This window comes from Ylistrum balloti, unplaced genomic scaffold (genome assembly GCF_031769215.1).
Source record: "Ylistrum balloti isolate Yb309-2 unplaced genomic scaffold, AGI_CSIRO_Ybal_v1 Utg371830, whole genome shotgun sequence".
Lineage (NCBI taxonomy): Eukaryota > Metazoa > Mollusca > Bivalvia > Pectinida > Pectinidae > Ylistrum > Ylistrum balloti.
The window spans coordinates 541,390-613,478 of NW_026782909.1; the positions used below are offsets into that span (position 1 = coordinate 541,390).

At 33.7% G+C, this 72,089-nt stretch overlaps 4 protein-coding genes across 4 annotated transcripts in view; 2 read left to right on the forward strand and 2 right to left on the reverse strand.

Annotated features, from left to right (window-relative positions):
- The first annotated feature begins 21,437 nt into the window (after positions 1–21,437).
- On the forward strand, positions 21,438–29,369 carry LOC132563708 (meiotic recombination protein REC8 homolog). The gene is made up of 8 exons (XM_060228460.1): positions 21,438–21,508; positions 21,687–21,755; positions 22,262–22,404; positions 22,616–22,700; positions 23,239–23,362; positions 23,605–23,719; positions 25,700–25,779; positions 29,124–29,369. The coding sequence occupies exons 1-8, from the start codon at positions 21,438–21,440 to the stop codon at positions 29,367–29,369; spliced, it is 933 nt and encodes a 310-aa protein (XP_060084443.1).
- A 242-nt stretch (positions 29,370–29,611) lies between these two features.
- LOC132563719 (uncharacterized) lies at positions 29,612–36,413 on the forward strand. The gene is made up of 9 exons (XM_060228473.1): positions 29,612–29,671; positions 30,219–30,371; positions 31,344–31,404; positions 32,915–33,037; positions 33,853–33,947; positions 34,200–34,393; positions 35,617–35,844; positions 35,975–36,084; positions 36,331–36,413. Exons 1-9 carry the CDS (start codon positions 29,627–29,629, stop codon positions 36,411–36,413), a joined length of 1,092 nt encoding a protein of 363 aa, XP_060084456.1. The 5' UTR covers positions 29,612–29,626.
- A 12,508-nt stretch (positions 36,414–48,921) lies between these two features.
- Positions 48,922–55,034, reverse strand: LOC132563718 (pantothenate kinase 3-like). Its single transcript, XM_060228472.1, has 7 exons — positions 54,947–55,034; positions 53,871–54,223; positions 53,343–53,587; positions 52,821–52,997; positions 50,296–50,419; positions 49,746–49,871; positions 48,922–49,128 (listed from the first exon to the last, which is right to left on the reverse strand). Exons 1-7 carry the CDS (start codon positions 55,032–55,034, stop codon positions 48,940–48,942), a joined length of 1,302 nt encoding a protein of 433 aa, XP_060084455.1. The 3' UTR covers positions 48,922–48,939.
- Positions 55,035–65,038: 10,004 nt separating this feature from the next.
- LOC132563709 (lysosome membrane protein 2-like) overlaps positions 65,039–72,089 on the reverse strand; it is a 23,209-nt gene continuing 16,158 nt past the window's right edge. Inside the window, exons 4-13 of the mRNA XM_060228461.1 lie at positions 71,884–72,089; positions 71,546–71,637; positions 71,318–71,367; positions 69,944–70,013; positions 69,336–69,514; positions 68,776–68,894; positions 68,186–68,259; positions 67,672–67,723; positions 65,890–66,054; positions 65,039–65,140 (exon numbers count right to left, since the gene is read on the reverse strand). The exon at positions 71,884–72,089 is cut by the window's right edge and continues 4 nt beyond it. Of these exons, the coding sequence (XP_060084444.1) occupies positions 65,039–65,140; positions 65,890–66,054; positions 67,672–67,723; positions 68,186–68,259; positions 68,776–68,894; positions 69,336–69,514; positions 69,944–70,013; positions 71,318–71,367; positions 71,546–71,637; positions 71,884–72,089 (1,109 nt within the window). The remainder of the gene's footprint in view (positions 65,141–65,889; positions 66,055–67,671; positions 67,724–68,185; positions 68,260–68,775; positions 68,895–69,335; positions 69,515–69,943; positions 70,014–71,317; positions 71,368–71,545; positions 71,638–71,883) is intronic.

A 72,089-nucleotide genomic window follows, 5' to 3' on the forward strand; every position in this document is an offset into this window, starting at 1 on the left:
AAGTATGATACATACAACAAAGTATGATACATACAACAAAGTAACCACACAACAAAGTATGATACATACAACAAAGTAACCACACAACAAAGTATGATACATACAACAAAGTAACTACACAACAAAGTATGATATAAACAACAAAGTATGATACATACAACAAAGTATGATACATACAACAAAGTATGATACATACAACAAAGTAACCACACAACAAAGTATGATACATACAACAAAGTAACCACACAACAAAGTATGATACATACAACAAAGTAACCACACAACAAAGTATGATATAAACAACAAAGTATGATACAAACAACAAAGTAACAACCACACAACAAAGTATGATACATACAACAAAGTAACCACACAACAAAGTATGATACATACAACAAAGTAACCACACAACAAAGTATGATATAAACAACAAAGTATGATACATACAACAAAGTATGATACATACAACAAAGTAACCACACAACAAAGTAAGATACAAACAACAAAGTATGATACATACAACAAAGTAACCACACAACAAAGTATGATACATACAACAAAGTATGATACATACAACAAAGTATGATACATACAACAAAGTATGATACATACAACAAAGTATGATACATACAACAAAGTAAGATACAAACAACAAAGTATGATACATACAACAAAGTATGATACATACAACAAAGTATGATACATACAACAAAGTAACCACACAACAAAGTATGATACATACAACAAAGTATGATACATACAACAAAGTATGATACATACAACAAAGTATGATACATACAACAAAGTATGATACATACAACAAAGTAACCACACAACAAAGTAAGATACAAACAACAAAGTATGATACATACAACAAAGTAACCACACAACAAAGTATGATACATACAACAAAGTAACCACACAACAAAGTAAGATACAAACAACAAAGTATGATACATACAACAAAGTAACCACACAACAAAGTATGATACATACAACAAAGTAACCACACAACAAAGTAAGATACAAACAACAAAGTATGATACATACAACAAAGTAACCACACAACAAAGTAAGATACAAACAACAAAGTATGATACATACAACAAAGTAACCACACAACAAAGTATGATACATACAACAAAGTAACCACACAACAAAGTATGATATAAACAACAAAGTATGATACATACAACAAAGTAACCACACAACAAAGTATGATATAAACAACAAAGTATGATACATACAACAAAGTAACCACACAACAAAGTATGATATAAACAACAAAGTATGATACATACAACAAAGTAACCACACAACAAAGTATGATACATACAACAAAGTAACCACACAACAAAGTATGATATAAACAACAAAGTATGATACATACAACAAAGTAACCACACAACAAAGTAAGATACAAACAACAAAGTATGATACATACAACAAAGTAACCACACAACAAAGTATGATACATACAACAAAGTAACCACACAACAAAGTATGATACATACAACAAAGTAACCACACAACAAAGTATGATATAAACAACAAAGTATGATACATACAACAAAGTAACCACACAACAAAGTAAGATACAAACAACAAAGTATGATACATACAACAAAGTAACCACACAACAAAGTATGATATAAACAACAAAGTATGATACATACAACAAAGTAACCACACAACAAAGTATGATACATACAACAAAGTAACCACACAACAAAGTATGATACATACAACAAAGTAACCACACAACAAAGTATGATATAAACAACAAAGTATGATACATACAACAAAGTAACCACACAACAAAGTAAGATACAAACAACAAAGTATGATACATACAACAAAGTAACCACACAACAAAGTATGATACATACAACAAAGTAACCACACAACAAAGTATGATATAAACAACAAAGTATGATACATACAACAAAGTAACCACACAACAAAGTAAGATACAAACAACAAAGTATGATACATACAACAAAGTAACCACACAACAAAGTATGATATAAACAACAAAGTATGATACATACAACAAAGTAACCACACAACAAAGTATGATACATACAACAAAGTAACCACACAACAAAGTATGATACATACAACAAAGTAACCACACAACAAAGTATGATATAAACAACAAAGTATGATACATACAACAAAGTAACCACACAACAAAGTAAGATACAAACAACAAAGTATGATACATACAACAAAGTAACCACACAACAAAGTATGATACATACAACAAAGTAACCACACAACAAAGTATGATATAAACAACAAAGTATGATACATACAACAAAGTAACCACACAACAAAGTATGATACATACAACAAAGTAACCACACAACAAAGTATGATACATACAACAAAGTAACCACACAACAAAGTATGATATAAACAACAAAGTATGATACATACAACAAAGTAACCACACAACAAAGTAAGATACAAACAACAAAGTATGATACATACAACAAAGTAACCACACAACAAAGTATGATATAAACAACAAAGTATGATACATACAACAAAGTAACCACACAACAAAGTATGATACATACAACAAAGTATGATACATACAACAAAGTAACCACACAACAAAGTATGATACATACAACAAAGTAACCACACAACAAAGTATGATACATACAACAAAGTATGATACATACAACAAAGTATGATACATACAACAAAGTATGATACAAACAACAAAGTATGATATAAACAACAAAGTAACCACACAACAAAGTAAGATACAAACAACAAAGTATGATACATACAACAAAGTAACCACACAACAAAGTATGATACATACAACAAAGTAACCACACAACAAAGTATGATACATACAACAAAGTAACCACACAACAAAGTATGATATAAACAACAAAGTATGATACAAACAACAAAGTAACCACACAACAAAGTATGATACATACAACAAAGTATGATACATACAACAAAGTATGATACATACAACAAAGTAACCACACAACAAAGTATGATACATACAACAAAGTATGATACATACAACAAAGTATGATACATACAACAAAGTAACCACACAACAAAGTATGATACATACAACAAAGTATGATACAAACAACAAAGTATGATACATACAACAAAGTAACCACACAACAAAGTATGAAATAAACAACAAAGTATGATACATACAACAAAGTAACCACACAACAAAGTATGATACATACAACAAAGTATGATACATACAACAAAGTATGATACATACAACAAAGTAACCACACAACAAAGTATGATACATACAACAAAGTATGATACATACAACAAAGTAACCACACAACAAAGTACGATACAAACAACAAAATATGATACAAACAACAAAGTAACCTTACAACAAGGTAACTTAAATAAAAAAACCCAGCAACATCAAAGACAAAACAACAAACAGCAGCACCATATCAACAACAAATCAACATGAATAACTGATAGAACAACACATTAACAACTGATACAACAAAACATTAAAAACTGATAGAACAACACATTAACAACACATTAACAACTGATAGAACAACACATTAACAACTGATAGAACAACACATTAACAACTGATAGAACAACACATTAACAACTGATAGAACAACACATTAACAACTGATGGAACAACACATTAACAACTGATAGAACAACACATTAACAACTGATAGAACAACACATTAACAACACATTAACAACTGATAGAACAACACATTAACAACTGATAGAACAACACATTAACAACTGATAGAACAACACTTTAACAACTGATGGAACAACACATTAACAACTGATAGAACAACACATTAACAACTGATAGAACAACACTTTAACAACTGATGGAACAACACATTAACAACTGATAGAACAACACATTAACAACTGATGGAACAACACTTTAACAGCTGATGGAACAACACATTAACAACTGATGGAACAACACATTAACAACTGATGGAACAATACATTAACAACAAAGTAACTACATTAACAACTGTTATCAGAAATAACACAAACAACATAGTAACTACATCAGCAACAAAATCAGGAATGGTGTTGTTCTTTGAACAGATGAAACTTTCTTTATACTTTTATGTGTAGTGATGTTGTATAGACTCTGTTCTTGGGAAGGTTATCTTTCTTTGTTTGTTGCAAGCAACTGTAAATAGGCATAATGCAGGTTCTGGTTAGGTGTGTTTATTCATCATGGCTTATTTAATAGAAACAAATTCATTTTTTTTAATAAAACCATGACATTTTCCTCCAAATAATTGGATCCTCCCACTCAGTGGAAACTATACAAAATTTAAATCATGACACCAGTCTGATGGAATGGTCTGAGTAGAATCCAATTTTAATCAGGACACCAGCCTCCCACCAGTATCCTATAGTTTGGAGACTCTTTGTTACAGAAGTCCTGACATCGATCAGCCTCTGACAGAGTAGAAACTATTTGTATTATCAACATCATGACACCAGCATCCTATAGTCTGGAGACTCTTTAATGCACAAGTCCTGACACCAGTCTCCAACAGAGTGGAAACTATCTGTTTTCTTTATTGATTTTCTTTCCCTCAGCTGGACAGATGAAATAGTTCAAAATGATGTCTTCTTCTAACTTGCCCTAAAAGTCTATATTCCTCTGACATGTATTGGTTTGTGTTACTGAAGGAGGAAGGTCTTACTATAGGTATACACTGCCAAATTCCTGAAAGTCCTTAATATTTCACCCATTCATAGCTAGATCTACCAGTTCCAATCTTTACAATTAACTTCCTATGAACTCAAAAAGCACAAAGTAATTGTGTCATGTGTATTTGTTTCCTCTGATGTCACATATGTTATTACATAGATACATTTTAATCAAATGTGAATCACTTTTTATGTTCATACTATAATTTAAATGACTACAGGAAACAAGATGCCTAAAAACCTTGATGGTCACCTGAGATAAGCAATATTGAAAATAAAATTTAAAGGATATTTATCCAGTGTCATGAAACAGAAATTATCACACTGGATATAGTACACAATTGTCAATACATGCATACCATCAAAACTGTCATCCTATACTAACAATTCTTATAAATTTATTTCCAATGGGAAGTAACCAATGTTATGCTCAAAAATGCAATTTTTCTATGAAAATTACAGTAAAATCAAAAAAAATGTTCCTCCCCAGGAAGAAATGTGAGACTCATTTCGGGAATTAAAGCACCTTAAGATGCTTTCATTCATTCAGAACGTTTGATTCTACCATATATAGGTGATGAGAAGAAGATTTTTTAAATTTCAGTAAATTTTACCCCTTTGGCCCCACATATCAGCCCCTGAAGGTCAGCCAGAATCAATATGGGCATACCATTAAGCTGTAATCCTTCCTCATAATTCTGTTCTAGTTCTATATAAACTATAGTAAACTTTATCCCCCTTCCCACGGGGAAATGTGAGACCCTTGCGCCATGAAATTCACAATTTTGGTAAAACTGGTAAAACACCTTAAGATGCTTCCATTCATGAAGAGTGTCTGGTTTTTTTACCAAATCCAAGTCAATTTCACACCTTTTGGCCTCGTCCCACTGGCCCCTGTGGGGTGGGGACTGTATAATTCAGTTTTGGTTCATCTTAAGCCAGGGAAGGTTTCTGTAAAATGTCAATGAATTCAGATCAGGAGTTCTCAAGAAGAAGTCGAAAATGTTAAATTGTTTACGGACTCACGACACCAGATGAAGGTGACTGCGATAGGTCACCTTGAGACTTTGTGTCAAGTGAATGAAAAATGTCAGATGAGGTTGTACAGCTATTCACTATTAGAGTTTGCTCTGCAGAACTTGTTGCTTGAACTGTGTTCCTGGCAGAAATTAATTTTCCAGTATAAACCCCAAGTCTTTCCATGTGCCTGCTTTAATATCTCTACATCTGATGAGCTCTTATCAACACAGTATACCTCAGTAAAACAGTTTATCTTATCAATACAAGATATAATATCAATATAATATAGCTTATCAATTATCAATACAATAAAGTTCATCAATTATCAATATAATATATCTTATAAATTATGTATATCTTTATAAAGTATACTTATCAATACAGTATATCTCAGTAAATATCTTATGAACACAATATATTTTATTAATATAGTATATATCAATGATACAGTATAACTCATTACTACTGTATATCACATTTATATTGTATGTGTTATTAATACAGTATTTCTCATTACTACTGATACCTTATTAATACAGTATAAAAAGCAACTCACACAGGTGTTTCTAAGCAACATTCCCAGAAAGTTTGTGTTAAACAGATATGAATGTGGCCTCTGTACACATTTGAAAGTAACATGACACCCTCTCGCCCCCAGGGACAAGACCCAATAAATTCTACCAAACCCATTCCTGTTTACATAAGCATAGTTAAGACAAAATTGATACAAAATCCAGCTATTCCTACTGAAGAAGAATTTAAAGGAATTTCCCCTCATTTCTCCTACTGGGCCCTGCCCATTTTGCTCCAAGGGGTCAACACCAACCATTAAAACAAAATTGCTTCCCCTCCACCTACGGATGCTTTAGAGCAAATTGGGACAGAATCCAGGCATTCCTGCAGAAGCAGAAAGGTTTTAACGGATTTGCTATAATTCCCCACAACCATCCTGTCCTAGGGGGTTGGGTGGTAGTCGAGACCCAATATTGGTACTTAATAGATTCCTCTTGACCTCACCACCTCAGAATGCTTTAGACCAAATTGGTACCAAATTCAGGAAGAGGGATTTACCAACCAGATGAGCTAGAAAATTTAAACCTTTAAATTCAACTCCAAACAAAGGGGCCTACCCTTCAATACACATGAGTCCTATTTTCATAAAAAACAGTTCCATTCTAAATTTTCCACCAAGCCTTTCTTGATAAGGACGAATTTAAATGGAAGCTAGATGAGGATTAAAGACAGCTGAATGACATGTGACAGATTCCGTGCTACAATAAAAGCCTACTTTTCCCTTCAGGCAAGGTGAGCTACAAATTAAAGCATCATTTTACCAGCATTATAATACAAGAACACTTCGGTTATTAAGTACAGATCATCTTTTTTTCCCATTTAATTTCACTAAAAGTTTGATGACTCATAGCCTAGTCACAACCTGAAGCATGACTGGAATATTATATACATACACAAATGATTACTCAAAATAACAGGCCTACCACACATCTTTCCAGTCTTCATAGATTTTCATTTTTATTTTCTCAAAAATAAAAGCATTAAAATAATTTTGAAATGTTAAAAAAAAACCAGTTCTATATTAATTAATTTCCTTAGAATATGAATTGTGTATCGAGTATGTTTCATCTTAGTGTACCAGTTGCTGTAATCTTTCCATTGGCCTACGTACCTTAGAGGTAAAGCAGCTATGAGTGACATTATTGATTGGCAGGAAAACAACACAAAAGAAGGTCTGTTCATCTATTATTCAGGATATGTTATTATGAATTTGATTTCAGTACTGAGGATTTCTGGTCTTTCAGACTAAGTTTTCTTATTTGTTTTCTATCAATGCTTGTTTTGTATCAAGCTTAAATTTTATGATTAACTCTATACAAATCGAAAATAAAAAAAAGCAACCAGTTGCTTACATATTAATATACCCAAAATACCAGGAAGTATAATAATGATAAAACAAAGTACTAAAAAGGCAGACTCCATAAGATGGATTTATTAGATTATCTATAAATGATAAATTCAGATAAATGATGGAAAAAAGTTGTAGGATGTAAAAACACTATGTGAACAGCATTTCCTTTCAATTGTCTTCACATTTAATATTGACACATATTGTGGAATAACAACATTGTTTTCTTCTACCTTGTCACCTGGAGATATATGTATCATGTTCACACGTCACTATCTAGTACCTAAAACAAAAAATATTAACTTCGATATTTACTGCTTCAGATAAGCTGATTATTTTTAAACATTTCCAAGTGTTCTGGGATTTCGATTTTCATGAATTCTTTAGAAAATAATTACAAATCTTTTCAGGATCTAAAAACTTGTCTTGGAAAATGTAAAATGAAATCAGAAACACAACTAGTATATTTCACACGTCAAAACATGACATAAAGAATTAATGAGGCTACAAACTTTTCTAAAAATCAATACAGTATTATTTGTCTATGTACATATATCTGAATACAATAGCCAACACAACACGTAACAATTTAAAAAGCGAAGCCAAAATGTTGTTCATATCCAGCCTATGCAACTGACTTTATCCAGCGGTCACTAGAGATATATCCCTCACTTTTATATCAAGTAGTCACAGATATATGTCCCTGTCTTTATATAGACATGTAGTAGTCACAGATATATGTCCCTGTCTTTATATAGACATGCAGTAGTCACAGATATATGTCCCTGACTTTATATTGATATCCAGTAGTCACCAGATATATGTCCCTCATTTTGATATCCAGTAGTCACCAGATATATGTCCCTGACTTTATATTGATATCCAGTAGTCACCAGATATATGTCCCTGACTTTGTATAGATATGCAGTAGTCACCAGATATATGTCCCTCATTTTGATATCCAGTAGTCACCAGATATATGTCCCTGACTTTATATTGATATCCAGTAGTCACCAGATATATGTCCCTGACTTTGTATAGATATCCAGTAGTCACCAGATATATGTCCCTCATTTTGATATCCAGTAGTCACCAGATATATGTCCCTGACTTTGTATAGATATCCAGTAGTCACCAGATATATGTCCCTCATTTTGATATCCAGTAGTCACCAGATATATGTCCCTGACTTTGTATAGATATGCAGTAGTCACCAGATATATGTCCCTCATTTTGATATCCAGTAGTCACCAGATATATGTCCCTGACTTTATATTGATATCCAGTAGTCACCAGATATATGTCCCTGACTTTGTATAGATATGCTGCACTCATGAGATATATTTTCCCAGATTGATTCTAGCTTAATATCATTATTCATGTTCCCTTGGCTTTTGAGGTCCAGTACAGTTTAAAAAAAAACTGACACCAATCAAATAGAACCACATCAAATGCTAACCTGCATTTCTAGCAGGCTCAGACAGATACATCTGAATTAACCTGATGTGATTCAGAAGAAACTGTTTAATCATTTGTTCTCACAATGCCATTAACAAGAAAAAATGTTGGAGAAAAATATTATTTACAGTTTCCACAAGACAGACAATTAAGTATCAGGTCATGCATAAGCATAGGACCATCATTTTCTGCTTTTTGTTAAAAGACATACTGTCTGTCTTACAAACCATTGGTCATGGTTAATAGTGTACAAACACAGGACCATTATCTCCGCTTGACAGATAAGCTTACACAAACTGAAACAAGACAGTAACAACACCATTACACCTGGTTTTCCATCAACACATACAATCATTAAAAGTATTGTGCTCTATTACAGGAACAGAGTCATTCCAATAATTATTTTGTGTATGTCTAATAAAAAAACGGAATGGGAGAGACCAACATCCTGGTTGTCTTTGGTTAAAATTTCGGCACAGCCGAGACATAATCACAATTGTCTATATCACGTGGTATTGACAAAACAATGACGACATTATTGTTATGTTGCATCGACAGAGTTTACATATAAATTCTGCATGCTCCAAAATGAGTCCAATTCTCGTCCGACATTTGGGTGATAGTGTTGGTAGAAGTTGAATCTATAATGGTTGGATATCATGTTGTGGCTGAGGCGTAATTTGAACCTTAGCTATGCAAATATTTCTACCGTTGTTCTGACGACGGTAGTCTAGCTAGCCAAAACATGTAAACTGAACAAAAAAAAAAAAAAAAAACAGAATCCAGATGTTAATGCTCCATCTTCTGTGTGTCATTTGTATTTATCTTCCTTGATGGTGCTCTATTGAATACTGTTGAATATCCATCTTTGATTCCTTCATAACCTGATCGGCGATCGAAGACAACTAGGAAGTTGGTTCACTCCCACTCCATTAGGAGTTTTTCATTTACTGTTGTATCCTTGGGAGAACCCCTACATCCTTTACTGGAACAGTCCAAAATTGTACAGCGCCATACTTTATGGCCGATCACAGTCTGTCCTTACTCAATGTATTCTCTGTACCAAACCAACTGCCAGAAGGTACTAATCCCCAAAAAGGCCATAATGAACCTATCACCAACTGAATCTAACTCAAGAAATCCAACAACTTCAGATACTACTACCACCATCTACATTTTCACCAAAATATCAGACAAGCATGCAGAACTTACATAAAATCTGTGTCAATGTAACTAAACTAATAATATTGCTAATGTATTGCCTTTAGCACCAGACAATGGTTATTACATGTACATCACAATAGAGCCATAATTTAAATCTAAGCTATGTAAATGCCGATACCATTTTTCTGATGATGGCTAGCCTAGCTAGTCTAGCTAGCTGAAACATGTACATATCATACATATTTTCCATACTGTACTAATTGCCGGCAAAACCAACCAGTGAAAAAAGCAAAAATGAAACATCACCAACTTTATCCAACTGCTAAGATCCAACCATTAAAGATATTACTACTGCCAACAATGTCACCCAAAGGTCGGACAAGAATGTGGCTCATTTTCCAGCATGTAGAATTTAACTCTGTCTTTGTGTATATTTGTTGAAGCAGTCATTCAATCTCTTCAATAATCAATGCCTGGATAAATGAAGAAAGTAGAGGTTGATCCAGTCAACATCAATTTCTAACCTCTGTAAAAGTGTAACAAACAGTACACCGTATTATACAGGTATCATTCTATAACAATATTATACCCAAAATACTGTTACAATAAAGCTGTAGTTATGGTTTCAAAACTTAGTTTACTTACCTTTAAATGTAACAGGAGATGGATTTGTTTACACCAGCAGGTAGATACTGCTAACTCCTGAAGTCTCGGTATTGTTACTAGATTAAATAAAAAATTGAGAAGATGATATCAAGACATAACAGAAAAAATTCTAGATTTATATAAATGAGCTTCCTGTGCTGCATACAAATCTACAACAATTTAATCAGATGAATGGGAAACAGAGAAATCAGCCTACTGTGCAAACTGAATAACAATCTGGACAACTCGTTTTCTATGATAGTTTCACAATTTCTAGCTGATTTTTATAAAATAAATTAAACATTTAAAACTTGAAATCATTAACCATGAAATAGAAAATCTGACAGTATAGAAATCCAAACCATAACTAAATCCTGTTTTACAAGGCAGCAAGTGTGCTCAATATAAACCATCTACATTTTGTCAAAAGATATTAACCCATACAATACAGGGAATACATGCAGACATGACAGAAACTAGTGACCTTTAAAATAACATTTCTTATACTTGTCTATACAACTCTGAAAAGGTTATTCAACATACCTCAAATAGTACAAACTTACAGTATGTGTCACCTTTCATTGGTTATAACTTCAGGTCTCACTTCTTACATTTTATTTAACAAAGTTAGTTTTCTATACAAGGAAAGATCTTGGGATGCAATTCAATCAAGTCTGTTTAAGTTGCTACATGTGAATTTTCTTTTTTTAATTCATTTTTCACATCACTACATATCTATAACAACAATAACTATTTATATCAACAGAACACCAGAAATTTTCTTCTATCATTTTCAGAAAATATAGACATTGAAGCCAGTTATCAACAGGCCAAACTTACATCTGAGAAAGGTTCACTTGTACCTGAGTAAGCTGTGACAAGAAAAGTTTTAAAAAAAAGGTCAAAACATGAAATTTGTGACAAAACTTCCACAGCAGCATAGGTCAGTGATAAATGGCCTATACAGATTCTATATGGTACACTTAATTTTTTATATTATTTCACGGCTCTTCTTCTTCATCTGATGATGATGATGATGATGAGAAAAAGTTTCAAATCATTGGGATTACATGTATAAAGCATGTGATGTAACATTGAGTACAAAAGATTTTCTAGTACCTGTATAGGAATAACAAAAGAAAAAGTTGTCGAAAAATTTTAACATTTGACCCCTCTCACCTAAAATACTGTAAAACCATATATTTTTCTGAGGCTCCATTTCCGAGGTTTTTTTTTAAAAAAAAAAAAAACGTTTTTCTAGACACTTGATTTTGAGGATAATTTAAGCTCAATAGATCTTCTTATAATTGTAACAGTTTGTGGATACATGAATTCATGGGTAAAGAATACCCACAAAATCAACGAAAATAAAAAGCCCATGATGATTATTACCTTTGCAGTAAAATCCACTTCATTTCTATAATAAATACCTTAACTTTGGTATCTGCCTGTTTTCCACTACCCCATTCATATGTATATAATGTAAATAAAAAAAGGGTTCCATAAATCCCCCAAATGGAGCCCCTCTACCTGTCCTTCGTACCTACTCATGACTGGAAATACATCCTTTTTCATTGATAGCGCTAAGCTGGGTTGACATTTCAACTAGTCTTTGCGACATTCCACACATACAGGGCGATATTCCCCATTTTGTTCTGTGACTTTGGTTCATTTTCATAACAGGTTTACAGCTTTAATTCCATTTGTTTGTTGTTGCATTGGCTGTGTATTTTTGGCCCCGTTCCCTCCGCCTGTGTTCAGACACTTTTTTGTCATTTCCTTTGTGTCTTTTGCCAGTTTTCTGTTTGTTTATGTGCTGGTTTTGATTTATAATATAATCCCTTGTTATTTTCAGCCCTTTCAGCAATTGAATCAAAGTATCATTTCTATTGTTAGTAGGTTCTTTGTTGTTGTAGCCAATTAAGATGGGTGCAGTCACTTTTATAATGAATCTGACTCCCATTGTGCGTGTGCCCAGTGCAGTTCTTGCTCAGAGGAAAGGCCCTGAGATGTTTGTTTACTTGGCTTACCCTTTAGAAGTTCAGCGGCTACATATCTAGGCATCTTTACTCAGGCCAGAAGGATAAATTTTCCAATCAGGGTAAGGGCAAACCAAATGCAAGTCTGCCTCTGGGATCTTGTGTCTGGCCCCTCCTTCGCTGGTGTCAGTTGGTAGTCAGGGGGTAGCCCTTCTATCCCAGCCTCTGTCAGCTTCAGAGGAGGAGCAGCCCGGCTCAGAGCACATTTACTCTGATGCCAAATCCATTGGGATTCAGTCCTACATAGTGCACTCATAGCATCAGATACTCCACCTTGTCTGCTCTGCTCAGGAGCTTTGGTCTGGTCAGACATAGAGTCAGGCAGTTAGCCCCTCAATGGAATCCAGTGTACATGCTTGATTAGAGCTCCTTCTGACTCTCTTGGGAAAGCCTCTCTGAAGTTCCTCACCTTCTAGACCGTTTTTCTCATTGTCATGGTTTTCGAGGTGCAAACAGTGAAGTTTGTGCCTTGTCATGTCTCACTTCTCGTCTTCATTAGTCCCATGTTGTCTGTCTACAGACGGTTTTTCATTGTTTGAATTTTCCCCTTGGGTATTATTTCTGCCCTTCTTACTACCCTGTATTGAATTTGGCACTAAGATATGATATGTAAGATGTAGAGTCTTCTCTACGGCAAGACAAATTCCCATACTAAAGTTACGGTAATTACTATCGAAATTAAATTCAGGTTTTTCTTGTAAAACCAATGTTCATGATGTTATACTTATCAAGACTTTATTGATCCCCTCCCTCTTTTTGTTTCAAAGTTCTTGCCTTCCCTTTCCTCTTTATCATGCTCTTTCATCTATGGTGTAAGTAAATGATAAAGAAGTGATAAAGTGATAAAGAAGGATGTATTTCCAGTTGTGAGTAGGTACAACAGGCAGGTAGAGGGGCTCCCTTAACAGGGGGTTTATTGGGTTCTCTTTATTGTTTATATCATATACAAAAGAATGGGAATTAGAGGAAGATATGTGCATATTAAAGTTATGGTAAGTATTACATCATGAACAAGAGGCCCAGAGGGCCTGTATCGCTCACCTTGATCTTTATGACCAACAGTACTATATCTGTGCACATTTTCCACAGTAGATGCTGAACGCAATATGACAAATTACTTCATATGGGTTCTGTCCCTTGGTAGTCAGCCCCCTAAATCTGTGCAATGTTGAATTGAGACTTTCTTATGATGTTTCCAGTTAAATGTAATTGATAGCTTTCTTTTAAATCAAGGAAAGAAGATAGTCAAACAATATAGCAGAAAAACTCTTAGTTATAGCTGGATGGACGACCCAGGACAGCAGAAGTTTACTTGCCCTTTAGATCATAGTTTACAAACACAGATACAATATATTTGAGACTTGCACAAGTCAACAATATATAGCAACAATTAGATATAAAGACAGGAAAAATTAAGGTACATGTAATTATAAACCATAATCCCAACTCAAAACCAATAATAAAACGTTTCATGCATATCATTAATGATGTCACCATGGTCAGTTAAGCCCCGGTTACTGGAGATATACTGAAAACAGTTTACTGTAGGCCTATAAACAATACATAGCAAATGGGATCAACTTAGAATTTCTTATTTATTTATTTATTTATGTATAATTATGAAGAATCTTTAATCAAAAAGAAGCTTTTGCAATTATGTTTCCGATCATGTTTTCTGTATTTTAATGCCGTGAATAGAACATAAGTAATTGGCTAACATGTAGTTTTTCACATTACTTAGCTCAAGCCTCTCAGACCTCCAGGGGGCTTGGCCTACTTTTTTGGAACAATGTGATATCACTGTGAAAGGTCTTTATAATTTATTCCAAACTATGTCAAGAAATTTTCTAGCCAAATATAATCCTTTAATAAGTCATTGGAAGGTTCTACATATTTGTATATAAGCCTTTGTGAAACTTTTACTGGCCAAATATGAGTCTTTGGTCTATCAGAAATTGTTAATGATTTTACCAAATTTAACCCCAGTGACCTTAGATATTTTTATGAGTCAAGCTTTTGGCCAAATATTATGATCCTAGGCCTTTAGGTTAATCAGAAGTTCTTCAAAGGTTTAACACATTTGACTGTTGTGATCTTGAATATGGGTCAAGGTCATTTCTGTTCTCAAATATTACTGGGCATCATTGAGAACCTATTTTAGAATAATATCACTATCCTAGATGTTTTGGATAATCAGAAAATGTCATTTAAAGGTTTAACACATTTGACTCCTGTGACCTTGACTACGGGTCAAGGTCATTTCTTTTTGCAAACTTTCTTGGACTTCATAAAGGGAACATACTGGCCAAATATAATGATTCTAGGCTTTTTGATATTTCAGAAGAGAATGTTTAAACATTTTAACACATTTGACCCCTGTGACCTTGAAGATTGGTCAAGGTCATTTCTTTTAGCATTTGACCATTTCTTTTAGCAAACTTTGTTGGGCTTCATCAAAGGAACCTTCCAGACAAATATAATGATTCCAGGCATTCCAGTATTTTCGAAGAAGTCGTTTAATGGTTTTAACACATTTGACCTCTGTGACCTAGAATATGCGACAAGGTCATTTCTATTCGCAAACTTTGTTGAGCTTCATCAAAGGAACCTTCCAGTCAAACATAATGATTCTAGGCCTCCTGGCATTTTGGAAGAAGTCTTTTAAAGGTTTTAACACATTTGACCTCTGTGACCTTGGATATTGGTCAAGGTTATTTTTTTTCGCAAACTTTGTTGGGTTTCATAAAAGGAACCTTCCAGTCAAACATAATGATTCTAGGCCTTCTGGTATTTTGGAAGAAGTCATTTAAAGGTTCTAACACATTTGACCTCTGTGACCTTGAATATGGGTCAAGGTCATTTCTTTTTGTAAACTTTGTTGGGCTTCATCAAAGGAACCTTCCAACCAAATATGATAATTCTACGCCTTTCTGTATTTCAGAAGAAGTTGTTTAAATGAAAAGTTGACGGACACAGGACAGACGGTCGAACGGATGACGGACGCCGCGCTTTGGCATCAGCTCACTTGGCTCTTTGGGCCAGGTGAGCAAAAAATTGGTTTTACAAGAAAAACTCAATCAAACAATCTTGAAGGCCCTTCACAAAAGTATGCTACTGTCTAGGTATCATGATCCTTTGTCTTCTGGTTGTTGAGAAATCATTTGAAGATTCTAACACATTTGATCACTGAGACCTTGAAAGTGTGCCAATGCATTTATTTAAACAAACTTAGTAGCTCTTTAACCCAGCATGGTTGTGGCCAAATATCAACACTTTTGATTTTTAATCTATTTTGGAAAAAAGTTATTCGAAAGTTTTAATACACTGAACCCATGTGATTATGAAAGTGGGTGAATGTCATTCATTCAACATACTTGAAATTCCTTCTTCCCATCATGTTAGTGGTCAAATATCCTAACAGAGGTCATTGTGGTTATTATGAAGATTTTAAAACATTTAAACGTTGTGACTTTGAAAGTGAATAATGGTCATTCACTTGAACAAGCTTGGGGCTTTCACCCAAGACAAGAGGCCCATACAGTCTGTTTTGCTCATTTGGATATTTCAGCTTTAATTTAAAATATTCTTGTTACATTTTCCCCCTAAGATGAGAAATTTCAACCTTAAAACTAAATTTTGACAGAATACCTGCATCCCAGAAGAAAAAAACAATTATTTAAAAAATTATATCTCTATTTCCCATATCAACTCTATATACTGCTAACCCTTAAATAACAAAAAAATAAGTCCTTTTCACCCAACAATATCTGAAAAAAAAATTAGGTCAAAATACTTTTATTGCAACAGATGAGGGATTTCAAAGATTACGTCTATTATACCAAATTAGACCATACCCTGATCAGCCCTCAGGAAGGAGAGATTCACCAATTACATAAAATTGAAATTCTTCACTCAAGCTTGCTACAGACAAAATTTGGACGGAATCTTGGCATTCCTACAGAAGGACTGTAAGGAAATAGTTGTATTTCCTCTATTGGGCCCCATCCCTCAAATCCAGGATACAAAGACCCACTACTGATACAACACAGATTCCACTTCATCCAAGGATAATTCAGACCAAATCTCTACAGAATCCTGCCATTCCTATAGAAGAAGGATTTCAAACAATTTGCCTGCCAGGAGGGACTGAGGTCCACCATTTATACATAAATGATTCCCTCTCTCCGAAGAATGCTTCAGAATGAATTGGAACAACCACTCCCAACTGATTTGATTTCATAATATGGGCAGACTTCCAAAAGATACAGTTAACTCCTAAATATTTCCTTTCCAACTGATCATTTTTTTTTCTAAAATGAGGAAAAAAGGGCCCATTCCTAAATGAGTGGAAAAAAACCCTGATTTACTCTCTTAAACACCTCTTCTCCTTAGGCCCCATGGGGCTGACATCCACCATTTACACTAAAGTTGTTCCACCCTCTCACAAGGATGCTGCTGATTAAATTTGGTCTACATCCTCTGAGTCGTTGATGACTAGTAATGATTTTTAGAAAAAGGTTGATGGGCAGACAACACCATGGAATAAGCTTGCCGTCCTTCAGACCAGGTGAGTTATATACAAATATGATGACTTTTGAAGTTGTTTTGATACTTAAACCTTGAAAATGGGTGAAGGTCATTCATTTGAACAAACTTGTGTAGCTAATATTTTGGTATCATCATTTGCACTATGCACCAATTAAAAACACCAAAACACCAAGCAACACTTGCAAAATGTATTTTTTATTACTGAGTATCCTCTTTGTACATAACAGATATGTAAAGGCTGCTGGAATGATAAATCTTTAGAATTACATACCAGACTGGAGAACAAAGATATAAAATATTTACAGATAAATTTCAATGCATATTACATACCACTTAAAACATTCATCAACAAACTAATATACAAAATTATGTAAAAATCCTGCACACCAGGTCTGGCAAAGCATCAATATCCAATTTCCTTAATATCATTTATGTTTCATTTCATTATACATGTATTACTAAGAGTAAGATGCCTTATATCTCAACTTCTACACCAATCTCTTGTTCAAAAAGTCTTTAACCCAGAAGACGACAACAGTATTTCTATATCTCTGAGGAAGCATCTCAATCTCCTATAATGTCTACCCTTAGAGTGATCAACAGCATTAAATCTATAATAGGAAGGAGTAATGAAAAACACCAAGCCACCACTGAGCAGCCCCATGGTCTCTAGCCAGACACTCTTCCGCTTGAATAACAGGAAATTCCCACTAGCTGAGGCAAGTAAGGTGACCTGTACTCTCAATTTCTACACTATAAAAAAGATTACACTGAAACCAGCAAATTTGCTACCATAAATGAACACAAGCAAATCTAGTGGTTGATTGTTGAAGTCTGAAGTTGAAGTTGAGTACATTTATAACCTATTGCAGTCTCCGAACTTATCCTGGCTAGGAACATTCTTAACAGCAACTCAGAATATGTAAAGGGGAATAACTCTGATATTGGATTTTCAACTACATGTATATATTAGTATTTAAATAGGTGTGAATCAATCCAACAGACTGGAGGCGGGTTCTTCAAAGATTTATTATAGGTAGTCGGTCTACCGGTTTCGCCCTTCTAATTGGGCTTCATCAGGACCAATTAGTATTTAAGTTACATTATATTGATCTCATTACCTTTCACGACACAATCTGGGCAACTATTTCTATTCCTTTCAAAAAATTTAGGGAAGTATCCCATGGTAACAAACATTCAAGTATAGCCACCAACAATCTAGAAAAATATCCTTTAGTTATCAAAATTCCAGTGCAGTGTCCATCAGTCACCAATAATCTTGTTAGGTAACAATCAGCCCCCAACAATCTAAGAAAATATACGTCAGTCACCAACAATCAAGGAGAGTATCTATCAGTCACTAACCATTTAGGAAAGTGTTAACCAGTCATCAACAATCTAGGAAAACATCCACCATTAGCCAGTAAAATTAACTTTATTTTTTATACATTGCTCATTTTGAGATGGCATGCAACTGATTTAGTAACTTTTCTTGACAATAACATGAAATGGTAACTGATCTTCACTGATAGGCTTGATGTTTAGAAAGTTCCCAATTAAGCCACAAGAAACAGATGTCTTTTATGTGACATAAAAATTACTATCCTACTAAGATAGCATGAATCCTATATATAGTCAAAATACATTCATATAGGGTCCGCTTAAAGGCCAAAAGGCAGTAATAGTGGATGTAAAACCTGTTAAATAGATTTTACATATACCCTTCTAATTATTATGAAGTAGCCAGTAATTCAGTCCTGCAGCTGCCAGTAGCTTTTGTCACCTTTCAGGTGAATAAAAAGCAACCATGAACAACAAGCCATTAAATCAGATATTAATAAAAAAAAAATACCTACAGCTATCAATCTCTGACCACAGCCAGTTAGAGCTCATATGCAAGTGAACTCAGGTGACCTGGTAATGATACCGAACAGATCATTGCCGTTAGCCAATCAAAACATGTCATACAAACAACACTTCGACTATGCAGTATGTAATAATGTATTTATTCAGATTGTCACTGACCCATTAACGTAATAAGAACTCAGAAAAAAATGGTATCATAAAAATTTTAACTAAGAAACATGGCTTATCTGTAGAAATAATGTGCACCACGAACACAAATAACTATAATGATATTATTTTGAAAATGTCAACATCAAAATGTTCTTTCCAGTGTAATGACGGTTTTACGTAATATCTCTAATCTTTGGACAAGCTAACTCAGGTGTCTCTGCAACATCACCAGAAACAGATATGCAGTCGCCAGGTATTGCATTTCCGAAGTACCCACCTTTCATTTCAGGAGAGAGATTTTGAGTTTGTATTCGGGAGTGGGATACTGGTCGGTCCTACGCTGAATAGTGTATTGAATAAGCCGTGTTGTATGAATAATGCTTTGTTGCAATTCATCGACTTAACGTAGTTATCGAGATATGACGCTTAAAAGGTCCGAAACTGATGCGCCCAGAATCGAATACTGGCACATAAAATGCCCGATTTATGTAGTTATATCAACTGTCCGCTGTCTTTTAGAATTTCAAACCCATCTATCCCAAATTACATTGAATCTGTGTGACTGAAAAAAAATATTGCACTCTAAATAACAATTATTTTAACAAAAGACATACGTGAATCTTTACCTGCAGTTTTGACAGTTGTTCGTCTGTTGTTTCCGTTTCGGTAGGCGTCCTTGACATTTTTACCGGAAGTAGTGTGCTAGTGAGTGATAGAAGAGTTCGGAGGCATTACAAATTGTTATCGAAACATCGACTCGCAATTAAAACAAAATGCTTATTGATGTTAAATTCTCTTAGTCGGATTGGCTTTTTTCAATTTGAAATATACTTTGCTGATATGGTTTTTATTTTTTTCCGCAAAATGATACTCGCTACTAACTCTACTTTAGTACACAAGATTTAGAGGCGGGAAAATTTGAATTGATTGGCGGTAAAGAGGGTCGGAAGACCTTATAAAATTACGGCTGACATTTCAATTCAAACGAAGATACACATTGTATTAATACTTGCAGGCAGTTGAGGCGCCTATATCCATACTTGCTTACATCGTAATATTTAAACCTTTCAGCACAGATCAATGTTACGAACTGTTATTGACATATCTACATACGTTTCAGGAATGTGAAAATTTACCAAAATTATACAGAGGCATCCGGACACTGATTTGACGGATTTTTTTTTTTTTTTACACGTTTCACTGTAGCATATGTTTTTTGTTGATATCATACGATTAACCGTTTAAGGAAATTTATTTATTTATGTTGCAGCATAACTAAAATCTAGAACTGGAAAGTGAATTTAACGGTCAGTCATGTTTTATCACCAAGGAATATTGCAGAAACATGGAAAATTTGGGATTGTTTGGTAGGTATTGCTTTAAATGTGACCACCTGTAACTGTTAATCATTTATTCAACTGACGGACAAGAACAAATGATAATAATGAACTGGTTATATTCACATGTTCTACATATCTGGAGAAATTATTCGTGTGTAGCTTATACTTTCTTGAAGCAATTCATATATATATACTATCATCTAAACCCAGAGCCGACTGTCAAATTGTAAATGGGTTGGCACTATCTGGATTCTTTAAGAATTTGCTGAAGTACAATAATTTGGGAATTTGATTCTTAGATTCAAAAATCTGTAGATTTTGCCATTGGGAGTGGGATCATCACTTATCCTCAAGTCCTGAAGGAGAAAAAGACTTGATAAAAACAGAGAAATTCCTAACTTGTGACATTCTCTAAAACCTGGCATGTGTGAATCTGATTTTTGAAAGCAGTCTAAAAGCAGGACTTACATGACCATTGGTAAATACGTAGCTTAGATATGGAGATACTATAAACAAAAATCTCGATGTTAAGGTAACATCAAGAGGAACTTAATGGAATATGAGGTTCTAAAAGAACAGAGAATGAAGGATCGGATGAAATCAATAAGGAAACTTAATATGTTGTGAGTGACTAAATTGGGTGCGCTATATTTAAGAGACTAGACCCAGCACTGTTGTCATTGATTCCTGTGGACTAAACTGAATGATGTTACAATGACAACATTGTTAGATAAAAACATTAATTCTACTTGACTAAAATTTTATGCACTAAATATTGAGAATTTTTTTTTTATTCCACAGGCTTGCTGCTACTAGGATTGAGCATTTAAAAAGAAGAGAGCTCAGTGAAGTTAACCTTCAAACGACCTGGTTTGTTTTCCTAACTTATTGAATTTGAAATGGATGTTACTATTTTGGTTTATGCAGTTTCTGGTTATATGCCCATTTTTAGTTAATATTTTTCTGTCTTTATCACTATATAAAATCTTCCAAACAGAAATATATTGATATTTTTTGCCTAAATATTGAAAATTACTATCAAATCAATTATTGGATTATTTTTTTTATTGATAAATGGTTCTAAAAGCTTGTGCATTTTTTGTCATATGATATATTCATAATATTCAGGTGTTTATAATATTAGGTGATAATTTAATGTAATACTAGCTTATATCACTGCCTGGTAAGCATATAATCTTGTGGGATCACTGAAGAACACTTAATATAGAAATCCATAGTTTAATGGTAAGAAGAAAAAGTTCCTTGGCAGTTCAAAATTTTTTTTAATTCCTCTTGAACTTCTTAAACTACAGTTAAATTTTAAATAAGATTGATACCTTCTTTGTAATACTACATTGTCTGCTTTCTAATTTTAGTGATGATATTATTGACCACATAATGGTACGGTTACATGCAACGACTCCAGGAAAAAAGAAAACACGCTTTTCATTGTATTTATCATCACAACTTATGTATGGTGTCACTCGGGTACTGAAGAGACAAAGCGAATTCCTTTTCAGTAGGTTGAATGACATGTTTAATTCTTACTGGTATTTTATGTGATTGTTTTCTTGATTTTGCCTTTATTAATTACGACTTAGTAATCATGAAAGTCAAAATAAATTTCACTAACTTCCAAAGGAAAAATTTACCATGATTTTTTATTCAGAAGGAACAGTATCAATGACTGCGGTAATGACATTTTTATGCCTAAATTTTGCTCTGCTTAGGTGATGTCTCCACTTTCTTCAATCGTGTTAGGATGGCCTTTGTCACTGACGTTGAAGGTGAAATAGATCTCAAAGGAATCTTGAGGTTTGTCCATGAAAATTAAACTTTGAAAAAGATTTATTTGTTTTTTATTTGAAAACTAGTTGTTTAGGTTGCCTATTCAATTAACAGGGTAATTGACATTGGAATTTCTTCAATAAAGTTCAGATGCCAATACATGAATTGAAATACCCTAAACTATGCTTAGATATGTGTACTAGGATGCTGAAATTTAGATGAAGGCAGGTTTTCAGGTGTATAATTGCACAGTTAGATCTTCAAAGGCTGCAATGACAATATGGATCTGAAGATTATTATTTTTTAAATGACATGTATGTCTTTTTTTATATATATATTTACTCGTTTGAAGTCAGATCAACAGAAAAATCTATAAGGAATACAATGAGAGACAATGCTGTATGTAAAGAAATATCAGAACATTGTGATATCAGTTTTATATTGAGATATTTATATAACTACATAAAATTATAAGCGTTTAGTTACTAACTTGGCCGTTGAAGTGAGGAAAATCATGCATTTCCAAGAGGCCATTCAATTTCCTTTATCTGTGGATGTTTAACAGGTGTGAGATGGTGACCATTCCTGATCTTGCAAACTTTGACTCTCCAGGCCGGCCTGGCTTTGATCCAGCATTTGGTTCGATGAGGATGAAGTCATCTGAGACTAAAATTACTTACCCAGAGCTGGTAAACTGAAATTTTATCATGTTCAAGAAATTAAAACAACAGCAACAAAGTGCATATTATTAAAAGAATGCATTCAATGCACCCTTTTTAACCATGGTATAGTGAATCTACTTCAATCTTTAACATGAATTAAGAATACTAGAATAACTTCATGATGACTTATGACTTTCATGCAATCTGATGATAAGAAATTGTTATTTACAAAAATTCTCATTTGAGCCTCCTATCTCATATTTTATCAGGAAATGTGGAAAGTAAATTCTAGTATCATTCCTGGATCTCCGTACCTCAGTCCTGTCCCAAAGAAACGAGGATCTTCATCAGTCTCTAAAGACGATAGTCACATGATACAACCTGGTAATAGTCTTTGACATATCAAAGGAGAGATATCACTTAAGCTTGGTTCTTTACTTAGTTATCATTAAAGACAGACCTTGACACATTCACCATACAACATAGTTGAGATGTTTATTCATTATGAACAGTATGTTGGAAAAACTAAAACATTTTTCAATCATGTGAAAGTTAATGGTGTAATGATAGGTTGGCTTATCAATGTATAGCAATAGCTTTGCTTTCGATAACAATAGATTGATAGTATATTTTCAAAACAATAACTATTGCTGAAAGTTAGTGGTGTAACGATAGGCCAGACGTATTCTTGATAGCAATAGATTGATAGCATAATATGTTTAACTATCAATTATTAATGCTAGGTTTTCTTTTACTAAACATACATGCTACTTGAAAGCAAGATTTTTGACTAGGACCAGGCATATCCTGCATTGATCTATGAAAGCTTCTTTGGGACATCAATCAGGGATAGCACTGAATACAAGAAGAGCACAATTTTGAATCACCTATGTGGAAATACTCACTCTAGAATGTAACTTAATGAGATTTTATATCTTAAATAAATGTTGTGTCGTTATTGTTTCCACTTTGATCTTGTTGAACCTACAAAATATATGTTTAAAAGAGGTGGTGACTTTTGAACTCCTCATCCATGTTTTAGATTCATCCTTGAAATGACCCAGTTGAATAAACAACATGTCACAAATATGTACTAATATCTTAAAAATCATTCCCAATAAAAAGGCACAAGCAAGGCTATGGAAACATAAATTAATGACAAAATCACTCAAAACCAATCACACAGAAAACTCTTGTTTATTATATAACATAGACATCATCATTTGGTAATTAGCTATGTTATCCTACCTTTACTAGGCCTACATATATATATATGTCTTTTTTGATACGACTCTGCCAAAAAACAATGTATGAAGTGTGTCAAAATTACTGTCAAAACAAAATAATTCACCTTTTAAAACCTTCAAAAAGTTAAGATAAAGAGGAAATTAATACTGACTTTATTGTAAAAAAGACTTACATGAAAATAATATTGAAATTATTGCATTATACAGTTGTAGCATGAGTTTCACCACAGATATCACAGAATAATATGTTTATATACAAAATAAATAAAATAAGAATATAACAAAGTGTAACTAATATCAAATACTTGATTGTATAAAAATATTAGTAGTTTTTTCAGCTATAACATTTGTTGAGAATTCTGACACATTTAATTGGTTCGTGATCTTTCTTTATTTTTAGATTAGAATAACATCTTTTAAAGGAAAAAAAGAGATATTGTAATAGTACTATGGCAATAGTTACTGGACAATCACAACAATTTAACAATAGTAATTTTACTATCACATTACCAGTCTGTCAACCGATTCCTATATTTTCCTATATTTTTCAGGAAATTTGTCGCCGATGAATGTAGAGATCGTAAATAGTTCTTTGATACTGCTTATAGCTTCTTTATTTTAGAGAATTCTTAAGTCTTTAACAGCATCACCAGCCACCAGAAAATGATTCAGTGCATCTCTTTATCACCTGTATGGGCACCTTACAAGGCAGTACAACAGGATATTGGCCTTTTAGGTGCTCATTCAAATGATGATGATGATAATGATGATAAGCTATGCAGAAGCTCTCTGCCTGGATTGTGATGCTGTTGAAGTGAATGGTTACTTTAAGGTAGTTTTTAATTATTGATTAATATAGAAGCAGTAAGTGAAGGTAAGGTTAATATAAATGCCTTTGAATGAAACAATTTTCGCTTAGAGAACTTGTATATATTTTGCTTGAAAACTAGCAAAAAACCCTCCTATGTTTGTTGAAAAACTATTCCTATATTCCTCCTATATTTTGAAGAAGATTTGCTTGACAACCTGCATAACTTTTTTCATCTTTTTTCTTTTCTTTTCACCATTTGTGAAAGTGATTCTGTACCAAATTCACATCTTTTTTTCTCCCCCATAGAAGTAGGAAGTCCACATACAGTTTCCAGTAGGGAAGAAATCACTATTCAAGAAGAGGAAATAAAAATTCCAGACATAGAGGTAAGCTGCATTCTGTGTTTTGCAACTTAAACAGAGGTTAGTCACCTTGGTGACTACTTATTATAGATCATTACTACTTTTTAACAATCATACTGTTCTGTGATGTATATTAAATAAAAACAAAAATTGTAGGGTGAAAGGGAAGAGATTTTTTCTTTCTTTTTCTTTTTTCTTTTCTTTAATTAAGCATAGATTAGAAAGGTTGAAAATCTTTCAGTTACTAATTTCTGGGTACAGTGAAACCCCTTGATATCAAGTTCCATTTGTCAGGGGAAAATGTGATAATATACGGAACGTGAGGTTAGCAGTTGACACAGGTTTTTTTTTTTTTTTTTCAGAAGTTTAAACCTGGAAGTTAATTTTCTGATGTGCCAAATTGATTTGTTTTTCTAACAGAAATTGTTTGAAGACAAGAAATTTGTGATTTGATTTATTTTTCCAATAAGAACCATGGTTTTCCTTAGCTTTTGTTTGTTTATCCTATGAAATATCTAAACTGTTGTAAATTATCGTGAACAATCATATTTCATATTCACATTTTACACATGGTCAAATTCATATATGACACTACAGTGTCATCAGCTGCTGTTTTGTTGCATGATTTATTCAACCATTATTGTATAGGCTTCATAATAGGAAATCTTCACAAAGTTGATAGATATATATATATACACTGTGTATCTCTCCAACTTAAAATGTGTTATGAGAATCACTACTCGAGCACTGCCAACAAAAATAGCTTACTGAGAGTGAACTGTTTACCTTTGAAACACCACATTTCATCAGTCATTACATTAGTGGATATTTTTATGTATATAGCCAATTAAATGTCTTGAAACTTTGCAAAGGGAAAACCCCATTTTCAGAACATTTTATTGTCGTCTGACCAGTACTCTTGATAATTTAGGTAATAATGTTTGAAGAAAGATTAAAATTACAATGGTCTGATATTATGACCAGTTGGATTATCAATCTTAATTCCATATGATACACTATTTACTCTGAAAAAATCATTCGAGAAAAATTATTATAATATCAAAAAAGACATAGCGCCCCCTGAGAAACTTTTCAGGGCATGCGTGTTATTTTTCTATGTTCAATTAGGTCTAATCAAGACTTCATTTCAAATAGGTAATTTTAGCTTCTTATGCTTTGCATCAGAAATGTATTCTCCTAAATTTAAAGTTGGCAACATTCATAATGATGACATTGACATGCTGTACAGAGTTTGGTGTCCTTTGGATCATTGTAAAAAGAAACAAAACAAACACCATGATTTATCGTAAAATATGATTCATGGTTGATCATTTTCTGACAAGGCTTTTGGAAAAACAATATTTTTTATTTTTGAAATTGATGCACCGGCTCATTTTCAAGAAGTTTCAGCAGCAATAACTGAACATGGTACAACGCCCACACCAACATTGGTTGCAATGTGAAAAGTTCCAAGTGCCATAGGGATTTAAACCCATTTTAACATTTGTAATGCATTAGCCAATTGAAAAAAACAACACACTAGACTTCCTTCAACCTAGCTAGAATTTACAGATAACTGGGACAATCTATTGTTTGGGAGTCACAAGTTGTGAAATGTTGGCCAGTAGGGCAGAGATGTTGTTTACATAACACATGAAGGTGTAACATGACCCTGCAAGCATGAATCCATAATTCATGTCCTCACTTACCTATGATTTACCTATGTTGTTTGGGGTGTTTTTTTGTGATAGTCATCAAAATGTGATATTAAGTGTTACCTATATGAAAATAAGTGATATTATTGGATGTTGGATAACATAGAACAGATAGGGGGAAAAAAATCAGTGTTTTAAGAAAATGTAATATTTACCAGATTAACAGATGAGACATTAAGTGGGTTCCAATGTATTACTGAAGACTGGTAATTTTGGCATATTGTACACACACTCATCCATTGAAAGGCCGAAGGCTGTGATAGTACAGTGAAACCTCACCTAACGACCACCTCAAAATTACGACCACCCCGCTATTACGGGTTTTTTTCCACTATATATCTTTGTATTGGTCGCTTCAGTATTACGACCACCCCGCTATTCCGTATTACGACCACTTCCTACAGTCCCAACGACCACTTATTAACGATAATTGACCTCACCATTACTACCATGGCCTGACCAGTGATTAAAGTTTACCTGGTGGGCAGTGAACCGCGGACATGTGGGTCGTTCACGACCATTATTTTCGTCACGGGTTACCGACCCTGTCACCAGGTGGCGTGAAACGAAGTAAACATCATTATCGGATTAACTTGGCCTACCCGTCCGAAACCGCGTGCTAGACACATTTTAATAGCGATCCGTTGTTTGTTAATTATATATTGATAGATCGGTAGGTTTATAAACACCTTAGAAGCCCTGCATACCCAAAAGTGAATTATGTAGTCGTTTCGGCCGATATTCCTTGGCTTGCACGCGCACACGTTGTCGAGGGTTTTTAACTGTTTTTCTAGTAATGTTTCACTCTCGATATCGTTTGAACAATAAAAAAAACGTATATGTGTTCCAATTTTTTTACGACACATTTCTCTGTCACAAAACTCCGATGAACTTTATCAAGCAATGACGAAACCACGGAAACGAAACGAGCTATCGCGATCGGTAAAAAGGACGTATGAAAGAGGAGGCTGTCCAGATCCGTAGCTCTTCGCAATATTGTGCTCCGGACTCTTTTTTTTAAGTAAAAAGAAAGATGTGTTGTACTGAGTGATACACTGAGAAAGATAATGTGTTTGCGAATTTAAGTGAAAAATGAAGCGTTGAAAGACTTTATAATGACTTCATTAAAGTTGTTGCAAATACTGAGTAAATGTGTTCGTAAATTTATGTGAAATAGTTGCAAAATTAACGTTAAATTCCAATTTAAAATAGATTGTTTCCTTTTATTCAATGTTTACAATAGTAAATATACATGTTTATTATGATATAAACTAAGGAATATATACATAATTATTCTTCTGTCAATTCAGCAATTTTGTCTTTTTTACATGCATTTCATAAAATTCAACATTTTAGTTTATTATTATTAGTTATTATTGTTGAATAATATACATGTACATTACTTAATGATATATATACTCTTTATTTTAAACAGAGTTACGGTTCTTTGTGGTTAAATCTGATCCACCTCACTATTAAGACCACCTCGCTATTAAGACCACTTTTGTCCAGTCCCCAAAGTGGTCTTAATAGCGAGGTTTCACTGTAGGCATAAAATCTGTTAAATAAATAAGGTACAATTTTGTATATTGTTCTGATATCAAATGGGGAAGTCATGGTTACAATATATATCTGTATACATTTTTTTTCTAGGTGCCTGGAGAGAAGGACTTACCCACATTTGATGGAAAGGAATTGGACATGATTCTTGAGGCGCCACCAGATCCAAACATCAACTGGATGGATGTTCTTTCCCCATTGGTACCAGAACCACCCAAGGATGCATCTGTTGAGCAGATGGCTCAGGACCAGTATGTACCATGTGTATACAATAAAATCTTAACTGCCATATACATGCACAGGAGTATGGCACAGAATCCTAATCCTATATTTTACTAAAAGAAGATACACTTTCCTGGTTAGGAATTTGTGTTCCAGTAAAATGTAGCAACTTGTATGATAAAATTTCTCTACCACATGCAGTTTTAAGTTTCAGTTAATATGATGGAGGGAAGTTGCACACATAATGGAATTAAATATAGTTTTAAAAGAAGTTTTATGACTTCAGGGTAACTTTATCACCAAGAGAGAAAACACCTATCTCTAGACCAGACGGAGACGTACCTCAGAGAAGAGATGCAGCTCTTTCTCCTGGGATGACACCTATTCCTAAGATGACACCAGTTCATGCCCAAAGGATGGCAAGTTTTTCAACATATTTGTTTGGGTTTCTCCTCCTCCTCCTCCTCCTCCTGTATAGAATGATTATCAGAATTAGTCTCCTATAATCGATATGATTACTTTTCACTTGATTACCAATTAAGGAATACACTCATATTCATGTAAGGTATACACTCATATTCATGTATCATATCTGTATGGCTTGTACATAGTTTTACATGCTCTGTCACTCAGCTGATAGATACATCAAAATTGGCTCAGTTGGTAAAGCTGTGGGTCACGTAGGTGACCTGGTTAGATTCTTTAAGCACTTGACAGCAATGCATTTTCCTGTTCTGTTACACATGTAACAGTTTGAACTATGTAGTTTTGATTTTATAGATATTTATATTAAATGCATCATTCATGATTTTTAATAATTAAGGAATCAGAATGCAATCATGTTTGTTATTCATAAATTATTTCTATATTTCTATATTCTTATATATCATATTGTCTACTGTTCAAGGACACTCTTTAACCAGTTGTGTTTAACATATCAGCAAACTTCTTTCACACTGTATACAGAGACCTAGTCTGACCATGCAGCTGACCCCTGTCACTCCCAGTCCTGTTCGTAGACGACGAAGGCAACATCTTTGTATTGACCGCAATACACAAATATCTAAGGATCAATTGAGGAATAACATGAAGACAGGGACTAACACCTGTCTCCCTTTGGTATGTCTGAATTACTGGTTCAAAATCCAGGTCCCCTCCTTCTGCTACTATGTAGTGGATTTTTTTAACCATTGGGATGGAGTTGCATGGGGTTCATTTAACCATAATGGGGAACTTTAGTTATATAAGCTTCACTATTTCATACTACACCTGGGACTTCTGTGTGTTGCTGACATTTTGGAACAGAAATATATTGAATTCATTCTGTATATCATGTTACAGCATGGTGAAGGTACAGTTTGAGATTGATAGAGAAAATTATAGTCCATTACATTGTGAAGGTAAAACTTGAAAATCAGATTGATAAAGAATATCATAGTTCATTACATGAATTCTGTGACTTTGAGGTTTTCCTTAAACTGCGAAAATTGGAAACCGTCAATAAAAAATGTGATGGAGATTCTTATACAGTAAAAGGTTTATAACAACATTTCATTTTTTGTTACCATGGCAACGTAGCCAAAAAATTTTTCTTTCCAGACTACAACTTCAAAACCGTTCCACTCACCGTTCCCCCCCACCTACCCACCCAACCCACCATGGTATATGGAAGCTGCTTTATAGTTTGTTTTCAATTGCTGTTTCTTCACTAATTTCTTTATCAGTTTGCTCAATACATAATAAAATTAAAAAAAAAAAAAATTAAAAAGATGCAGAAATATACACCCACCCTACTCACCTCTAAATTTCGGCAGGTCAGACCTATGTCTTCTTATTTGTGCATTTATATGATTGATCAGGGCAGTTAGATAAAAAGATTTGAAAACAAAAGTTAATTAATATGAAAATAGTGAAATGCTTCAGTTTACCATGGTCAGGGGATTTGTGGAATGAAAAGTATTGCTCAAATGAATGAAGGAATTGAAATATAACAGATTTGCAGGACTGCAATAACATTTTTACATGATTTGGAAGAAGATAATTTAATAAAAATCAAAATGTGAAAATTGATATAATGATATCATGTTTCAGGTTTTGCCGGATCCAAGAAATTCCACAGTGAAAGATTTGTTCAGTAGACCTGGTAAAAAAGGTACAGAGCTCCTCATAACAAGTTGAAGTAACATCAAAATGTTTTATGTTTTACTGGTCCTAAGGTAATCACTGGACACATGGTAACAGTAAAGCTGTTGTTTCAGTTTTGTAGAATTCTGAAAGGCGAATGTTGCAGTATATGCTGAAATTTTTCTGTTATCTTGTCCAGATGACTCAATGTTCAGTATGTTTAATTATGGTCACTAATCACAGGTTTTTATATAAAGAGCTTGACTGTCTTCAGCCCTTTCAGTGTTTTTCTTTTTTATTCTCAACTTGGTCAGATGCATCATAGAAAGGTGTACAATGGGATTTTTTTTTCAAAAATAGTGGTTGCCATGAAATCCTGTGCTTAAAGGAATCCTCCGAAACTTGTGAACCAATTGCTATTTGAACTGTACAGAAAAATGGAGGCATCCATATTAGGTAGATGTGCATGCATTTTTTTTTCCCAAAATGTGGTTGCTATGGTAACCTGGTCCTTGTAGACATGTTCATGGGTAATAGGACACATCACTACTGATCCTTTCAGAATATCAACTAGACTTTCGTCTAAACAGCATAGTGTCTCCCTAATGTAGTGAGGTAATCAACAGTTACCACAGGGAGACCTACTTCAAAATTATTCTGACTGTTTACTAATAAAAAGATACCAGATATAAAATTTTGTGAAAGCTTGCAATCTGACGTACATGTATTAGGTGTTAATATACCATTGCCATGGCAACACAATGAAGGTTTGTAATTGGTCAAAATTTATATCATTTGTTCGTCTGAAAACTGATACGTTGGGAAATGACAAATACTGTGGTTCACTAATGGGTAGGTGATGTACTTGTGCATGGAAGGTTTAATATTTTGAGGAAGACAAGGCCGAGTTGTTAGGTGTTGGTGGCTGAGTGGAGAGTAGTAGTCCTGGTGACTGATGAAGTCATAACACCACTACTATAAAGATATTGTTGAAATATCTTTAACATCTGTGACAATGCAGTATATATCCATTTATCTAAATCAATTTTATATCAAAATAACATCTTTTTGATACAAATTAACAACTGTAACTATTACTTATCTCATCTAAAATATTGCAGAGGAACAGTCTGGATTGGCAAGGATTTCTGTCGATGTACATGTATCTGTTAAAAGTATAACTTTCATAACGTGCAATTGCAATTTCTTTAAAAAAATTCCATTCCATTGACTTGTGAATTGTTCCCATTTCACGATAATTGCTAATTAAAGACTAATACTCTTTCATCTTTCTACTAAATTATGTTTTTCATTTTATTCATTATAGTTGACTCTAACACAAGTTTATAAAACAACATTTCAATAAAATCATTGACTCCTTCTAAAGGCAGTAGACAAGAGAATAAAGTCAAAAGCATGTACTCTGAAGGGTTTATGAATGTCCTTATGTTACTGACATGCTGAATGGGGACAAAACAGCATGCATATATTTACCTTATTCTTATTAGGATATTTAATTGACTCTCTTTCTTTCTTAGCTTTGAATCACCCTTCCATTTTGCCTTTGTGGAAGAGCAACACTAAGTATGGTATATCGGAGACAGACTCTGACCGTGGCATTCCTGTATGGAGCGTCCCTGACTTACATCTACCTGAGGAAGGCAAGTTATGCAGGATATAGAACTTAGTAAAGACTGTCGTTATGATATAAAGCTTCAATATTAAAATCACAATTTGTCTAATTGTATTGTAACCCTAGTAAAATACTCAGTTGCTTCTAACCAGCTTAAGTAGACTATATTTGTTTATGTAGGGGCAGTATTGAGAAAATGAAATAATGATGAGGGGAATAAATATAATTTTACAGTCATATCCAGCACAGTTTGATAAAATCACCCTTTACAGATGCTTAAGGAAATGTTAGGGTAGAGTTGTCCGTCCATGCAAACACACGTCATAAACTTTTATCTATTTAGAGATCACTTCTATCAGGTTTCAATCAATCTTTCTTTGACATCAGTTTGATTCAACAATTTTTAGAGGAGCAATTGCCCTTTGTTTTTGTTTTTTTTTCAGCTGTTTATTCTTGTCTATAGAACTTATGTTTAATATATAAGCCAGCTTCTCTGAAAGTTGGTAGGCTTGATAACTATGATGTGGAGTTGTTTCTCTTTTGAAACTTTTTTCGATTCATCAGTTTTTGGAGGAGTTATTGCCCTTTGTATTTTCAGCATTTTAGTCTTGTCTGGAAATAAATCTCTCAGTTTTAACAATTTAGAAATTGCAATAATAACATGACATCAAATAGTGGTTTGCTGAAAGTTAATTTGATTAAGAAATGCTTGTTATTGCTCCTCATTTTCTTCCAGTATTTCTACACTTTTATATTTGTATTCATTTTGTACAATAAGGTATATCTCCTTGTTGTTGTATGGGCGTACAATATTACACCTCATGGTCCTTTTGTTTATTCCAGTAGAACCACGTTCAAGAAAAAGACTCAGGATTTCAACATTACCAACAGAAAAACTTGCATCACCATCTCGAAATGTTGAAAAGGACATAACCATAGTAATTCTTTCATTCTAACATTCAAGTCTTGAAATAAGAAATAAATACCTTTTGAAACTTGAAATCTGCTGACAGTTATTATCATTTTACTTCTAAAAGAAGGTTTTTTAGTAAGTGATATGAATTAGAATGGGAAGGGTGATCAAACATTATTCACCTTAAGTTACAAAGCAAACATCAAGTTTGTGTTAAAGCTTAATTGAGGATATCTTAATAATAATGCCTTGTGTTTTCCTGTTTTTTTTGGACAAGGAACCAATAACAGACCAAGAGGTGGCACTAGATATGCCATCGATAGAGATGGTACGCGACCCCTCCATATCCATGGAGACTCCTCGTCATGGAGATGTGACCCCCGCCTCCCTGCACCGCAGTCGCAGCTTGGTATCAGATGTTGACAAGAGTAAGGACAGCTTTACTGAAGAGCCCAGTGCAAAGAGGAGGAGGTAAACACTGTCAGCTTGAGGTCAAGTCTACATTTACCTAAAGATTGTATCCTCTAGTATGCCCTGATAAAGTGCTGTCTTCCATCTATACTCAGGTTATGTTTGAAGTTAAGAGACCCAGCACTGATCATTTTCCAATGCTTTACTGCCCTTCTTTTGTGTGGGAAACCATAGGAGTCTGATATATAGTATTCTAAGTGCAGTCTTAATTACTATTTATTTGTGAAGCCTGGAAAACATTTCTCAATCTACATACGCAAATGACTTAAAAATCAGTTTAACTATTTTGATGGCTGTACCATCAACAATGTTTATAAACATAAGGTTGCTCTTAAAGTTACCTGCAATATCCATTTCTACATATCAGATAGTATGCATCATATTCAAGATAGAATTAGTGTTAATGGCTTAAAGTTTTCTTCCAAATATGAACAATTCCTTGTTGAGTTTCATAATCAAAAGTCAGATTTTGGTCCAATTCATTGTGGATATTGTCTCCTGCTCTAATGATTGAAGCTCTGTTGTTGTAAGACGAATCATTCTGCATTATCTGTAGACAACAGGTTTTACCACATAATTTACTGTTTGGAAGATTGGTCACATATACACTATATCAAATATTGAGTCCTTCTTGTCAATGATGTCAATCTAGATGTTAGATCATTTATAACAACCTGTTGTTTCATATTACACAAATGTCCTGTATCCCTTTCTAGTATAAAATGCACCAGCTTCATATCAATTCTATATTTAAGTTGATAGAATGTCAAAATAATTCAGAATTGTTTGATCAGTTGAGCGTACGACTAGTAAAGAAGTGGTCCCTGATTTGATTCCTTTAGCTGGTTGAGGCATTGAACCTTTATTATTATGACCTTTGTTATTTTTAAAGGTCGTCCTTAACTTTGGAATGAAAAGGTCGTGAAAATTTAAAGATATTCACAAGATCTTAAACACTTAATAAGATTTATTATACCAAACTGTAGGTAATTACTCTTACATGAATAAATTGTTGTGGTTGTTGGTCAGAGCTAGAAGATGGAAGGTACTCGGTCCTGGGTCAAGGAACAAAAGTCACACTGAATTATTTTGGGACAGGTTTAGAGATTTACTGTGTCTAAATTAGTCAAAACATGCTTTCTGTTTCCAATGAAAATTTCAAAAGTTCCACCAATTTTTTAGGTTAATTTACAAGGCTACATGTAATCATTCATTGTTTGCAGATCATCAATAAAGACAAGGTCAAAAGGTGGCACCTCCAGTGAAGATGATGTTGCTGACGTTACAGCTCGGGCACTGTCAGAAGTGAGTATCCCAACTACAGAAGATGTCAGTCTCGCAGGCAATCTGTCTGTAGTACAAGAGGAGGAGATCCATATCAGTCACATTCAGGATATACGACCAACAGAGGCAGAACCTCAGCCTACACCTAGCCGTGACCTCCTCATCAGGTCAGTAGGTTATCTCCCTTTGGATGACTCAGAATTATCACATTAATATTAGATATTTCAATTTTTATACAATAACAGTTATTACACAAATGACAGTAGAATTTCTTTTATACTGCTTAATCCTCAACAGAACCATTGGTCGGCTTGATGGACAGGAGACACCAACTATCTTTCAGCATATTTGTCCACCACTTACTTCCTCACGACATATGGCTGCAAAAATGTTCTCCACTTTACTGGGTAAGAAAGACCTTTTCTTGTTAGTACACCAGATGCTCTCATAATAATGCTACATATGTAGAAAATGAAATATAAATTTATAAACTTAATTTATAGGTACAAAGCTAAAACAGAATAGATACTGAAGTAATCCCAAAGCAAAATTAATTCATTGACATTGAACTAATTTCACTTTAATTTCCACTTCAGTGTTTATTTATGTAAATCAGATGTATCCCAGCTAAAAAGTTCTTGTTTATCTTACAGATTTGTGTGCTGAAAACAAGTTGGAAGTGGAACAACCTCATCCATATGGTGATATCTACATTTCTAAGGGAGATAACTGGTAGCACCACAATGTATTTACTTGTGTTTGGAATTTAGTTACACTGTAGTGTAGGCACACAGAACCATGAACGCCTTTGTATTGAAACAGTTCTTATACAGATATATTTAAGAAGCAGTATGGTGTCTGATTCCTTGACTTGACTTCGCCTTTTTTAAATAATGATTTAATTTTGAGGATATTTCAGATCATGAAATGAAAGTTTAACTGCAATTCAAATGCAAATAATAAAATCCACAGTGAATTGGTTCAATGTCATAATGAAATTTTGCATGTACAAACACACATATTGACAATTCAGAAATTTTCAACAAGTTCAAAAATGCTTTCGATAGCAAGTTTTATTCTATTGACATTTGAAGTTTAGACATTTTTGCAGTAGTTTGAGAAAATAGCCTTCTAATGAGTATCATAATGTTATTAGAGTTAGGTATAGCTTCACATATACCTGTGCAATTAACTGTAGGGATCACTATAGTATTTTATTCTTGTTTCTTTATGAAAGTTATTATCAATTCATTTCTGAAAGTTAAAGCTAAAGTTATTGTTTATTTATTTCTAAATGTTATCAGTATCAATTATCTGTGAAAATGAAAGCTGAAGGTATTGTTTATTTATTTGTAAATGTTATCAGTATCAATTATCTATAAAAATGAAAGCTGAAGGTATTGTTTATTTATTTGTAAATGTTATCAGTATCAATTATCTGTAAAAATGAAAGCTGAAGGTATTATTTATTTATTTCCAAATGCTATCAGTATCAATTATCCTTAAAAGTGAAAGCTGAAGGTATTGTTTATTTATTTCTAAATGTTATCAGTATCAATTATCTGTAAAAATGAAAGCTGAAGGTATTGTTTATTTATTTGTATAAGTTATCATTATTGATTCATCTGTTAAAGTGGAAGCTAAAGTATTTTATAGTTTATTTATGAAAGTTTTAAATTTGTTGATGTTTGAGTGTTTTAATTGTTAAAAGTTACTATTATTTCTCAATCTATGAAAATAATTGTTTTAATAGTAAAGATATGTTTTTTTAAAAAAGTTTCAAATTTCTTAATCGCAAGAAGAGATAAAATTGATACAGTATATTGTATGGTGATGTTAATTTAGATGACTAGTGGGAAAAAATTCAGTAAGTAATTCCAAATTCTTGACACATTAGAATTTGTGAAGAAATACATAAGTATTAAGAGTCTTTATGTTTTCATGTTCAGCAATCAAAATTCAGTATAAAAGTCAAATTGTGGTGAAATCTCACTGCACATCAGACATGTAAGATTATTATTCCGTCTCAGAGCTTACATACGAGTCTTTGATATTTTTACCCCCATCCAACAAAGTTGGTTTGTACACTTGTTACCTTAATCCCTTGCCAAAGTTTGAATAACGGTGAATTCTGTGCATATTTAATAAGGCTGCTGTGACCTGATTGGCTGATTTCTTAATCACTCTCGCATGCTGCTTTCTGCATGATATCCTTTGAAGGACTGATAAGATTTTGAAGAAACTTGGTTGGTACACTTGTTGCTTTAAGTTTCGATTACTGGCAAAGTCTGCACATACCGGTATTTAATGAGGCTGTTGGTTACTTGATTGGCTGATTTCTTTAAGCATTTTATGGGAAATCTGTCTGCACATTATCTTATGAAAGAATGATAAAATTTTTAGGAAATTTGCTTTGTAGACTTATTACCTTAAGTCCTTGTTCAGGTTCAAATATCAGCAATATTTAATGAGACTGCTGTGACCTGATTGGCTGATATCTTTCAGCACTGGCACTCTTAACTAAATGCTTTCTGCATGTTATCTTTTGAGGGATCAGATGAATTATGATGAAACTTGCTTAGTAGACTTGTTACTTTAATCCCTTGTTCAAGTTTGATTATTGACAAATTCTGTGCATATTTAATCAGGTTGATAGCTTTTCCAGTAATCCATGTTGCTCAATTCAAATGTATATATTTTACAAATAAACAAGGCAGCGTATCTTGATGACTATGCCCTTGTTACATACTGTTTACATGTTTGTTTATTTTTTATCTAATATGTTATATGATTGTTTTAACCAAGGGAATGAATCATGATACATAAATATGAGGTATTTTTTACACAGTTTTCTGTTCTGCATTAGGTTGATATTGCTATTATTATTTTGGTTATGATTGAAATGTATTTTTTAACTTTTCAGAGAATTATTGTTAACTTTCATCCATATGATAAATATGATATGTGTTTTGACTGTGCTACAAGATTTACATATACTTATCATATCTTGCCCTTGTTTAATTGCCTGTGTCCAAGAATAGTTATATATTTTTATATCTAATTTTGTATTGCATCCATCTTTCATTTTATGATTTTGTGCTCAGCAATTGTAATGTTTATCACGTTTTTTTTCTGGTTATCCAGTCATCAACAGTTTTTGCTTTTGTTTTTTATTTTGTTTTTTTCTGGCTTTGACTTCATCAACAACTATTTGTTAATTGTCCATAGTCGTTTTTTTCTAGTTTTGTCTCGAGTATCAGTTACATTTAAATAAATTTTAAAATGTTGTATAATATAGTATCTATGTACTTTTCTGGTTTTAAATTCAGTTACTTATATTTTCTGTTTTATTTACACTTACATATTATTCTTGTCCTTTAACTGGTTTTTGCGTTCAGCAACAGCTGTATTCAAATTTGTTCTATTTATATACCTACATGTAGATTTTATCTAGTGATTTTCTGGTTTTCCGTTTAACAACACAACTATTCCTTTGTATTCCAATTTATCTTGCTCTCTGTTTTGTTTTGTTTTTGTGTTTTTTTCCATATTAGAATTTAATAAGTGAAATATAATATATATATATAACAGGCACAAAAAGGTATGAAAACTAAAAAGGGCTATTCCAGTAAAAAATAAATGTACACCTAGCCATGTCTGTAATTCCTTTGAAATTGTTAATCTAATTGTGTAAGGATGATATCCATAAAGAAAAAAGTATTTGGATGGGACAGATCTTTGATGGATTAGCCCCATTATAAGGAAGGATAAAATTAGTAACAACATGTATATTGAGAGAGAATATTGATCATGATTGTTTGAAAATTGAAATACATGCATGTCCTATTAACTTCAGGCATATGGAAATTTGGCTGTAAAAGAAAGAAATGGTATGAGATTATAGCAAAGTGTATGTCAAGTTGATTTTATCATTGCTGGTTTGTCTTTATGATTTTTTAATCAAGTGTCAGTGTATTACTTAATTTCAAAATGTGCTTCAACTATGATTTTCTATAGATATATGATTGATCTTCTAATCACGTGTGAAGCTTGTTTCATCTTTACTTAAACAAATTAATCTATGGTTTACAATTTAAAAAGTGATATATTAGCCAAAACTGGATCATGCAAAATAAGAATGAGAGAAAAAAATTGACATCAGATAAGTGCCATGTTATGAAATACAAAAATACAAGAACAGTTGCTAATTGTGTGAATACAAATGTTAAAATAATTTTCTTACACTTTTCAATGTGTTTGAAATATGACTGAAAATTGCATATGATATTTGTTTATAGCATGGACAGTAAAATGTGAAAAATTTACTCTTTGTTTTGTACAGGTACATCATACAGAAACATTTCCAGTAGTACAAATTAGTTTAGCAATGAGGATTAGCATAGTTTTTTTTTTTTCTATTTTTTTCACATTTGCATAAATATTCTGTTCTTGTCAGATCCAAGTGGGGTCAGGTTTTTATTAAATTGTTGTTAAAGTTTGTGATATTAATTTTTTTGTTACTTGTGTTAAGCTTTTTTTAGAAAAAAAAATTCAACAAAAAGCATGTTAGATACATGCAGATGTCATCATTAAACTTCATCATGTGTAAAAGTTCTAATCAGAAATGTGGTTAACTCCCCTCTTTTGATGCTACCAGGTCAGTTATTAGTAGTATGCTTTAGTCCCCTGCAGGTGAAACTGCAGGGGATTGTAGTGTTTGTCTTTGTCCGTCCATTTACACCTTTTCTTGTGTATACTGACAATGTAACTAGAATGATTAAATTTACCCTTAAAGGTCAGACACAATGCTGGGCATCCTTCCTGACAAGACACAGGTTTTTGGAGGGAAGACTTTCAATTGTTAAAATGAGACACCTGTTCATTGCTATCAAGGTCCATATTGCTTAGAAAATTTAATAACAGCAGGGGACGAGTGTTGCATGCAACACTAACTGTAAGCTTGCTTATTCCATGTTCCACTCAAACAAAAAGACTCTTTTTCCAGTTATACACAAAGCTGCTCATGGCTGAAAAAGAATTATGGCAATTTTTCATAACATTTTCTTATACCGGAAAAAGTTGTTTTAAGGTTTCATAATAATGATCTCTCTGACTTTTCCTTTTATGCATGTGAGTCAAAGTCACTTGCTTGAACTTTGATAAATCCCCAGCCAGTTGCAAGATAAGTATCAATAATGTAAGACTGTATTGAGAATCACTTTTGAGAATCTAAGACTGTAATGAGAATCCAGGACTTTTGGTTCATAAGAACACATAGCAAAGTAAACAAAGGATTAGAAGTACGGTAAGTTCTAGAAATAGACTGTTACAATTTTTGGTTCCTCAGGAAACTCTTGTCATACATCAGAATTCTAGCTACCAAAAACTTAAACCATGAGTTTGCAAACTTGTGTAAACAAGGGACCAAAGCAAATGTGGCTGTTTGATTTCAGTGAATTAAGAAATAACTTTAACATTTAATAGTCCTCAATATTTTTAATCTGTTTATCAAATAAAACTAATAAAAACATATCTTATTTTACAACAAATGTATCATACACATTCTGTTAAATAAAGACATTACCTGGTTTTGATTACCCAAACAACAATATTGACCCTCTTATCAAATAAATATTTAGAAAATTATACAATAAATTACTTTCTATAAGTCAGAAGTTGACTGAAAAAAGAAGATTAGCACAAATGGAATGGCATTTACGAACAATCAACATTATCACACACTTCCTAAAATTGGGTATATATGCATTAAAAACACTTTATACATGAACACATTTACCAATCAAGTACCATGTTTATCCTTAAATAAGCCCCCTCTCCAAGTAATAGATTTGTATAGGTGAGGGGTTATTGTGAACCTGAGCTTACTAATTTTAGAACTGATGATGACAAAGGAGGCTTATTTGTAAATAAATATGATAACTTTGATAATAAATAATGCACATATCTTTACTCATGCCAGTTGCAATCATTATAGTTAAGCTCATGAAACTCCAGACTGTACATGTCAGTAGCAACAGTTTCAAACTTCATGTTGATGTCTGAAGTCTGACTACAATCATCTACACAGAGGCAATAAACACTACGAGATCATGGACTTACATCATTTACTACTCCACAAAACACATGTGTCCTACAATATCCCTGCTATTTCGGTCAATATTTACATCACTATTCTAACCATCATATTTACTCTAGTCAACAAATGTTTTACTATAGACCTATATATAATGTTAACATCACACTCCAGTCCAGTCATCCCACCACAGCTACTGTAAGTCACTTATAATTCATGCAAGATTTATTTTCCTGTTAACATGCGAGAGCCAATTGTCAATTCAACTCCCTTGCAATTATTACTTGTACAGAAGTAATATGTCATTCACAAATTTCAAAGTTATAGATCATAGTTCCCAAAACCATGTATTCGTCAGATGAGGTAAGTTTTTTGCGAAATCAAAGTCATTTACAGCACTTAGTTTTTGAAATTGGGAAATATATAAACATTTTTCCAAATTGGTCAGATAGAACAAATATTAACAAAAGTTTCCGAAAAAATGAAATAGATTAGAAAAAGTGCAACCAGCGTTCACTGTGTTTGGGTTTATTTCCTGAGTGAGGCAGCAATCTGGCCCTTAAGTGGTAGACAAACGAAGAGTGTACAAGTTCATGTTACTTTTTTTTTTTTAATCAAATGTATTTTAAGAAATACACATATTTTTAACAAAATAATAAACCAGCTTTGCTCAGAGTCAACTTTAAAATTAAAACAAGTTGAATTAAATCAGACCATCAATACTTTACAACTCCCTTTCCTCTTGTCAAACAAAAATTAACAAAATCTAGGAATAAAGAGTTATCAGAAAATATTGTGTCTACAGACATAAGCAGCAGGGGCATAACTGCTATAAAAAGATTCCCTGATAAAAATTTTATGTCTGAAAGGTAAAAATGAAGTGACTCGCTTTTGAGGGCGATTACTTTTGAGATATTTTTCAGAAGATGCTATATGTTCTGAGCAAAAGAATTAAAAAAAAAAAGTGACCAATGTTCGGTTTACCATTTACTATCTACTGAACAGGGATGTATAATAGAAACTGCATCCTATGTTCCTGGTTTGGAAGACATTTTCATAAACACAAAAAAGGTTTACGTATCATAAGTGCACAAAAAACTCTTTGTTTACCATGCCATAAACAATGTCTTTATCACTGTTATGGAAAACCCTGTGGACAGCCCATGTATAGTCTCATCTATGCCATTTGTATTCCTGGAAATGCTTCTTTGTAATAAATGCCCATGTAAATTAACACAAGAGATCCGAGAAGGATCTTGCTACCCACCATTGTTTGATCTTAATTTGTCCTTTAAAAGTTTTATCTGTTCCCTTCTTTACACTTCTCTTTTCCTTTTTTGCCCTTAATGATACAAAATCTGTACACCCTTTTTCAGAAATAGTGAAAATAAACTTAAAATGCAAAATTCCAATATTGACTGACTGCCATTTTGTTTTCTGATCAGTCAAAAAATCAAGCGTGCACAACTAGGGACTAAGGGGTAATACATGTGAAATTTGTGGGAAATCTGTTTGGCATTTCTCTAGAAATAGCCATAGCAAATTGGTGAAATCCAAGATGGAATACTGATGGTCATTTTGATTTTCTGATCAGTCCCAAAATCAAAGGCCACAACATGGGGCCAAGGGGAACCTACATATGAAATTTGAAATAAAACCATCCAATACTTCTCAAAAAATAGTGATAACAAATTGTCATTGTTGAATCCAAGATTGCCTCCTGTCATCCTTTTTTTTCCCTGATCAGCCTTAAATCATACAGACATAACTAGGGACCAACGGGAAACTAAATTTAAAAATTTGAGAAAGATTCATCCAGTACTTCCCAAGAAATAGCAATAACAATAATTGTTTGTGGACCAAGGGCACAAGGTGATTTGAATAGACCACCATTATCAGATGGTGGACTAATAAAAGTGAATCCTGGCATCAAATGCATTTACATTTCTAGAACAAAGTATCTTAAGAAACGATGAAATGTAAGTAATACCACCCATAGCTGACATCTTTTTAAATGACAGTATAAGATTTTAACATCAATCAAAAAATATTCTTTGACTAACAAAAAAAAAATCAAATAATTTTACCAACAGATGGTAAATCCATCATAGACAAAAAGTTTCATGGAAAGTGCATGTTTACATAAAAACACCAATACAAAACACACAGCAAATAATAAACATAATATATATATATATATCTATATTGAATAAGTATAAATAAAGGAAAATCATCCTAAACACAAATTCAACAAAAATATTGGACCTCTAAATAACAATATACAAATAACAATTACACACACGGAAATAATTATTGCCAATCCATATATTAATATGCTTATCAATAGTGTTCCTGTATTAGCCTCAAGAATAACAGAAAAGACTTGTAATGTGTTTCTTTGTCATTTTTAAGACCAATGTGTCTTTTCTTTAACTGTAAGACACTAATATTTAACAGTTGCTGTATTGCATGAGGTTTGATTTGAGCATGTTAAATATAGACCGGCTGCATGATGTCTACCACATTGCTAGAACATATTAATCAAATTGATTTTAAGAGCATTCCTACTTTTGATTTGATTTGAAGTCTATGAACACTGAACTGTATATGATAATACATGAACAATATATATAAATGGATGCTTAAAAGGGATTCAGTTTTTTGACATCTACATAACTGATAACCTAAAATCTTAAAAATATAAGTCTCCAAAATGAGCTTGTCTTCAGAATAGATCCTAGATTCCTTGCAGGGAAAAGTTTATTGAAAATAAGTCAGTTGCAACTAAAACTAATTCAAATAAAATCTATAATATTGATATGTTGATGAGTATCCTCATAGAAGAGTTTAGTTTTCATTCATCGAGAGAATCATTACTCATTTATATACATACTTTCATGAGAACACATTGTATGAAAACATGATTTGTAATAACTGAAATCCAAGATGGCATTTCTGTATGGTAAAAAAAAATTCTCAAAAATATGCTGCACTCCAACTGCAGCTCAAAGTACAGTGAAATTAAACTGGCCTCAATTATAAGCAATAAAATGACTAATGAAACTTATTTACAAATTTTTTGTTAGTTACAACCTTTCAGCCTGTCAGCAGTAAATTTATTACATTAATGTGTACAATTCAGGTTGAGCTGTCGCAATTGATCTACTACAATACTACAAAACATTTACATGAAATAATGATATGTATTAACATAAATCAGAAATATCACTAGTGTGTTCTCCACTTCTTTTCTAAAGAATCTAGTAAGCCACTAATTAGAAATAGACATGTGCTTACCCTTAAAAAAAGGACCCAACTCCTCATTTTTTTTAACAGAGTTTATACTATATTGAAGGGATGTATTCATGACATCCCCTGTAAATAAACCTCCTCTAGAGGTCTATAAGTCTACACCTCACATCCTAAAAGTAGACAATGTCTAAATACATACAAGTTATCATGATATTCAATTTTTATTAGAATTAATGCAGCAGTTTGTAGTTGTCCTGATGGGATTTTAAAGGAAACAAATCAGAGACCAAAAATTTTAGTAACCATAGCAACAATCTCTGATAATGATATGAACAAGTGAAAAGTGCAATGAAACTGACCCAGTAGCTTAGGAGGAGTAATACAGACACTTGTTTGAGGAAAGACATACTGTATAGCCTTTTATTTTAGCAGGGATGATACTTTTGCTATTTGTTGGTACATTAATAAGATCACAAAAATTTAATTCATGACACAATGAGACATGTGTATGACATATCCCTCTATACCCGGATTGCAAATTCTTAATTCATTAAACATACAATTAAATTGTTTTAAAAAAAACATCAATTTAGTCATTGAAACATCATACTTAAATCTTCTACTGGTGATTTTACATTAACTTCTATTCTATCGATATTAACAATCTGAAGAAACTGTTCTGAAAAATCATATGTAAATGTTTAACACATTTATTTATCTATGACTAGAAACGTGAGAGTAGCTTCACTCTCATTAGTCTACTTGTCTTGGTTACTGTTGATTGTATTGACATTAAAACCTGTCTTATTTGACACCTTGATACAAGGCACAACATGTCTGAAAACATATCCCAGTGAACAGAATTACACAAAACATGACCACATTCAACAAACACTTGTGTATCTATATCCAAGTGAAAGAAGCCAGTTATGTTTTGTAAATTTAGAGCTTGTAAGTAAATCAGAGAGTTTACTGTGGTCCCAACATCTGTCTTTTTACACTTTGATAGATTTGTGATATGTGGCCAGTCAGTGTGCTATCAACTGATATCCAGAAATCATGGAAGTACTTCGTATTTGCATATTAATATACAGTACCAGGTAATGTATATAAAAAGGCAATCTGTCATAACATATCATGTCATCACCTTAAATTTATTTACACCAGTGTCACAGAATACAGTATCTGCTCTCACCTCAAACTTATCACCTTCTTGCCAAGATATTTAAAGCCGATACTAAATCCAATTGTAACAGAAACTTGGGCTCCCTGTATGGATAGTTGATTACATCTACACTGAAGTCAACAGTGTTACAAAATACAACAGCTTCTCTCACTCAAAATTTATCAAATTCAAAGTATTAAAAGTTCCATACTAGATTCCATTGTGACAGAAACTTGTGCGATCTCTGTTTAAATAGCTGATTACATCTATGCTAAGTCATTCTTATTTCCACATTGTAAATTTACTATCAATTTTACAAAGCACTCACATTGTATTTCCTATCTAAAATAAAGAGGGTGTCTGTATGTAAAGTTACACAATAGTCCTGTACACTGATCATTATTAACCTCAGAATAACTTTCATCCTCTTAATACAGATCCTCCCTACTCTCACATCTCTGATAGCATGGATGAGAAAGTGTGAAGCCTGATGGTTTGATGTTAATTAAGTTTTCTGTATTTTAAACCTGCCCTGACAAAGTGTGAGAAAGGAGATTTAAAATGGTGATGAATGTCCATACACAGCAGTATACATAGATAAGACATTTGACTTTAATACTTGATTCATATTAATATATTAATACTTGATAGATATGGATTTTGCTGAAGAAAGGCAGATACATATGTAGAAGACTGTGAGAAATTTTCCCCTATACATTATTATGAAATTCCCAATTCGCCTACGCCATTGAACATTCAAACATGAATTGTTGGATGATAAAGGCCATCAGTGTAATATTTACTGGATCAAGATAATATGGCTTACATTTTGTTTTAGTTTTAATTTCAACCTGGAAAACCAAAATTAGTATCACATCTATCAGCCAGCTACAAGTAAAATTGTGTTATACATGAACATACCTACCAGTCAATGACATGAACAAGTAAAGTCGTGTTATATATGAATACACCTACCAGTCAATGACATGAACAAGTAAAATTGTGTTATACATGAACACACCTACCAGTCAATGACATGAACAAGTAAAGTCGTATTATATATGAACACACATACCAGTCAATTACATGAACAGCAAGTAAAAGTGTGTTATATATGAACATACATACTAGTCAATTACATGAACAACAAGTAAAAGTGTGTTACATATGAACACACCTACCAGTCAATGACATGAACAAGTAAAATTGTGTTATACATGTACACAATTTGATTTCAAAATTATGAAATGGACCATGAAGTCAAAGATTACCGGATGAAGCATGGCATCTATAGACGACATCAATCAATTAAAAATCATTGATAGACTTACTATAGATGTATTACCCTGGTATAAGTGTAAAAAAAATCAGCTGATAAATTAAACGACAGTTTAGGGTCATGCCCTTGAAGAAGCAAACCTGACCTTGACACTTACCATTCCTTGTTTACACGGGTCACAAATCAGGAGCATACAACTATGTATAATGACATCACAGCTATCTTATTGGACTACTTATATACATCTTAATATCTCAAATGACCAAGAGCTTACATTTTACGAACAGATGAGTGCCCTTTTCCCTCCTAAGTGTGTACATCTGTGTTGTGACAAGTTAGCAATGTTAAGAGTATACAAAAGTTTTTTTACAAAAACATTTCAACAGGCCAGTAGCCATACTTGTATACAAAAACATCACAACAGGGTGACCAACACAAAGGTACATATTGAATGTACGACAGGTCTGCCATCGTAAGAACATTATTGCACGATGGCCACCAGTTGTATAAAATGACAAACATCACAACAGGGTGACCACCATCACAGCACATATTAAATGCTATCCAACATGACATCAGGATTGTAAATACCAAAATTTTCTCATTGAGAGGTATTGAATACAAGACATTAATTGTCAATGTGAAAATATGTGTTCTTCTGGGATGTACGAAAAAGGTAATATTGACAATGAGCCCCAGACCTGCTATTTATATCAGCTAATGAAGAAACTTACCACAGATCTTTTATTTATTGATTGATACAAAATGTTACATGAATTTGAAAAATAAAATGTTTTTGCCAAATTTAGTCCATGATATATATAACCACATATTCAGATAGCATTGCTTGTAACAAGTCTGCTTTTAACAGCTCCTTCAATTTTCATCACAAACAACAGCCACTATCCTAGTTTTTTTTAAAACAATCAGATTGAGAGTAACACCTTTTTCCACTTTTGGACCCTTCCCCTCAGCTCCTTTTACAGTCCTTTGATGAACCAATGAAGTTACATTACATTAAAATTCTGTTATTCCTAATCAAATAGCCTTGAAAAGGCAAGCTCCAATATTTCCTGTTTGATCACAACTTCTTTCAGGGAGTTATTTCTTTCATTTACAGAAAATGAAACTGCTTTTCTCTTCCTAGACCTATGACAAATTGAATGTAAATGCTGTCAATCATTCTTGGTGTCTTGACTTTTGAAGGAAAATCAGAGACAACTGATGGATTCTACCAAAGGCATTCAAAAGAGGAGCCAAATTATAAACACAATTTCCCACATTTTACATGTCATTTACATGTCATTTACATGTCAATTTTCAAGATGATTTTACTATTTATTCATACTTAATTCAAGATTCTAAGATGTACAATGTATCACATATCTACTCTACAATTCTCAGCAAGTTTATATCACAGCAGTAAAATTGGAATATCTACAGTGTGGCTACAGCACCAATAATCATTGTGGTCATCCTAATCCATTGGTTTGTTTATGGTCCTTGTCAATGTGGTCAGAATTGTGATGGTCAGATTCAGTACAGCCAGGACGATGACCATTGTGTCCAGTAGTCTTGTTATCAGGATGCGGATAGGGAAACGAGTCTCTAGTACTTGTGGCAACATATTCCATCATACATCCCATAGCTCCAAAATAACCCTGAAAGTGACACATGTTCAATACTAGATTGAAAGTCCAATGATGGATTCTGAATTTTAAATATGCCAGTAGTCATTTTCAAGTAAGTCCTCTTGATACCAATTTTATTTCTCAGAAAAATTATCTTCTTAATTAACATTAGGTAACACTGAATTAATAACAAATTTTTCTTGAAAATAACAATGCTGAGGAAATAAAACATTTAAAAAAATCATTTGTACCTGTTGTTGAGGAATTTGACAAATACAGATTTTTTTTCTGTTTTTGACTTTTTATTGTACACACATGTGTATTCCTAATGCAAATCGAAACATATACTGAATGAACAAGTGCAAATATTAGTATGACTCTGATGTTGACAATAACAATAAAGATAGTAGGAACAGGCCATAGTACAAGTTTGGGGTTTCATTAAAACGTAGAAAACATTTAACAGAAAATTATAAGCAGTGAAAATTTTATGTTTACTCGTTTAAATATCAAACTAAATTTTGTGAGTATAATAGAATATTACTTTGTTATTTAATGGGGAACCAATTATTTACCTTAATGTGTATCCTGAGTGTTTTGCTATATTTAGCCATAAAATACTTCATATCATACAATAAAAGAATTACCTCATGTTCCAAGAAAAGAGCCTTCATTGCTCCATCAGACCAAAACTCCATGGCGTATGCTAACAACTTCATAGAAATTGTATTTACCCGTAGAAAGTTTCCGACAAAAACTACACGCTCAATTTTCTGAAAAAAGAAAGAAGAAATATTTAATCCTTAATAAAGGATAAAGAAAACCATTGTTCATGTCGCATGTCATTATACTCAAAATATTATTCTTAACTGCAAAACACTTAAAAGCATTGATTATTAGGTCTTAACTATTTAATAGCACAAATCCTGGTTATACACCCAATGTTGTTTGTTATAGTTGTCAGTGTTGCTCTTGCTAAATCCTCCCCTGTTAAAAACAATTACCTCTGTAACAGCACACATTCTGGCTATAGATCCAATGCTGTTTGTTATGGTTGTCAGTGTTGCTCTTGCTAAATCCTCCCCTGTTAAAAACAATTACCTCTGTAACAGCACACATTCTGGCTATAGATCCAATGCTGTTTGTTATGGTTGTCAGTGTTGCTTAGCTAAATCCTCCCCTGTTAAAAACAATTACCTCTGTAACAGCACACATTCTGGCTATAGATCCAATGTTGTTTGTTATGGTTGTCAGTGTTGCTCTAGCTAAATCCTCCCTTGTGGATTGTTCTCTCTTTTCTTTTATGTGCATTTGTCCAAAGCTAAAACAGAGACAATGAAATAATTATTTTTAAATTCAACTTTATTTATTCTACATCATTTGTAAAAAAAGTTTTTCCAACTTCTATTAATCACTCTTGCTTGCCCAGAGGCATCTTACTGTGGAAGGAAACCAGCAGCATGCAGGGAAAACTCACATAGTAGGGCTGGTGACCCTTACATTTTCATGTCCGTTCTGGGAACTGTACCCTGGATGAATAGGTGAAAGTGCATGATCACTGTGCCACCTAACCACCTGATCCTATCATTCCATTTGATAAGAGTACCACAAAGCATACATGTATGCCAAACAGATGATAACAGAACTATATTCAGGTATCAGAATTCATTCATAAAAATGGAATTTAACCAACAACTGCTTTAAATAAATACAACACAAGAAGACACATATTCATGTCATGGTGACAAAGCCTAGCAATGTTCACAGATATAGGAAACAGTATTCAGTAGGGAGATAATGGCTAGTGAAATGGTAAATTGTACAGTAAAACTCACTTATGCCGAACATGCTTGATTGGCCAGCCATATCTGTGTTCATGAGCCCCATTGAAATTTTCAATTGAGCACTTCAGTGACGTTGCCACAGCCTTAAGCTTCACATGTACGTTAATGTTGCTCCATTAAACTTAACTCGTTCATGTATTCATTAAACATTGTAACAAATTCCCAAGTTGATGATGTTACAATATTTTAAGATGCTGCAATGTTGATGAACGGGTTGATGAAAGTTGCATAAAAATATCTCAAATCTCAAAATATGAAATAGAGTTATCATTGTACAATACTTTCACATAAATGCATGTGTGTGGTAAGTGTTTAATTTTCATCATCATCAACTCCTTTAATACCGTCATCTCTTTCCAAAAGCCCAGTAACTTGTCTCTGTTGATGTTGTCAAGTTTTGTTGATAGTATGAGTATCTGGAGAGTAATTTCATGTATCTTTACAGCAGTTTTGCTGATGTATAGTTGAATTTACAGCATATTTCTAGTATCCATATAACATTCCATGCCTTTTGGAAATGAGTTTTGAAAGATTTCCATAACTGAATGCATCTTCTGACTTGTTCCTATGACTGTTGTCATAGACACATATACAATGAACAAAGGGAAACTTTTGTGTCAGTAGAGAGAACTAGAACACTGACAGGTCAGCAAGGACCTTGCTATAGGGCTAGATATTCCTCCCTCCCTCACCCCTTAAACACACACACCAGACACTGACAGAATACTGGCAAGACCTTAGGTACACTCTGCCACAAAAGTCAAGAAAGACTGTTACGAAAAAAAAAATGAAATAAATAAACTGAACACATTCAACAATCTGATTTTTTAAATTTATAATAACAGTGACCTTGAGCTGGGAACATTGGATATAAAAAACAATTTCTCAAAAAAGCACTGTTGGTAAGGAAGCATTGTATGAAGTTTTATTTAGATCATATTAGGCAAAGCAAACTTAAGTTATCGAACAGATAGTGATTTTAGTATATAGTTACAATGACCTTTGACCCTAGGACATAAATGGCAATCTATCTTAAACAAGCACTTTTGGTTAAGAAGCATTGAATCAAGTTTGAATTAGATTGGGTACAGCAAACTGGAATCATTCTATAAAATGGATTTTCCGTTATAGCAACAATAACATCAACCTTTGACTTCTGGATCTGAAAAGTAAGCTCTTGCAAGCATGTTCAGTGACAAAGTGTTGTATACAGTTTGAGTTTGATTGGCCAAAGTTATGTAATGAAAACTAATTTTCTGCTTTGAACAGTAATCTGGACCATTACTGAAAAGCAGTCCAAAGCAAGTCATTTTTGTTAGGAAGGTATGAGGTGTAAGTTTGATATTTCATTTGGTCCCATTTTCTTCGACTTATCCATGTTTTACTGTAAATCTCTAGGTATGCACCAAATGGATAACAATAATGTCATTTGATCATTTGATCATTTGCTTGAAATGCACAAGTGAACAAGACCATTATGCATATATATATCTACTATAAAGCAAAATGTTTCATCCACAATAATTACTTTCTCCTACTCAGGAGTAAAGATCTGTTCACAAATGACAAGGGATGATTAATCAGAGGTGTACAATTTAGATTAAAACCAAGGCTTTTCACTATTCTTATCCCTATCTTATTTTGGTACATACAATAAAGATCAAGCAATGTCAGTGCTAAATAAAGCACAATTTCTATGCAACACACATAAAAACTAAAATCTCCCAAATACAAATAGTTCACCTTAAATTTCAATTATTTTTTTCAATAATGATGTTTGTATTGAATTTTTGTTCAACTCTAATTTTTAATAATGTAGACTTATTTTTTAAGAACTTTTTAAAATCAATTATCATGAATAAAACATTAGATGTTTACCTGCTAGCTACAATATCACCAGACAAATGGAACCTATTGTAGTCTCCACCATATATATCCTTGACTCTTTTGTCTACCTTGGTATTGTCTCCCTTGGATGCTAATGCTATTGCCTCCTCAAAAGTTTCACAGTTGGTGAGAAGACAACACAGACCGAAGAAAGTTCCACCTCCAAGACTGAAAAGTAGACATCATCACAAATGATTTAGGCAATGTACCCACAAATGTACATTGTAATCTTAATTAAGTTCTTTATCAATGCAAATCTGTTAGATATAAGCTTTACATTATAAAATAACAGTTAACAGTTTAAGAGTTTCAGATTCTGGAGGAGTTTTTCTGACAACAATCAAAATGAATTTTTATTCAAGTTAAATCAAATTGTAATGGACAAAAGTAACAAAATTACTGTACACCATAACATGCATCTACATGACACTTGGGGGAAAAAAAACAGAATATTTAAAACACTGGGGTCGTTTTTGGAAGTAATGTCATAATTATAGATATTAAGGTAGTTACCTTGTACCACTGACTCGCTTATAGTCATTATAAGCACGAACAGCCAGTATACTGACCCCTGACCCCACATTGACCACCAAATAGGGATAAGGATCGTGGAAGTCAAATGGAACTTTTTCACATGAATCAGGGTCCCCTGGATTCTTCCAATAATAACACTCACTCAGGTTGTGTCGGTCAATATAGTGAATACCCTTTATCAAGCAATCCAATTCATCAAACTTGTACATACTTAGATTTACACGCTGCAAAACAAAAAGGAAGTCTACTTTAGAACATGCAAATGCTACAAATACATAAAAACAAAAACAAGATTTTTAAACTATTTCATAATGATTTCAATATTAATAATTGTTCATTATTTGTAACATGACTTAGTAGTTTTCTCATTCATAAATTTAACAAAGTGGATAGAAGATTGCACGTTCACAGAAATTGAAATATGTACATGTTCATACATTATATATAGATATCCGGTACAAACATGGAAGAACACTGAAAGCCAATACAGTTACATCAAAAATATACCTGTTTAAACTCTTCTTCAAACTTGTAGGCTCCTCCTCCTGTTGCACATATCCCTGTTGCTAAGCTAGAAAAGTTTTTGGCTTTAGCCAGATCAATAAACGCAGACATCTCACATGTTGGAAACCTTATAAAATGTAAACTTCCTGTCCGTCCTCCAATAGTCTGATTGCACATTTCTAAATGCACATCCCTGATACCTGTTTTTCCATATGCGACATTTCCAATTAGATAACTATGAATAACTTTTATAGTTTCTTTTTCTTCTTCTGCTTCTTGTGCTGTCCTGTCCTTAGGCTCAAAATAAATCAGTTTCGTTAATGTCCCTCCAATATCCATTCCAAACCATGGCATTGCTAGAGGAACAAGATAAATTATGAGTGTAAAAATGATCATACTAAGTAAATCATACAAATAGCAGTAAAATTGTAAGTGTAATAATATATTCGTAATTTTATATCTATCAGTCTTTAACACATAATTCAGTTAGTTCCTGTACAAGCATTATATAAAATTACCTTTGATAATAACCATGACAGAAGATGCTAAAGGCTAATTCAAGTGGTGTTACCTTTAACATCAACCTCCCAAAGTAAGTCAATACAAAATAAAAATAGTATAACTTGAATATAACTTGTGACATTTCCTTACATCATAAATCTAATTCTAATTTTTATTCATGGAAAGGAGTAACAGATTAATGACTGAAAAGGTAACATTGTTCTACATATGTGTAATGTGTATCACTACAAAACTATGCAAACTTAAAACTTAAATACCACTCTAATTAAGTTGTATGAATAAATGTTTAACAAACAGCTACAACATAACACATTGATGAATTATTGATAGATTAAGAATGACGAAAGAGTTTTCCTGCATTCAACAACATCTTCCTCGTGATCATTGCCACATCATGCATGAGTTTTCCCAATGGTAAATACGACATTAAGACCTATAACTGTATAAGATGTGAAGTTCAAGATGGGTCCAAAGTTTACATGTATTACTTTGTCTACTTCTAAGAATAAACTATAATTATTGTTCAACCCATTTGAATTCATGTTTTGTATCCTTACGCGGTCTGACACAGCATCGGGGACTAAGAATGTCATAATCTATTGCCGAGCTTGACGCCTCCGTGTCAGAATCTGTGCCGTTATCCATCATCCGTCCCTTACAAAGCGTGTGCGATGTATATATATATATTCATGTAGGTAGGGTCAAATGTTCCGCTTCATTACTCTCATTGACACCATTTATGCACCATGCGACACATGCACTTGGCCAATTTGTTCACTGCCATCGTTGTGTATGTCACCTGTCGTGTAGAGGAAGTACTGTAAAGGAATCAACACGTATAAGTCTTCAGATAAAGCTTGAACCTGTCAACTTAACACTGAGATGTCTGTGTATCTAACATACAAGCATGCATGCCCTCTCTCGATGGCTTTTACCGGAAGTTAAAACTGGTTAGTACAAATTCCTGATTTCGGATAAAAACGAACGCAATATAGCTCTACAATTCGCCAACAATTTGATGAGTGATTTTCTTTTTTATCCAAACATTAAAAGCATACGAAGTATAGTTGTGTTAAATTGATCAGCAATTTTGCAAGACACGATATTTCTTTTTCCTTAATGTGGTTCAGGACAGGAAGTGGGCGTGTCATCGAACCCGATACATTCTGTACTCAGTAGTTCAACCAGTTCGCGGTCCATCTTACAGAACCATAGTAGATGTAGTATTCCGCCTTCTGTCATCTATTGATCTCCAATTAAAATGTTGGGTCATGGTAGTGACGCTTGAGCTTCTATGCTGACTACACTCCTGATATCTGTAATTCTGGTCTTCCAGAGTGACTTCCCTTCTTTTCACGTCGTCAATACATAGCAGATGGTAACCTAAAATGGATACTTACCTCGCATACTCCACGAACGTAAGGACTTTGGCCTTTTATGCATATTCTTTGATTGATATTGACGAGAGCTGCATATTTCTGTGAGTGTCGCAATTTCTTGTTAATACTTAATGAATCTTTCACAAATTTCTTATATAGGCGCCCCTTTGTCCTTCTTTGTATCCTTGAGATTTTGGGACTGATCAGAAAAATAAAAGTTGCTGAGAGGTGACCATATTTGATTTGGCAGTCAATGATTATTATCACTATCTCTTTGAGAGGATTCTATAAATTTCATATATTTCAGGATTGAAAAGAAAAGAAGAACAAATAAAAATCCAATAATAGTTGGCACCAAGATCCCTCATTTGAAAATGATAGAAAAAGCTAGATGGCTGACATGCCATCACTTTTGATCTTGACAATGTAAACCTGTTAACCTTCTTTCTTATGTTTCATTGTAGGTTCCCCTCGGTCCCTATATAATAAATTTATATATTATTACATGATGAAGTTGAGTTAACCAGATTTAAGACTGAAGACCAACATCACAAGGTTCAAAGTAAAGATATTATTAACCATCTCTTGACTGGTAAATAGTTTCTTAACATAATAAGTTCATCAATAAGGAGTCTCTTGACCTAAAGTCAAGGTCGGAGATCAAGATTTGAATATTTCTATAAGGAAATCTATGTATCAAATCAATAAAAAATAAACATGGTAGCGCATGATCACTCAGATGACTGAATTAGATGAAGAGTCAGTATACAGGAGAAAGTGAAAGATGACAAGGATCATAAAAAAGAGCCCATCACGTCAAGTAACGCATAGTTAGTTCCTATAAGTATGCCAATCGTCTGTTGGTAGTTCTTATCACCTAACTCGAGATGTTGTCAAACAGAAAGTCGATAATATTTACGATTTCGTTCTCCAAAAACTTTTGATATTTTTTACTTCTTCTGGAAAACTACTGAACCAAGTTCTATGAAATTTCACCAAAACCTTCCATGACTAAAGGTATGGTAGAGTCAAGCACTCTTCATGGATGGAAAGGTCGTCAGATGCTTTAACGAAATTGTAAATTTTATGACCCAAGGGTTTCACATTTCTCCCATCAACATTTGGGTTAACTTAAGTACTGGTATAAGCCCTGCTTCCAGGGAATTCTACACCTCTTATAAATGTTCATATCTAGACTGCATGTTCTAATTTATTTCCCCTAAATCTCTTTATTACACCCCGGAACCGTCAGATCCTCAAATTCGTTGGTATCTGATATTTATCTATCATTTTACTTTGATCCGTCGTCTTCCTGCAGACTGAATTCACGAGCCATGCAATATCTTCATGGGCCTTCGGCCCATATCTTATATCGCCAACATCAAACCCTTCGGCTTCGTAGCCGGAAAAATATCGGGATAAATGTCGTCAACGTTGGATTTAATATTACCGTCAGGTACAACATCGTCAAGGAACCCGTCCCCAAACTCGGAGCTGCATCTATAACCTCCTCATTAGACTAGTCAATTTAGCCCCGATTTATCCAAACCTCAAAAAAATTGCAACAAATGCTTTTTTCACATATTTTGATAGATTGGGGTCTTATAAAACACAGGTAAAAAATCGTCCCTTCAAATAAGGTGGGAAACCCCTTTTCGGGGTCAGTATATAGGACACCTCGAATTTTGCATGTAATCATCGATGCTCTGCTCCATTTGCGAAAATTACAATCAAGGTCATCTAAATAAGAACACGTGCAGGGCTGCCGTATTTTTATAACTTCATTCCCATGAAATAATGGAGGCGCAATATATTAATCCCGAATAGTGACCGTAAAAATTGGCGGGAAACATTTTGTAAAGGTCATTATAAAGGACACCTTACAATTTCTATATAATCAATGACCCCAGTTGTATTAGATGCGTTTAAAATAATGGTCATCTAAATATGAGTATATTTGTGGTAAACTGACTTACAATTAAGTGCATTGCTATATTGTTTTACAGTGTGTAAGAATATTCCTATATTATGACTGTTAAATATAGCCGGAATGTCTCTGCATTGGTCATTATATAAGATGTTTCCAACATGCTACTGACTGAAGAAATCATTATCAGTAAAATTATGATAAATTCAAATAATGTCTGTTAAAATTGTACAAACATCCGGGCAAACAAGTGGCTGTTGTCGTTAAAATATATATCACGGGAATCTGAATTTACTAAATTTCTTCTTGCAAATCATGTACAGTAATATCGTCTGTGTTTGTACAGTTCAGACCATGACATTCTCCACACGCCATGGAACAGAACAATCCATTCTTGCGACAGGAACATCTCAGTGTGTCACAGTGCTGTTTGCAGTTACAATGAATGACTTTCAGAAGTTCCTGTGGTGCAGGAGTAGCTGCTGTGTATACGGGAAAAAGTTTACTGTCTTTGACATTCCATCCATAGTTGATCACAACTAATGTCTTTCCTGACCACTTTTGGCACTGGTATAATACACGAAGACTGTGCTGATACAGTGCTTCAGCGGTTGGGGGCAATGTGTGTATTTGTAAACAAGACGTACCCGTGGACGTCTTAGAAACAAACTTTCTCCACGTTGTCCGCGATGTATTGTATGCAATGGTCTTCCTATATAGAAATATCACTTTCTGCATTTACCGTTGCTGCACATCTTTCAAATGTCTGAACCTCTGTGTAGGAAGCACAAAAACCCAGCTTATTCAGAGTATCCAATAAGAATCTGGAACCAAACTGGTGGTGAAGTTGTACACCAAGTGAAATTTGTAAAGGCGCCAAAAAGTTTCTTGGTTTGATAGCCTGCATAATTGCATGTCCAATCGAAGATATCTTCAAGTCTTTATCTTTCACAAGAATAAAGGAAGACAAAAACGTATAAAGAGATGGAGGGAGGTATTCAATGTGTTTCTCTTCAGACAAAATTTCTTCGGCCGATGGATAGTGAGTTTTTGAAGTTTCTACAGCACGAACATCTTCTCTTATTAATGCTGCAGCAGCTTTGATTATGGCACTTTTCTCTTCTTCTTGGTTTTTGGATTTAGGTCTTTTATAAAAATCATGCAATCTAGATTTTGCATTTGATGTTAATGTCACTATGTTTTGCTTTTCGTTCATTTCAGTTATCACGATCTCATTTCCAAAGTGTTCTTTTAGACGGTCCTTCATGTATTGTTGACCATATGCATTTTCTTCTCCAGAATGTTCAGACATCTTCTCAACAAGATCAGATATACTGATTTGTGAATCTGCATTTTCGCGCAAGTACGACGCAGCATAAAGGAAACTTTCATTGAAAGTGGAAGGTCGTCCTTTTTTTGCAGAATACGAAACCCCTGGTTTAGACTTGAACGTTCTAAAGTTCGTACTGCATTGATGATGGTATATAGCATCAAATGCATGCAGATCAGAAGTGAATTGAATTCAAAAACTTCGTTTCCCCACTCATCATTTCTTTGTTTGCACAGTTCTCTTAGTTTTTGGTCGCAATTATCAGTTTTTATTGCAGGTGCGTTCGATCCGCATTTGAGTCCCGATTTCTTTGCACTTAAACCGCAAAATATGCACTGGCTTTTGTAATCGAATGTGCCCTGAGACCTTAAAGCTGTCGTTGAAAGTATACTGTTTGCAGAAGCATTTTTAATAGCAGTATGTGTATTTAAAAATCTGTTTATTTCCCTATTGTTTGTGAATGATTTTCGACATGATATATGTACTTTATCTCCAGGTTCAACAGAGACATTAGTTTGTCTAAGCTGATTAGCTTTCGTTATATTAACACACCCTTTTGCTGTTAACGTAACTGCGTTGTCACACCCAACTTCTTGATTGCAGATTGAACAAAGCGACGAGGTTGTATCCATTCCATGTATACTGAAAATATCAAATAAATCATTTTAGCACCAAGGAACGTATATTAACTTTCGTGTTAAAATGAAAAACGAGATTCTGGCAGATTTACATTACTTCGATGTTTGATGCTTAAGGGCTTCCATACTTATTTTTTTCCGTCAAAACCTCGATATGTTAGATATTGATGAAATTTTCAATTAACATGTTGTGTTACTTAACTCCTTCATAAAAGCTCTATGAAATAAGTTTATTTCATGTCTAGATATCTAAATTTGATATTTTACCGGTATGTTGACAATTCTGTTCTATTTTTAGAATCTCGCGATGTTATGATCAGCTTTCCGACAATTTTGTTTAAATTTCATTCTTTCTTCATATAACTATATAGCAAAGTATTCAGGGACATGTTGCTCAGCATTATTGTTTCTCATTTGTGATAATAAATTGTTTCCTTGTCATAAAATAACTGCAGCCGTCTGCAACCATCTACGGCAGCCCATAGGTATCGCGCTTACGGCAGAAAAATAGCCGATATATTGAATGCAAAAAAAAATCGATTTTCCCACTTGCCGATTTCGGCCGATTTTTCTACCCAAGTAATTAATGATATATTTTGATGAAAAACACCGTTATTTCTTTTGTTGCAATTTTTTTGAGGTTTTCCGACTGATTGATCAGCCTACATGGTGAACCCAACGTCTCATGGATCAACAGGAGTGGTTACAGGTGGTACATTGCATTCTTTGGAACTACCTGAATGACAAAACAAAGTGCATAGACCTTTTAATGTGCTGAATGGAAAAGAATTACATTTTTTTAGTTCAATTTCTCTTGATTTAAACTTGGTTAGAAGCCTTAGCACGGATGAAACTCAAACCATTATTGTGCGAAGATCTCTCAATGTTTCAATTTTTTTGACGTGTGTGGGACTGTTTTTTTTTTTTTTTTAGTTAAAATTTTCGTGCGGTATTAACACTCCAAACCACGAGAATGCACTACTATTGTGTAAAAATGATGGTGGGCATGTCATGGAAATAATGTTAAACTATTTTTAAAATATCAATTTTGTATTATGTTGTTGAAATATCTGAAAAATGCCCGTTTATACTACAGTGTATGTTAATTTACTACGAATTTTATTCTTAATTGTTATATTTTGTTTGGATTGTGTGGAATCAATTTTTGTTTTTGTTTTTGTTTTTGTTTTGTTTTTGTTTTTTGTTCTTAAATTGAAATGTATATATAAGCTATGACCACTGTATATACTTATGCACCTGGACTTTGGTCAGTGTCTGTCAACGACTCTATGGTATTATGATGATAGTTTATATATTATATTCTAATAATCTAATAAAAATTATGTACAAATGTTTGTGTGTAAGGTATGAAAGTGCCAGTATTTTTGTACGAGTTATCTCCCTTCCTATATCTATTTAACATTAGTCACCTCCTAAGGGAATGTGTTCGATCCTATTGACTAAATTTGTGTTACTTTTTTGTCAATAAAATTTGTTGAAAGGGAGTGAAACCTGTCAACGAAACAACCAGCTGATCCAGGTTATGGCCATAAACGCAGATCAGCGTCCTATAGAGGCACAGCGTCTACAAAAATCTCAGTACGGTATGTACGATATATATATTTGTTATAGTACAAACACACTCCTAGATGTACCCTCCAAAGATATCTTGTAAATTAACTTTTTATTTAAAAAGTGGTAAATGGTGACTTTTGACCTTTTAACTTTGACCACCAAAAAATTACGGGTGCAGAACTCGCTACCCTTTGACCTTGAAGCTTGCACAATGTGCATAATCTAATCGGATGTATCTTTCTTCAGTGACGAGAGACTATCCATGATGGCTTTGGTAACTTTCCCATCATTATCGCTTCCAGGAAAAGGTCCTGCTGTGTCCAGAATGTAACCATCAGGCAGGGTTATGTTCATGGATTTCAAATAGTTCCACTTCTTATGGTCACAGAAATTCTCTGGAGCTTGTGATTAGAACTCTGAAGAATACAGTTATATCTACCGTCAAGTATGATAGTTGCCTTAGTTTTATCTAGGAACAGTAGAACATTCAGTCATTTTGACCCATTTTTGCCCAGTCCATCAGCCCTTGTGGGTCAGCCAAGGTCAATGTGTGCATCTCATCATACTGTCAGCTTATACTAATAAAAAAATCTAACCAAATTCGAACCATTTTGTAAGAAATTATGCTCAAAAATGTAATTTTTGAAATTTCAGTCTATTTGACCCATTTTTGACTCATAAAACTGTCATCTTAAATTATTAATCCTAACCAGCTTTGGACTTTTTGCAAAAGTAAATAATGTTAAAAAATGTAATTTTTCCTTCAGTAGAACTACAACAAACCCTGGCCCCTACCCAGCACTACGCCGAACAAACGGGAATCGCAATACGCCACCCTAAGACTCAAGTGACCTAAAAATGTAGAAAATAGTGGTGAAGTTTCGATCTTTGGGCAGTGTTGGCGTAAGTGATAAAACTATCAATATGCTAAATAATTTCGAATGGATTAATTAGGGAAGACATTCAAAATGTCATTTGTTCACACAAACTCTGTCGTTTTTCTCACAAAATGAGTGAAAAATCAATAATATCGGCGGTGTACTTACTGTTTTAGTATTTTGGTATTTAGTTTATAGTCCGAAATTTCCTATTTCGTTAACATAATTAATCATATTTTATCTCCTTTTTTTTGTAGCAATCGGTGTTTATAGATTAGTAATTAAGTTACGAAATTAGTTAATAAAGCAAGTGTGTCATCGAATAATTCAAACTAAATGTAAAGCCAAAGGAACTAACTTTGATGGCGCAAAGGAATGTATCAGTGAGCGGTCTCGAATAGTGGGCAAATCTTTAGGCCGACCTCTATAGGAAATTAGCATTGCTGGAAATCCCACCTACTACAAATATTCCTTTTAACTAGATTTAATGTAGAACCATTTTGATTATATTTTGCAATGTTCCTTGTTTGTATTGATCGTAATGAAGAATGACTCTCTGTGAGGATTACAGCTCTATTTGTGTATTTATCTGAGCGATAGTGCGCTGTTGTTTTCTCCGGAATAAATACCTAATCCTACTCCATTCGTTTGTGGATTTGTTTATCCGTCAGTATAATATTTTGCATAACCGTTCTATTTCTCGTTATCAATCAGGGTTAAAGGGTCAAAAGTCACCCTTGATCACATGACACTTATGTTAGTGTCAACGCAATGAACATTTGTCCATGTCATTTTCTTTGCTCGTTTGTGTAGAGGACGAAATCGTTGACAAGTTTTAATTTCTCGCCAATAATAGTTCCTTTGAGTTTGGTGACATGATCTAAATGGTAATAAATATTGACATACCACTTGAACTGGCTATGAGTGTCTGAACTGTGTTTGTTTTCATGCGAGGCTAGGTTTGTCTAATAAGTTATCAAAACATGTAACAAAGACCTTGCTAGATCTTTTACTTTCTGTTATATTTAGAACCATTGACAATGTCACGCCTTTAACTAACAAATTTATTATTGATCATGACCATAAGATTTACTCACCTGATTTTATTGAAAGAAGAATACATAGCAGACTTCTCCACACCAGCTACTTACCTCGATGCATGCTACATATCACAACTCAGCAAATTTAAAAACATTAATTTTGATTTTTTGATAAGCGTGTTGAATTCCTTATACCTTATCATTATGCTGTTTCCATTTCGAGATGGTGATGCTCCTTCTTCCCTGTCCCTTTCTGTTGATGAGGTTTGTTACTGACGTATACAGATAACACGCCTTGTATCAAGAGAAACAGGTCGATGGAGTCTGGGAATGTGTTATGGTCGCCTCCATGACCACATGGAGAAATATTCTGTTTCTCCTTATCGTTAGATGTTATCGACGCTCGTTAATTGGTTCCTTCGTCACATTCTTATTACATGATCCTCGATAAGGAGAAAATGTTACAAGTCGATTCTATTTCGTGGGTATATTCTACTACCTCTTCATCGAATTTGAGTTCCAGTCATGACATTGTTGACTTACTGGTATTTAAATTGATATTTAACATATGTTTGAAACATTTAATCACATCTCGGACAATTACAGTCCCAAGTTACTTTGCATATAAATCAGTTTTGCCGATTTGCTATTAAATCGCCTCTGGAGACACCATGTAGCATTAGGTGGTAGTCTTGTAAATTTTAGTGATATCTATAATTCTAGGAGGCGATATTAAAAAATCAAATGAAGTGATAGCACCGATTCTAAGAAGCTAATTTTAATCAATGGCATCTTCCATTCTTAGTTTACATTGGATGTCAAAGCCACCTACTTTTGGTATATGACGACCCGTAAAACCTTTAATTCAATCTCAAGGTCCAAAATATAGGTCAAAGGGACCTCCTTATGATTATGACACTTCACCTCCCCTAGTTCAACCCATGCTCCGAATGTAATGTTTCATTTATTGACAATGTAGGAGAAAGAGCATATTTTTTTCTTGATGCTACTTTTGATATATACAACACTATTTCACATAGGGATTCCCATGCCCACAGTACAAATTCCATTGAAAAGAAGTGTAAGAAATAGAACAGGAGAAATTAATATTAAAGGTCAAAGAGATGAATCTATACTCCAAAGTCAAGATATACATACCACCACATTTATGGACCAAGTATGAAGTTCGAGTGATAGATAGTGTAAGAGACGGAGTCTGGACAAGAAAAAACACTGAAGGACAAACGGAAGCTCGGACGGTTTAGTATGGTGTGGTTTTGGTTTATATCGTTTAGTCATATCAACAGCCAGGGTCAGTGTGCTAATAAAATTTGAATTGAAAAGGGACAATATTTTGACTTCGACGATTAAAGAACCACAAGAGCAATATATCGTGGATGAATGCTTTGCTGGTGAAATTACAGGAAACTTCATAATCATACTGGGGGTCTAATATTGATATTCGGTTTGTTTGACCGAAAAGGTTATACTGTCTACTTTAAGTTTACTTTTTTTCGCACATTATCTTGTACTAATAATATATTTTTATCTAAATATTATGAAAATTTGTGCTTGTATTCTGTTTAAAGGCATTGTTCCTCGCTAATATGAATGATTACCTTTAAAGTCGTCAGATTTGAGTTCCTTCAAAAGTGTATCGTACAACTGAAAAGGGGGGGGGATTGAAAGAAAGAAAATCAATGCTTTTGTAATAAAACCATATTTGAACAATTTATTAAAAACTTAATGTAACCGTTAAAAATCAAGTCATGAACAACGTCAACAATCATAATACTGTATCCAATGACATAATATTACTGTAACAGAAAAAGTGAGGCGAAGATGAATTTTCAGATGATTGATATCCTTAATATAACATCCATCACTGAATAACCAAAGGTTTTGTCCTTTCAGATTGAGAGTCATCATCGTTTATCAAAAGTGATGTCCTTTCAGACGGAGTGCCATCTTGGTTTTCTTGCATCTATGAAGAAAAGAAAATTGAATAAACGAAGCCTACAAAACATGCAATGCAGTTAAGAACATCCGTGAAGCTAGAACCAATTATGGCCTGGTTCAAAGAATTGCACCGAAATCACGTCAAATTAGACACACATTGACACTTTTTGTTTAATGCCAATATTCTACTTCCTCACTGCAGCTCTTCAAAGACGAATGGGTGATTTTGTGAAAACGATTCTGCTAAGGCGTAGTAATAAGAAGCGACAAATACACACATTAATGATAGGGAATTAACCAAGATTTGGTTATCTAGAGAGTAGTTAGACCGTACATTTAAACTAAGGACTGAATTTGACTTCTGTTTAAACTTACTTCTAATACATGTTATATGTATACTTATCATATCGACACCAATCTTACCGCTAACTACTAACATATACTCCGGCGGACAGAACAAAAAATGGTGGTCCGTATGAGGACTGTCCGCTATCTCAAGACAAAGAACCCTCTGTGGCTTTTAGAAGAAGAGTAGGCATATAGAAGACCAATAGGAAATAGGTTTAAGGGTTAATTCAACAGTTTGGAATTCGATGTACGTCTGAACTTGTGCATATTTCTTTAAAACTCTTTAGGCCCCACCTAGCTATTTGCCCCTTCATCCAGAACTACATAACCTGAACTCTTGACGTATGTAATGTTCAGTAAACAACCAAAGTACTGGCAGAAGTTACCTTTGTCAGATATGAATGGTATATCATATGACATACTTACCTTGTCCTTTGACTTTTTTCGTTGTCTGTGAATAGCGATAGAACTGGTGAACGTAACCACTACCCCGACAGCTATAGATATATAGGGTATATAAGAGGCGATGTGTACAGGTGTTAAATATGACGATCTGATGAAATCTGCCCAGTCATCCGTGACAATTGTACTCTATCGAGAAAGGGAAAAAATCCAACATGAAGTTACTCTGCCCGTGTTAAAATTACTGATTAATACGTTTCTAAACGACTAATATACTCTTATATTGCTTCGTTTTAGTATATCTCCTTTCTTGTGATATACATATGTCCATGGACCTGGACATATCTTATATCGTTGTCCGTGGTATAAAAGTGCTTTGTACCCACAGACTTTGGTGTGTCTTATACCCAAGTCAGTGGTATCGCAGTAATTTATGCCCATAGTCACGGACTTGGGTGTGTCTTATATCTAAGTCAGTGGTATCGCAGTTATTTATGCCCGTAGTCACGGACTTGGGTGTGTCTTATATCTAAGTCAGTGGTATCGCAGTAATTTATGCCCGTAGTCACGGACTTGGGTGTGTCTTATATCTAAGTCAGTGGTATCGCAGTAATTTATGCCCGTAGTCACGGACTTGGGTGTGTCTTATATCTAAGTCAGTGGTATCGCAGTAATTTATGCCCGTAGTCACGGACTTGGGTGTGTCTTATATCTAAGTCAGTGGTATCGCAGTAATTTATGCCCGTAGTCACGGACTTGGGTGTGTCTTATATCTAAGTCAGTGGTATCGCAGTAATTTATGCCCGTAGTCAAGGACTTTAGTGTGCCTTATATCCAAGTCAGTGGTATCGCAGTAATTTATGCCCGTAGTCACAGACTTGGATGTGTCTTATATCTAAGTCAGTGGTATCGCAGTGATTTATGCCCGTAGTCACGGACTTGGGTGTATCTTATATCCAAGTCAGTGGCATCACAGTAATTTTTTCCCGTAGTCACGGACTTGGGTGTGTCTTATATCTAAGTCAGTGGTATCGCAGTAACTTATGCCCGTAGTCACGGACTTGGGTGTGTCTTATATCTAAGTCAGTGGTATTGCAGTAATTTATGCCCGTCGTCACAGACTTGGGTGTATCTTATATCTAGGTCAGTGGTATCACAGTAATTTATGCCCGTAGTCACGGACTTGGGTGTATCTTATATCCAAGTAATTGGTTTAGTACTACTTGTAGGTTGTTATCAAGAAAGTCTGCATACATTATGTGAAGTTTCGGATACCCAAAGGCTCAAGGTTACCTCTGTCAATTTTTTATCCCATTTGCGGTTGCTAAATCTTAGATATGAAATTAAACAAAACTTCGTTTTTCTTTTCTTTTGAATGGTCCGAATGATATTGGCCAATCTTAATCACATCCAATAGTTCGTATAGACGATCCATGATACCACTGCTTTTATCCATATCATTGTACTTCACAAAAGACATCATCTAAAACAACCTTAACAAAAGTGGTAAAAGAACAAAATACAATACAAATATCGACTTATCATCATGGCAAAATATGAAAAAAGAAATTAACACAGAAAAAGATGCAGAGAAACCCAGTGATTCGAAAGGTCCTCTGGTTCATCGATGTCACCTGCTATATAAAGCTTGGTCAATCAAAGTAAGTAGTGTCAGGTTCCCAAATGAGAACAAGGTAAGTATTTGTAAGATATAATAGTAATATTTAAAACTCGGTGAAACTGTTCTTAAGTATTCCTTACCAAAAACTGTTGATGGCTATCTAAGTTTCAGCTATTTCATCTTACCTCGTTAAACCAAAAGACTGGAAAGTAAACGTCTTCGATATCCTTCACAATTCTGAAATAAAAGGTTGGTTAATTACGTAAGCTCACCATGGTTAACCATGGAACCAATGAGTATTTTCGGTAATATCAAATATTTCCACAATAGTAAAGGGCAAGCGGATGACAACTCTTCTGAAAATATGTCATCATTAAGACCGTCTTTTAACGATTGATTCGAAACAAGCATGGACTTATTGAAATTATATTGAACTGTAATGCTATGTAAATATGTTTGTACGAGAAAAGATATGTTCTGGTCGCCCAGTTGAATGTTGCAGACCGACAACAAAATTCAAACCCAATGGAAGATAGAAAAAACGCTTATGAAATATTTACCTATCGTTTCTTTTATTTTGATCTATGTTACGTTTCTCGTTTAATCAATCTCTCTGTCATAGCTGTTAGTAGCATTCGTTTATGTATCTGTTTCTATATTGCCTTCTTTGCAACAATAAAATGAAAAAGTAATACTCACTCAAAAGATGGATTGTTTCTAACAAGCATGTTTATTTGGTATTTCCTCTCCGTTCTCAATACACATCCAATATCCTGCAAATATAAATACGTATAAAGTTAACCCATATATATGTAGAAACTGTACATCTGTTTAATTTTTCCTCGCTATCTCTGTATGAATTGGAATCTTTTATCAAAATGAAAACTTTTATTATGTTGTGTTTATTGCATATTCGGAACGTTAGGTTATTGATGTTTTCAGAATACAGAAATTTTCTTCTTGAATGGGTGAAATAAACCCGTTTCCAGGAAATCGCAGAGTCTTGCTGGGTGCAAACCTCTTTTGGAATCTCGGGGGATGTGGTAATTAATTCTAGGTCCCATGGTGAATCTCTGTTCTATTGCTGAGTTTCTATTTTTCTAGAAAGTTGGCCCTTTTTAATCTAAAAATGCATTATACATGTATCTTAAATTTCGCCTTTGTTCAAGGTTCCCTTTGTACTACAGATAAGCATACTAGCATCATCTAAAAGGTGAATAGAATATTTCATCTTTTTATTGACTCTACAATGTTTTCATGATGGTAATGAATAATGTTTTATTACTTACATGCATTATGTCTATAAACGTTTCGTGGAGGGATGCATCAGGTTTCATCCCCTCAATTGCATTAATCAATCGGTCATCCCCATACAGAAAATGAGGCATTGACACGGAGAACGGGGAACCTGCAAATCAATGACATACTATAACGGAAAGATTACATCAGTGTCACAAACAGAAAACGAGACATTGGCACGGAGAACGGGGAACCTTAAAATCAATGTCATACTATAACAGAAAGATTAAATCAGTGTCACAAACAGAAAACGAGGCATTGACAAGGAGAATGATGTCACATAAATCATTAATAAGCAATTGTTAAATGGTTGACAATGGTGCCTAACTTTTGTCACGTGATCGAGTCGAATATCCATGTTCAAGTATATCACCCAGAAATTATATAACTATGATAACGAGACTGAAAAGTTCTAATTTTGTTGTATGATTTGATCGATTAAAAAAAAACAAAAGAAAATGCAAGTAAAACTCCAACTGGAAGAAAAGATGTTAACAATGACTCTGGCATAAATCATTTTAAATTCTTAATTATCCCATGAACTGTTCACCTTTCCTACAGACGCTGATATTGTACAGGCCACTCGGTGGACAGTTGTTTAGTGGAGTACAGAATCCGTCATTGGCTGGGTTTTGATCGGGGTTGTCAAATATGTCACGAGGATGTGTAAATCTGTAGGTATCTATACCTTGTACCGTGGAGTCCCTCTGAAAATCCACCGTCATCGATCTAAGGTAACATCAAAGGTATCTTAATGTGATGGAAGTTAAAGTTTCAACGACGTAGAGTAAAGTTAAACTTTTAACAAGAAACAATAACGATAACCTTATAACTGGATACAGGGAAGATAAAGTTTGACCGTAATAATACCGTGCATTGAATTTTTCAACAAGATACAGAGAAGTGTAACATAACAGAATCCGAGTTCATTCAACATATATTAATCACCCCTGTTGGCCTGGATGGAAGCTTGCAATGGGTCTTACAATGGGAGGAAACCGTTTCAAATTCGTACGGGATATCAAACCCGCACGTATGAGTGAAAGGCGAGTTACCAAAGGCCAACCGACCACCCAGACAAAGACACAAACAAGATACATCTCGACCAGGGTGATTAATGGACAATTGATCTAATATGATGTCTGATGGTTTTCGTACCTGCAAAGCTCCGAAAAAAAGAATGGCGGGTGATCTGTTTTCTTAACGAATGGATGGAAAAGATTACCATCTGAAAATAAAATACAACATATTAAGTAAATTCGATGCTTTCTCCTCCAATTCAGACATTCTCTTTTCCCGATCCTCCTATACAGATAAGTCTGTAGAGAAAGGTCGAGTGTAATAAATGTAGAGTATACGGAAAGACAACCAAGAACAGAAGATTAATCAAAACCAAAATGTGATTTCTTTCCGAAAATTAGACAAAAGTATTGTGTTTCCTGCACAACATACGGTATCCGGCATCGGGTTTCCGATCAAAGCCAGGTATCAATTGCCTCAAAATTAAAAGTCTAGGAAGACAAGTTCACCTTCAACTACGTATAAAAGAATACACAGAACGGAACATTAACTTCACATCTGGAAGAGGATACTGCTCTCATCATTGGGAAAACATGTACATGTATTTAATATTGCATTATATAACTAATAACATTTTTATGAAGCTGGAAACAATTTTGGTTATGCAAAGTGCGAAGTCATTTTTGGGAAACTTGCTTGTATGTGAAAAATAACATGTTAACTAAGGTCGACGTGTCAATGTGATATTTAAACACTGTCATAAGAAAATTGGTATAATGATAAAGTACCAGACTATACCACATGTAACATCGGTATTCATGAGTTTCATCACATTTGGATACGATAAATGAACTTAAAAGTAGACCGTTTTCAGTAGCGATTAATAAGTTTTTCCATTAGAATTGATTAAAACACCATGGACTACACAAACAAGTTCAAAACAGTCTCAAAGTTAAAGAATCTGCAGAAAGGTAAAACGACATTAGCGGAAAAAAACAGGGTTACTAAAGAGGCATGAAAAGGTATGTTTATCTAATCAGTGTTGGTTATGTTTTGATCGTTATCAATATTTTCGTACTTTTAGTACGGTTTGTATATGAACGACTTAAACACTATAAAGGAGAACACATGGAGTAGCATTTTTATTCGAGGTCTGACGACTTAATTTTCCCAGTGTCTTGGTGTAATTTGACCGTTCATAATTTCCTCTTTCTTCAGTCGATTATGAATTTGAATTTTGACTAACCATTGACATTTCCCTGTAACATTGTCATTTCACTTGTTAATTAACAAAGTAAGTATAAATCGTAACGATTAATGTCTATGGTTGAGATAACCCTTGGTCCCGCATTTTACAGGCCCTGAATAATAAGCATGACATATTGACAAAGGGAAATTTCGAAGGGAGTTTTGACTGCGTCAATAAAAGCATTAAAAATGATCATGTTTATTGAAATATGAGTTTACAACAGTATCTAAATAACATTAAATATAATACACAAAGATCCCTACCAGTCCCATTTATCATGTTGCTTTCTTCTGTGCTCCAGAAGTCCAACATACTGAAACAGAGGAGAACATTTCCTTTCAAATCTGGACAGTATCATATGAACATTGGGAATGGTGAATGGACCTTTTCAAATATTACGAATATTCAAGTATTAGCATAAATATCTCACTTTTCGAGACCTTTTAAAATTGTCATTTTGATATGCTTTTATAAGGTTTCTATTAGCTCACCTTTTGCCATTCCAAAATCGAATATCAAAATTATTTGCTGAATCTCTTTTTCCAGAATCTATTGTCCAAAGTCCATCGTCAGTATTATTTAACTGCAAAACGAAGCAATATTGTGTCAGCATTTGTACGTAAGAAGTAAGGAAGAGTACGACTGTTTAAATTTTGAACAGGTTACGTAATCAAAAGTAATGTTCGCAAAGGCTCGGAAAAGTGAAAACATTTCAGACTTGTTTCATAAAATTTTATATGAAACGAAACTAATTTCATATCCTATAACTATGTATATTTACATATAAACATTTTACTTTCAAAGCATTTATTTCGATATTATGACATACCTTGTAAAAAAACCCAAAATGGTCATCAAACGGGATGCCCAACTCTTTTAGTTCTTCTTTCACTTTAAGGAGAATAGTGTCTTCATAACCCCATATTATATCATGGACCGAAAGGCGTATGAAAAGCTTATTGTCATTCACTGAGTCTGCCAATAACTCTGTCATTACCTTGATGAATTCGTACTCATACCGAATCGTATTGAACA

Excerpts from the sequence above, each read along its gene's own strand:
- LOC132563718 (XM_060228472.1), bottom strand. The coding sequence starts at position 55,034 with ATGGATAACGGCACAGATTCTGACACGGAGGCGTCAAGCTCGGCAATA. Across the intron at positions 52,998-53,342 it reads AAGCGAGTCAGTGGTACAAG|TCTTGGAGGTGGAACTTTCT; the intron begins GTAACTACCTTA and ends TCTACTTTTCAG. Across the intron at positions 49,129-49,745 it reads CTCTTTTCTTGGAACATGAG|GGTTATTTTGGAGCTATGGG; the intron begins GTAATTCTTTTA and ends TGTCACTTTCAG.
- LOC132563708 (XM_060228460.1), top strand. The coding sequence starts at position 21,438 with ATGGAATATGAGGTTCTAAAAGAACAGAGAATGAAGGATCGGATGAAA. Across the intron at positions 22,405-22,615 it reads ACAAAGCGAATTCCTTTTCA|GTGATGTCTCCACTTTCTTC; the intron begins GTAGGTTGAATG and ends TGCTCTGCTTAG. Across the intron at positions 22,701-23,238 it reads GATCTCAAAGGAATCTTGAG|GTGTGAGATGGTGACCATTC; the intron begins GTTTGTCCATGA and ends GATGTTTAACAG.
- LOC132563719 (XM_060228473.1), top strand. The coding sequence starts at position 29,627 with ATGACACCTATTCCTAAGATGACACCAGTTCATGCCCAAAGGATG. Across the intron at positions 33,948-34,199 it reads TTGAAAAGGACATAACCATA|GAACCAATAACAGACCAAGA; the intron begins GTAATTCTTTCA and ends TTTTTGGACAAG. Across the intron at positions 35,845-35,974 it reads AGCCGTGACCTCCTCATCAG|AACCATTGGTCGGCTTGATG; the intron begins GTCAGTAGGTTA and ends AATCCTCAACAG.